We start from the raw sequence: 72089 nt of genomic DNA, 5'->3' as shown, positions 1-72089 counted from the left end.
TGTGTAAGAAATGTACAGTAAAGCAGTCTGCCACTAGTACTGCTTGTATATGGTATGATATGTATAGTAAGTCAGTCTGCCTCTAGTACTGCTTGTATATGGTATGATATGTACAGTAAAGCAGTCTGCAACTAGTACTACTTGTATATGGTATGATATGTACAGTAAAGCAGCCTGCAACTAGTACTACTTGTATATGGTATTTGTATAGTAAGTCAGTATGCCTCTAGTATTGCTTGTGTAAGTTATGTACAGTAATGCAGTCTGCCACTAGTCCTGCTTGTATATGGTATTTGTATAGCAAGTCAGTATGCCTCTAGTACTGCTTGTGTAAGTTATGTACAGTAATGCAGTCTGCCACTAGTCCTGCTTGTATATGGTATGATATGTATAGTAAGTCAGTCTGCCTCTAGTATTGCTTGTGTAAGTTATGTACAGTAATGCAGTCTGCCACTAGTCCTGCTTGTATATGGTATGATATGTATAGTAAGTCAGTCTGCCTCTAGTACTGCTTGTATATGGTATGATATGTACAGTAAAGCAGTCTGCAACTAGTACTACTTGTATATGGTATGATATGTACAGTAAAGCAGTCTGCCACAAGTACTGCTTGTATATGTATACTGCAGCTGGAACAGCATCCTCAGTAGTCACAGACCAATGTCCAAAATAAAAAGTTTCAACCCAACAACAACAACTGTCTGTACCGTAAATACTGTTCTAACCATGTAGTTGTTAAATTTGCTAATTTAAGATGTGCAATAGAGGGGGCGAGAAGGCTTTAAAAAAACTAATTTATCTTAAGTATTCATGCGAAATTGAAATAGACCTATAACCAGTATGACTACTTTGTGTAAAGTAGGGTGGTTGTGGCAGTGTTATTGATGATAAACTAGGAGTTGTTTAACATAATTATAATAGGCATTCCCATTACATGGGAAAGTACTCTTTACACATAACCACAGCTGTGGTATGTATAAAAATGTTAATTTTGCAGGTTAAGGCATATGGGTGCACAGTCAGGACAGAGAGACTATTTCTCTTGAGCTGAAACACACACACACACACACAGATATATATATATATATATATATATATATATATATATATATATATATATATATATATATATATATATATATATATATATATATATATATTGTGCTTGTGTAAAAAAAAAAGAGACCAAAAAGTCATGACCCATATTTGATGACCAAATGGGGGATATGTGAAAACTGACCTCTCAGTAGATTACTTCTAAATACCATAATTCCTCTTGATAAGGTCCCACAATATACCACTACCCCTTGGTATAGCAGTCATGGTCATGGATTTTATCGGATTGGTTCAACTTTTTTATTATATATGATTGATAACTGATTTATTTTCCATAATTTTATCTAATAAGAACCAATTATACTATGGTTTGTTTTTACACAGTCTTGACATGGCTTTGTTGAAGCATTGCTCAGTATAAGGTACAAGGTTTCACTTATTCCCAAAGTCATTTTTATGGCACAGGGACTGTCATTGTAAAGAGGGATTATTATCAAAAGCATAGCTTACTTCGATATAATAAATGCCTTGTTATTACAAACCATTTATGTGAATCCTCAATCCTGAATGTTTACAAAGTGGATGATCAGAGTACCATATGTACACACTTATAAATCAAGACAAACTGTAAACAACAAAGATCCTGATCTGTCATATCATAATGTGTCTGCAGATCATTGTCTATTTTGTTTGTTCTACTGATTACTCCTAACAAACTGCACAGACCCAGATCTGCTAGCCTGTTAGGCAACAGCAGATCTAGGTCTATGCAGTTTGCAGTTGAACTTGTCTTGTAAGTGTGTATACACAGTAGTTGGCTGCTTTAACAAGATTCCTCATTCTCATTATATTAGGCTGCACCAAGTTTTGTGAAGAGTGGGGCAAAACCTTGAACAAACCAGAATTGCAGCAGAATTCAGTAAAGCTAAAGCAAATCATAGAGGCATTCAAACTGAAGGTAAGAATATGAATGGAAACTTATCTTGCTTCATACAGTAAATGTAATGTGAAAACATACCATTAATTGACATCTTAAAAGTGATGATCAAGCAAATAAACTTTATCCATAGCAACAACTCAGTCATCAGTGGCTGAACATGGAACAAAGTTCTTTACATTCTGTGATATTTTTCAGCTTTATACAGTCCTTTTGGCAGTGTATCTTAGGGTGACAGCTGTCATGCAGTAATCAGGATTTAAATGTTTATATCTATTGCTTTGGCAATAGTGTTTTTGTCTAACTGGTGTAATTGCATGAGTGGTCCATTTAAGCTAGAGGAAACTGGAGTCTTTGGCTGGCGTAATTGCATGAGTGGTCCATTTAAAGTAGAGGAAACTGTAGTGATGATGTAATTGTATTAAAAGTTCAGTAATAGTTGAGGAAACTGGATTCTGTGACCAATGTAAATGCTTGAGTGGGCCAATAAAAGTGTAGGAAATTGTAGTCTTTACTTAAGCTAATTTAATTGCATGAGTGGTCCAATAAAAGTAGAGGAACTGGAGCCATTGGCTGATGAAGTTGCATTAGTGGTCCAATAAAAGTAGAGGAACTGGAGCCATTGGCTGATGAAGTTGCATTAGTGGTCCAATAAAAGTAGAGGAACTGGAGCCATTGGCTGATGCAGTTGCATGAGTGGTCCAATAAAAGTAGAGGAACTGAAGCCATTGGCTGATGAAGTTGCATGAGTGGTCCAATAAAAGTAGAGGAACTGGAGCCATTGGCTGATGAAGTTGCATGAGTGGTCCAATAAAAGTGGAGGAAACTAGAGTCTTTGGCCAATGTAATTGCATGAGTGGTAAAGGAACTGTAGTCTTTGGTCTACATACTTGCATGAGTATTCCAATAAAAGTAGAGGAACTGGAGTCTTTAGCTTATATAATTTATGAATGGTCCAATAAAAGTAGAGGAAATGTGTCTTTAACTGATGTAATTGCATGAGAAGTTCAGTTAATTAGAAAGCATGAAGAGAAGCTAAAACCTTGAATGAGCAGCCACAGCCCTGGCTTGTTTATGAGACTTCACTAACAGATTTTTATATTTGAAACCATGAAAGGAAATGATTTAATAAGTACATTTATTTCACAACACTCAAAGACTTATTGTTTCTGTTTGTTTCAGTTTATACAGACAGTGAACACACTCAAGAGACTACTCCGGGAAGCAGAAAATGACTTTTATGCATTATACAGGTAACTGGGTTCTTTCCATTCACATGAAACCTTATCAGAATGTGCACATTTACATTTCAAATGTACGTATCTTCGTCATATACATTTGCAGATCATAATATATCTTGAGTACAATCACTACTTTGCAAATCCAACCCTCCCAGGTGAAAGTCAGACAAAAATGATCACCATTGGTACAGGTATTGGTGCCAGATTCCATCCATACATCAATTACTTTTTCCACTAATGGTTGGGAACATATGCTTTCTTTGAGACCTTGCAGATTGAATCTACATCTGTTTTTACATCATGTGAGTGCTTCTCTGAAGTTTTGTCACAACAGGGAGTTGTGTTCCAGCTACATTTCTATTTCTTGCTCGGCTTTTGTCATTGACCAGAAATTCACACTTTGTCTATTTCTGTCTTAAAGTATTCATTTCAGTACCATTTTAATTATCTCTGCTCACCAATTTTTGCTTGCCCCTTCTACTGCGTCACTGGCAATTTATGCAGTTCCTGCATCTGTTGATCTTTTGGACAAGAAAGAACAGTCAACATTTAAATATTACAACAGTCTGGAAGAGGTGCATATTTCTTAACTTATTTTCAGAGAGGCAAAGTGTCAACATATCTTTTATGTAACAGTGATGACTGCCATCAAATTTAAAGTGTTTTTTCCACAAGACTGAGTTTTTCACAATGTTTGAAGATGTCAATGGAGATGTCAGTCCAGGAACCTCAAAACCCTCATCTGTTCATAGGGATGGGAAGTTCTTCCTGGACACAAAACCACTTGTTCATAAAGTTGTTGCTATAAATTCCATGCTTGATCTAGTATCCATACTCATATTTTATTAATCTAATCTAGGCTTCTCTACCAATTATCTTTCTGGTTATGTTTGGAAATCAGTCTCCTGGTGTTATGAACATAACAACACAATTGACATTTCCAATGCAGCATCAGTTAATTTACAGCTTGCAGAAAAAATTCCTTTGAATCCACATCTGCCTTCCATAAATAACACCATAAGGCCACACTTAGATCACAGCCACTCTCATTTAACCTGCTTTTCCAAGGTCATGTAGAGGAAGTCTAAAAATGGGCTGCCAATGAGGCAAACCTCACAGAGCCCAGTGCTGTAGAGCTCAAACCTTGTTTCAGAGAAGAGATGAGAGAAACTAGAAAGCGGGGGGGACAAGGACACACCAAACAAGTCCTACAAACCCTTTCCTTATACAAGAACACAATTTCCAGAGGCCACTGATGACAAAATATGGAGAGGTAAGAAACATTTTCATCCTATTTTCTCTCCCCATCAATCTTCATCTTGCAGAAAATGATGACATGTCCAAGTAGCCCTTTTCAGATTTTTGTTGGGAGGAAGACTCCAATACTATTGGCACGGAATGGGAAAGACCTTGCCACAATGACCCATGGGTCATGAAGATTATCTTGGAGAGTCTCTAGTGCCTCTCCCCCATTGTCAATGACTCCCTTTACTACAGAGATCCTAAGAGACACATTCATCATTGATGTTCTGCAGCTTGACAGTCTTGTCACAAAAGGGCTGGTTAAAGAGGTAAACTGACCATTTATTCTAGACTGTTTCTAGTTCCAAAGGCTAGTGGCAAACTTCAGCCAGTCGTATGTCAAAGCTCTCTTCACCTTTTCATTTTGGGCACAATAATGGCTGAGAAACTAGTTCTTATGCCATTCATGAGGGAAATTTCGCAGTCAGTTTAGATCATCAAGATGCATACTTTCATATTAGTCTACAAACCTTCCAAGTCTATAATTCTCAAAGAATCACATCACATTTGGTCTCCTCAGTGCAGCAGCAGATCTCATCATCTTGGGCCACATGTTTATGAGTCCAGTGCAGATAATTCTCTTACTATAACAGCAGGCAACCAAAGTTATTCCCACTGGATCAAGAATTCCAGTTTCAAGTTACATGAGGCTACATGAGGTCACATCTCAGTAAAAGGAAGAACCTCACATGGCTCATAGCAGTTATTCCTTTGCAGGTTTAGCCACTGGGAATTATGATCTACACTGATACCTGTATGGAAGGCAGGACTGCTCACATGCTGCCCTAATTTGAGGAAGTCAAAAGGGAGTGACCCCCACAGGAGCATTCATTACATATCTACCTTGTTGAGGTGAAGGCCATAGTGTATGCCTTTCAGTTATGTCAGGAGATGCTGAAAGGGAGAGCCTTTTCATACTATATGACAGTTCCACTGTGGTAAAATACATCAGAATGCAAGGGTGGAAACCAAATACCAGACCTACCTCCTGGTTTAGGCTTTTCTTATGTGTTGCTATCATCAATAAACCTGCATATGTGCCTACCACATCCTAGGCAGACACGGTGTTTTTGGTGGACTTACTGTCCCAGTGGTATCATTTAATTGAGACTGACTGGTCTTTTCACCCCTCAGTATTCAGATGAGTCTGCATCAAATGGGGTCAACCACTTGTGGATTTATTTACAACAGATGGAACTCAGAACTGCTGACCTTTGTCTGGAACAGTCTCAATGCATGAACCTTCCCTCCAACCCATCTGTTTCCCATATTGTTGTGGAAAGCAAGAGAATCCATCTGGTCCTGATTGTACCCTTCAGGAGGGTAGAATCATGGATAAACAATCTATTAAACTTAGCAGCAGAAATTTACAGGAACATCCTGGACCTTCCCCTCCTATTCAAGCTAATTACAACTATATGTGTTCCATTCAAACAGAGAATTTTTAACCTGCATGACTGGCTCATATCAAGTAAGCCCTGAGGGGAAAACAACTATCAGAACAAGTGGTGAACAGAATCGTTTTGGGCACGAAGGAACGCCATTTCAAAAGCATATGGAGGAAAGTGGAGAGATTTCACTCAGTGATGCAAGCAGAAACACATCACTCCTTTAAAAGCCTCAGTAAATATGTAACTTCGTCTTTCAACTTTGAAAAGATGTTAGCCCTCCTCACTATGAAAAGCCACCATTTCACAGTCGCAGATTTTACTTCGTCATAATCAAAGGAAGGATATAGGCTAAAACAAAACCACTTTGACCTACATGTGAACTTTGATTTGTCTCCTCCAAAGGCTGTGGCCATGTGTATGAAATGGAATCTAACATGGCTGAATAAAGCACCTATCACACCCAAGTGTAGAATCTCCTTTAATCAACTTTTCTATAAGATTGCTTCTTAGTTGCTATATCAACACCAGGCACAATCATTAAGATACGCATCAGCGATTTCATTTCCATAATAACTCCTGCTTTCATTGTTGTTGCTGCTGTAGGGTTTAACACGATTTTTCGGCACAAGATTTGCTATACATGGCAGCCAGTATTAATGGTGGAGGAAGAACCAGGGAAAATCCCAGAAGAACCACCAACCCACAAGAAGCTACTGGCAAGCTTTCTTACATACCCACATTGGCTGAACCTGAGACTTGAACCCATGCAGACAGAGGTGAGATGGCAGTGATCTGTAACAGTGAGCGCTTTAGACCACTCAGCCACTCAGGACCTCTCCTACTTTCATTCCTAAGAACAGGCTCCCACTCATGGGAATTATTCCTGTCCTCTGAAACCTTTTTCCGTGTTGGATCCTTCACCTCAGAGGGCATCAGAAGAGCTCTGAAGTGGTACCTCATGTTAACTGGACTAGTTACGAAAGAGAGATCATTTATTGTTACCACTATAATAAGAAAAGGATGATATCTGAGCACAGATTCTATCATCCTGGGTATGATGGGATATCCACGCTACACACAGAACATGTACACAAGACAAGATGAGTTTCTTGTGCATATTGGCCTATGAGGTTAGGCCAGTAATAACACTTGAACATAACTGTTTCACACTGACATTATCCATGCCATGGGATGGTGTGCAAAGACAGCTTTCTCTAATTTGTACTTCAGAGACCTTTCTTCCCATAGAGATCAGTCTGGCCTGCTAGGACCTATGGCAGCTGCTCAAGCTACCATCCCAGGTCACACAGTAGCTTCTCAATGATGCAATCATTTCCACTGAATTTGTGGGAGCTATGTCAGGGCATGTCTATATGCTAACTCAAACCCTCTTCTCCTACAAGATTTTAAGATACTTCTCATGCAATACAGGACCAGAGACTGGGCTTCCTCTGGTGCAAGATGTAACATCCTCTACCACACATAGGGATCCGGATGTATATGATAAGGTAATGTATTTGAAAAAGACACCAGTTTTTGGAGTAAAGTATGTTTCTTCTGATCATAAGAAGAGCACAGCCTCCCTGCACTCACATTAAAACCTGACAGAGTGTACATATCTGCTCCAGTAGAAATTTACATATGGATAGGATTTGGCACAAATGCATCTGCCTGTCAGGAAGTCATTCTTGTTTGTCATTTTTGGTGGACAGAATTTATAACACTTTTCCTGCTAAAAACAAGCCGTTGAGGGCTGAATTTGCAGGAAGTGGTTGCTGTCATAATGTACAAGTAAGTATTATTTCAAGCTTTTAAAGGAATTCAGCACAATATACATTAAAAGGAATTTGAAGAGTCCTTATGTGTGAGAGAAATTAGTAGAAAAGATGAAGAAAACCTTTTGAAAGTGGATGTGTGTAATGTTTTGTTTTGTTATTGCTATTCTGTATAATTGTCAAAACCAGCTAAATTTCAAGCCATAATTAGGATGAAACATGTAAGAAACTTTACAATTCAGTGTACTAATTATCCTGTTTTACAATGAAACACTATACAAAAATAAATTAAAGAGCACAGAAATATGTAATTACATTACATTAGATATATATCATTAATTATCTGTTTTCTTGATCCCCATGATATATTTACTTGCATATAATTTACACTCACCTCAGAAGAGCATAGACCCAAATCAGTACTCACATGACATGCTGGCATATTGTGGTGTACATTGTTTGTTTGAAATTATAGGTAGAATGCAGAGCAGCAGCCCAGGTCTCCTGGAATATTATACAATAGTTGTGTAATTGAATGTATAGGTATACTGAACAACATAGGTCCAGGTCTGCTTAAGTATTATGGGGTAGCTGTTGGCTTGAAATGACAAGTAGATTGGTCAGCACAGACACAGATCTGAAATCATCAGTAGAATGATCAGCACAGACCAGATCTGCTTGAATATTATGGGACTGGTGTTTGCTTGGAATGATAGAAGAAACAACATGGACATAAATATGCTAAGTATTATTGGATAGCACAAGTAAGATAAATAGCACAGATCCATATATGTGGGAGTTTTATGGGATAGCAATTTGCATGACATGATGGGTAAAATGAAGAGTACAGACCCAGATTTGCTGACTATTATGGAATAGCTGCTTTCTTCAAGTCAACAATAAAATTAAAAGAACAGACCCATATTTGCTCGAGTATTGAGAGATAGCCGTTTGCTTAAAATGACAAATAAATGAACAGAACAAATCCAAAGTATTATGAGATAGCTGTTTGCTTGAAATAACAAAATGAACAGCACAGACAGACCTAGATTTATGGGATAATAGATCTCGATCTATGTGGTTTGCAGTTGGCTATATTTTGTACATGAGGAAAAATAAGAATTCTTTGTTTACTTTCAGGGCCTATATCTTCCTGCGTGACTCTGGAAACAGTAATATATTGCTTCACTATGCAAAGCTGGAAACATCACCAAATGTTGCTAGTGTTGTCCACGTGCTAGATGAGTTTATCAGGCGAAATCAATCATAGTCAGAGAGAGTGAAAGAGAGAGCACTAGTTGTACATATTATTCAGCAATGTCAAGGAATATTTATCTGTAATTAAATCAGTTTATTTTGAATTTAATGTTTCTTTTTTTCTTTCTGCCAATCGTATCTAATTAAATGCATGGAGTTTATTACTGTTTTATTCATCTTTGATGTTTGGTGGTGTTTTTTCTCAAAGCATTTGATGAGTTTTTGCTGGCAATGTTGTTCAGCCATGGATTGATCCTCAAATATATTACCAATCACAATACTTTAGATGTATGACCATTTGCTTGCAAATCCTGACCTCCCAGGCTAAATTTTTTGATGTAAATGCTAGAAGTTGTCTACCTACATAGGTTGGAGTCTGATAGGGATCTCCCCCTATTGAAATTTGGACTAGCACCAAATCCTGTATACGCTTTCTCTAGGTAGCACCTCACAAGAATCCAACATCACACTACAGATGAGTTCATATAAGTAAAGCATTCTCCATCTATTCAAACTATTTTTCACTGTTTTCTATCTTGGCATTCAAACAGTTACCACAGTCTCGTCAAGTGACTGATTTATTATTAAGAAGAACAACTACAGGACCCAAGTGTCAATAGACATTTCTTAACCAAAACTGCTTTCAAATTTAAATAAAGCACACTATAAAATGCATACACCAGTATTTCACAGAGATGTCCCAGCCATTGACAAAAATGCAAGCCTGGAAATGTTGAAACTCTCATTATATGGGTACATATCAATCAGAAGCACTTCATTGACACACAACAGCTGGATTGGAACATCATTACTATAGGTTATATGCAGGACCTGCAGCTGATGTCAGTTTTCACAAAGTGGAACACATCATCCTCGCTAGCCATCAGGTTTTCTGGACATGTATGGGAATCTATTTCATTAATATCACATGCTCATTGGGGCAGTACTGCACATGCTGGACAATCTATGACAGCAGTAGTCAGTTTACAGCTCATGGTTAGATGTATGTTCCTCTCCACTTCCACCTTCATGAAAGAGCATCATTGGGCTACACTTGGATCACAGTCATTATCCTCCAACCTTCTTTTTAATGGCCATGTGGAAAAGGTATGAAAACTGGCCACCAAGGAGACAAATCTACCTCAGGTGCAGCATCACAGAACTTGTTTTGGAATAGGGACCAGAGGAACAGAAACTCCCACCCACCAAGGCCATACCAAGTGGAGAAGCAGTCCTACAGAGTATATACATGTTCAAAGGCACTGCTCTCAAGAATGACTATGGACAATAAGCAGAGAGACGGGGACCAGTTTCTCTATATGCCAGCCTCCTTCCAGAAAGAAATGATGCCATTCTTGTTAACTTGTCGACTGTCCTGGTAGGAGGAAGATTCAGCCACTTTGCTGTTGAATGAAAAAGTCCTTGCCCTGATGATCCCTGTATGTTGTTTTGCCACTGCATCACATTCAGTCCCCCTCCTTTGTCCAGGACTGCGTTAGCTACAAACCTCTCAAAATGTCTGTTGAGAGTAGATGTCCTTCCCACAGAATGGTGGTCAAAGTTGTTTAAAATATCACTGGGCATTTATTCAAGACTGTTGTTGATACGAAAAACCTGGCCTGGAAATTTGGACCTCATCTCTCTGAACCTTTATATATAGGCATCATGGTTCAGATATGGAAACACACACTGTTTCTAAATCCATTCAGGAGGGACGCTCAACAATCACCTACATGATGATCCAATTCACAAGTCCTCCAGGAAATACCTGTACTTCATTTTCAGGGATACAGTATACCAGTTTATAGCACTCCCTTTTGGTCTCAGAATCAGTCCATGGGTCTTTGCAAGAATTATGGACAGGTAAGTGTTGCCAATTCTGACCCAGCCCACATCTGTGCTGTCTAATTACCTGGATGACATATACTATGAAAAGTGAGTTCTATTCTAAATCAAGTCATAAATACCCTTCTTTCGCTCCTATTCAGCATTGGATTCCTATCAACAAGGACTAATCTGATATCCCCCCAATCTCATCTTTTCACCCACCTGGGTGTGAAGTTCAAAATGTATCTGAATAGTCTGTCTTCCTTAGAAATGTGCTTTGAAATCATTTCGATGGTGGCTTAAAGAATCACATTGGAGTATTCCATTGCCTATTCGTTTTCCTCATTGCAGTAGTGGATCTCTTTGTCCAAGGTCACCTGTTCATGACACCATTTCAAATGATACTGTTATTACAATGTTGATCAAAGCTTTATCCACTGGAACCAACAGTTCTAGTTTCAAATTATATGTGGTCTACAGCAAGTGCTCCCTTGCAGGCCCAATCTCTAGGAATAGTGATTTTGTAGGGATGTAAGTATAGTTTGTGACAAGAGATGCTTCATGGAAAGGGCACACTCATTTTATCTGACAAGTCCACTCAAAAGGCAAGTGGGGTACCAAATCAATGCCCCCTGTCTTTATACAGTCCTGGATTTGAAAGCCTGGGCAGCCAACACTCTTTCCATTGAGTGGAACAATTCGGACACCTACACCTATTCTCCAACATCCAAGCCCAAAGATGAAAGGCAAAAGAAGATGGAATCAGAGTGCCATCTTATCCATATTGCTTCCTTCAAGTGGGAAAAATGAAAAATAACTTGTTAAATCTGGCAGTGGAAATTCCAAGGAAATCATGGCCTTTTCTGACCTGCTCAAGCAACCTTGAAGGCAGGAGTTTCATCTGTCTTTTGAACCTGCACATCTGGATCATATCAAACAAGCTCTCATGGGCAAACAGTTCTCAGAATAAGTGATGGAGAGAACTGGTAAGGTGAAAAATATAAGAGGATGTTGAACAAAGACACAATATTGCTCTCTAAAGCATTGTTCCCTTATCTCTCATATAAGACCATCTTCCTATTTGTCCAGGTTTCAGCAGGCAGGATCAGCAAAATACAGGTTTTGTCACTTGATCCAAGCTATGAACAGGTGAATCAGGATGGATCGATTTCATGCATCATGACCCCCCAGCCTTCATTTCCAAATACAGGATCCCACACATAGGCAGTCTTATGTGGTGAAACCTCTTTCCACATTGAACCCTTTGCCTGATGGCCATATACAGGACTTCTAGGTGAGGGCTTTAAAGTGGCTCTGAAATGAACCAAGTAAGTATAAAGACAGAGTTCTTATCTACTTTTACCTTTGAAGGAAAGAGACATCAGTATCTCAGCTCAAGCTGTATTAATCTATCTTCTCAGCAGACATAGTATTAACATCAAATCAAATGAATTACTAATCATCTTTGGTTTATGAGGTTAGGGCAGGACTGCATTTGAGTGCAGCCATTCCCTAACTGATATTATACAAACCACAGGATGGTGGTCAGAGTTGACTTTCTCTAGCTTTTACCTCTGAGATCAGTTAGTCCTGGCGATACCGATGGTACCATGCTACCTTTCCAGGCCACATGGCAACATTTTAGTGATGCACTACAATATCCACAGAATGTTTCCCACTAGCCACGTCTTGGTATATGGAGTCACTGATCGATCCAGGTTATATCAAACAGAAGCTGCCCGACATACCTCAGGGAGCTGGAGATGGCCCTTCTTTTTGTAATGGGATGTAATCACTCCACCAGTTACCTATGAACCATTTGTTTTTCAAGAAGAATCCAAATTTGGGATTAAAATGTTTCTTAAAAAATACATTAGAACCTGTCTTGAAAAGATAACCTCTTCTGCCAAAAAAATAAATAATGGTCTCTCATGACAGGTCATAACACTTTATAACCAATAAATCTGTGCTACAAGAACCTGGTCTCAAGACAGGTGGTCTTTCATAGCAACAACCTCACAAGAAGGGTTTTACTGTACTCACCTGATTATAATATGGGCACATCCTCCAAACCTCCCCTTTGTCACAGCCTGCATTCCACTCCACTAGTAAGTGAGGTATAGAAGGTATTTTAGCACCAATTCCTATATCTTATGGGGAGTGCGCTCTGACTTCCGCCTATGTGGGCAAACAACTTTTACCGGGGGAACAGGATTTGCAAGATAATGGTCATACTCTTATGATAATCCAGTAAGTGGCCAAAATTTTGGTTTATTTCTCTGAATGCAGCAAGTTTTACGATCCTTTTCACTATGCAGCTAAAAAGTGTAACTTGTTTGCAACTGATTGGTTGTTGTTGTGGGGTTTAACGCCATTTTTCAGCACGATAGGCTATACATGGCGGCCAGTATTAATGGTGGAGGAAGAACCCGGAAAACCCCGGAAAGAACCACCGACCCACGACAAGCTACTGGCAAGCTTTCTCACATGCCCACATTGGCTGAATCTTAGACTCGAACCGCCGCAGACAGAGGTGAGATGGCAGTGATCCGTAACGAAGAGCGCTTTAGACCACTCGGGGCCCCGCAACTGATTGGTATATGACAATCCATACATAACTAATTGCACTGAAAGTGTAATGTGCAACTTTTGTTCATAATTTAGCCAAGCCAACATTTTGGTTAAATATGTAATGTACAATAAACATTGCACAAAAAATATTAGTGTCAGCTTTGTTATAATGGAATGTGCTTTTTATAGCAAATCTTGACAATTCCCTAATTTTTCTCTTTATACTTCATGGTTTGTTATAATTAATAACTTCATTAACAAGCAATTTTCCAGATATATCAGTTAATTCCATGAACTGCTGGCATAAAACCAATTAAATTTATGCAAGAAAGATGACTTACTAAATCTGGATTGCATCAGAATATGGATGATGCATCATGGTATTTTTTATTGTATCTTACTGGTTTTACTTTTATCATAACATGAATATTTAATATAGGTCCTAAATGAATTGAAAATATTGCCTTCAAGATTCAATTAGTTTCATTTATAGAAATAGATTTTTAAAGTTTGATTTCGTTCTGTTTCACATTTTTCCATATGTATTTTATTGCATCTCACTGGTTTTACTTTTATCTTCACATGAATATTTTAATATATGACTTAATTGAAAATATTGCCTTTCAAGATTCTATCAGTTTAATTTGTAGAAATGGGATTTTTAGTTTGATTTTCTTCTGTTCCACATTTTTCCTTATGATGACACTTATCTCTTTACACGTTTTATAGGTATTTTGTTTGAAGAAAAGCAACAATCTGATAAATTCCGACTTTTCAGGAGAAACTAAGTGAAATTATTTATTTCCATGGGCATCATTTATCCTGGTGTTTCTTTCTCATTAGTCTTTATATTTACTGATATGCCTCCAAAAAAATGGCATTTATGAAATGATATGTTGGGCTTTATAATTTATAATTAGCAGCATCCCCTTTTATTGACAAAATTTGGTAACCACCAGTAAAAGTTAACTCACAGATACTCATTGTGCAGGAGAATAAAAAGTCATGACACATAATTTCAAATACAGATAAGCTGTTGTATAACTAGGATTTGCAGACATCTTGTACCTAGATATGCGTTAATCATTGCATGATACATCACATGTTGTAATTTGTTCTTAATCAAAATCATTGATTCCTTTGTATTCAGTCTTAAATGGGATTTGCTGCATCTCGAAAGTACACTTTTGTTAACATTAGATTTAAAACCTTTCAAATCACATTTATTCCAGGATAAATAACCATACCATCAAAACAAAGTGAAGTAACCCACAGAAAATTAAACATTTTTTGATCTGATATTTACATAAATACTTGCATGTCATGTAACTTGGCATGTTTCTCACGTTATTTTTTGTTTTACCTATTCAGAATGTCTCTTATTCAAACCTCCCTCTGTCAAATTGACCCATCAAACATAGGTGGCATCTTTCATTCAGCCGTTGCATAAAATCCCAGTGGATATCTAGCCAGCACAATTGTGAGCTACGTGTGAATTATTCCATAAAGAGATGGCTAGAGAAAAGTTGTCCTTTTAAAGAAAGATTGTATAATATGTATAAATTCAGTTGTTTACAAATTGGACATTATTCATCCCATTTTTAGTGTACTTATGGATCTCATGTCCATTATTGGGAAATGTGCAAATTTTGTATAATACAAACATGTTCATCAAAATCATATTTTTTGAGTGCTTTTTGTATTATCAGCCACACGCACACACACAAAAGATTGGATAAACAAGATGTTCAACTGTATTTAGTTCTGCTTGTGTTCTTTTTGGGAATTGTGGGTAATTCAAGTAGCATAATGTTTTATACATGGGTTACATATTGCATGATATGAAGTAACTTGGCAAGCTTTAAAAAATATCTACGATTTAAGGTTATATTTGAGGCAGTGTTGGTGGGTTTGTTTGGTTTTTCAGGAAAACTCCCATCATAAAGCTGTTAATTTGGTATTATGTAACCTGTAACCGAGACTTCTCAAGGTACAACCCAGTAATTATACTGAGCCTTTCTGAGTTGTTTGATTTTTAGAGGGTTTTTTTTAAATAGCAGTATATGTTCATGCATTTTATACATGCACCAGAAGTTGGAATGTAGCTTGCTATAGCATCTGCCCATCCATTTCCTTCTTCATTTTCACAAAATAATTTTGGTTTTAAACCATCTGCACGTGAAATAAGAAAAAATCCTTTTGATTTTGACAATCGAGGTCCCAATGACAAATGGGTAAAAAACAATAAAATGTTTGCTTCACAATAACATTAGTTCTCCATCAGATTTGGATCAAATCTGATGGACTGCTCCGGTGGCCTAGTGGTTAAAGCGTCCGCCTCGGATGCAGGAGGTCGTGGGTTTGATCCCCGGTCGAGTCATACCAAAGACTTACATTAAGAGGTTAGTGTTATAACTGTGTCGGCCTGGTGTCAGAATAATGTGACTGGATGGAACATCATGCTACATGTCTGTGGCATGATGCCCCAGTGCTAGACATCAGTGCACTATATACTGTCGCACTGCAGACATTGTAGCGATATGACTGAAAAATTGTTAAAGCTACGTTAAAAATCCAGATCACACACACACAAATCTGATGGATGGATTGCACATTGCATAAAACAAGCCAGAAGTCAAGGTCACCATCTAAAAGAAGAAAAAGGTTTTCCCCCCACAAAATAACTTTAGTTGAACATCACAGACCTGTACTCAACTTGTCTGTGCAGATTATATTTTAAGAATCCTATTCATTAAGGTCAAGGTCACTGACTGAAAAATTAACAAATGCAAAAATAATTTAGTTTTAGACCATGGACCTTCTCCAGAGTTTGTGGACAGCTTGCACTTTAAGAAAGATACCTAATCATATTTTTGTACTTTGGGTAAGAAAGAAACCTGTTTTAGAGTCAAGTCACTGCAACTGAAATAAAAATTTAAAAAATTTGCATGGCAACTTCAATTCTTCACGAAAGTGTATGGAGTGCTTGCATTCAGGTAAGGCCTTTTGGGGGCTGGTGGTTAAAAGGGTTCCAAGATCAGTGTCATTGTGATTCAAAAGAGAATTGTGTTTTGCACAACTACTTGTAAAAGTTTCTTGACCAAACTTTTGTTGCTAGCTTGCACTTAATGTAAGGGGAAAAAAAACCTGAGGATTTTAGGGCAAGTGCAAGACAATAAAAACAAATAATGATTCTTGCAGAACAAGTTTACCTTTTTAGTCCAGGTCATGAAGACCCATTGGTGAATAATCTCTGAAGTCAACCCTATAATTCTCATAGTGGCTGCATAAAAGACCACTAAACAAAGAGTGGGTGTATATAGCTCATAGTACTCTTGATGATAACTGTTGTGCCTTCTTCTACTATTTAACATTCAAGGCACATTGATGAGAAATTGTTTTAACAATAAATTGTGCATTTTACATTATTTCCTTTGTCTCCATAATGTTTGTCAAATGTGATTTTACATGCACAATGAAAATTGTTTTTAAAGAAAACTCGATGGACCACAAAGATGTGTCCTGTATGAGCAGGTATCCTTTTGATCAAGGGCTAAGACTAAAGCAGGCTTCACTGTAGTTGACTATCCATATTCTGCCAAATGTTTAGCTTAACTCAGCGAACTTGTTATTTTGTGCTTAAACAGAATATTTGTGACAAGTTTAGCACATATAAAGAGAGAGCACTGTTTAGTGGTTTGCATGATAACTCCACCTTGGGAGGTTTGTGGAGTCTGAACTCCATACCAATGTGTGCACTTCAGACATACTTTACCTTAATTGACAAAATCAACATAACACTTTAATGGGTGTCAGCTGCTAAAAGGTCAGCAAGCCCTGGACCAGCCTTTTGACAAAAGTCTTGCACATAAATTTGCTTTATAATGCTGTGGAAAACGTGATCAACTTATCATGAGCAACTGGTGAGATTAGATACTGACAAAATAGTGTGGATTTTGGTACTGTACTTTTAACAGCTTAGGTAAATAATTGATGAGACAATGGAAACATCTTACAGTTATGATTCACATGGATTGTAAAATATTAGTTCAACATACAATTTGGCAGTGAGATGTACAAAATGCACATAATGTTGGGATTATATGGAAGAACAAAGACGGCATGGCATTAAAACTGATGTACCAGACATTTATTCATTCTCAAATTTCACTTTCAACCTGTGATTTCTACAAAGGAATACTAAGTGTACAACAGAAGTACTCTTTGGTATTGCAAGTAACTGTCCAATTCAAAGAGCCACATGAAATAAACTTGACAAAATTTAAATTGTATGTCATCGTATACTATACTCAAAAGATGTTACCCTTAAACATTGACCCTAAAATCTTCATAAAATTCAAGTAAACAGTCAAGTTATTTAATGGAAGGTTAAGGAACAAAACTGAAGAAAGAAATGTTTCTTTAAACATTGTGAAGAACCATATTTTATCTATAGGCTGTTCCATTTAAACATACATGGTACCCAGGAAAGGCAGTTTCAAAAAAATATATGCCAGGGTACTTCGATTTCACAGGGTTCATGTTAAAATGATTAAGAAAATTCTAAATTGCACCTACAGGTGGCTACCCCACTTTAAAAGTGCCTTCCCTGTGTCCCATGTATGTTCTAATGGAACAGCCCTATGTCAACATAACAGCTTTGGCTGTTGAAAAGCAATAATCGTGTAATCCATTGATTCTAAACTTCAGTACACACATTATTGTACATTTGTAAGTTATTTCTAGTTAAACACTTTGTATAACAATATAGAATGCATTGGAGTTGTGGCATGAAACTAGGCAAGAGCTGTTTCAGTAAACAAATGGAGGCAGAACACTTGTAAGTACCACACTTGATAACAAAAATCACAGGTTCCACATTTTAATTCTGACAATACAGACCTTCCTTCAATATTCAGTGGTGTATGCAGTAATAAAGGGAGACTGCAGTTGTATTTTGTTTTTGCTGCAGTAACTTTTATTTTAATCCACAATCTGAAATTTAAAAAATGGCTGATATTCTTTACAGTACAAGGTTATGGCAGTTTTAGGAACAGAGTACTAAACAGTTCATGTTCTTTTATTTCAAAGTTTCTGTCCATTAAGTTTTTTGAGCCCTGAATGCTATCAAATTGTATTTTGATACTGTACTTAAAGTTCAAAGATATGGTGAATAACAAGCTAGTGTAAGAAACTAATTGAGATAAATGGCCGTAATTGTTGTTTATAATGTGTATAAAAAAATTAAATTATATTTCAGAACAATTCTGTCTTCTATATGATGCACGTACCAACCACAAAATACAGATCCTAAATCAGCGCTCCATTTTATGAATTTCTTTTTGATGGAAGCACATTATTCAATCCATTTCATTACTGCTTTTGGATGGAAGTACATGAATTTCCAGTATACCAATCTGTGATACTAGCCGCTCTTCTATTGTTTTAGTTCTTATTCCAGTGTTTGACTGGGACATTGTTTAATCAACTTGATCAATTAAGTTGTTTTTGTCAGCCAAGCTTGTATTCCGAACCACAGGACAACTGAACAATCCATCAACTCTTTATGCACTGAAATTAAAAATATATCACCTCCAGGTGCATTGCTCACTGGGAGCATAATAGAAATAGCAAAATTACTTGTTTCCCAAGTATTTCTGTTTTCCTTTATCAACAAAATACATTTCTGTTGTTTTTAAAAAAAATGTATACATGTATTCACTTTATGTTATTCAGCAGGTGTTGCCAGTAAAGGTATGGCAATTTTAGACAGGATTGGTCCATGGGTATCATCCCAAAGCCAACTTGCTTCACCTTGAGACAAACTGCCACAACTTGGCAACTCCCATAGACTTTGTTATCATGCTAGGAATTTCAAATTTTGTTTTATGTTCAACTTGTACATTATATGCCTCCTGTTGTGTGTCTGCATTACATTATTATTTCCATTATTGTGTTGTTGTTGTGGGGTTTAACACCATTTTTCAGCACATGATAGGCTATACATGGCGGCCAGTATTAATGGTGGAGGAAGAACCCGGTAAAATCCTGGAAAGAACCACCAACCCACGAGAAGCTACTGGCAAGCTTTCTCACATACCCACATTGGCTGAATCCGAGACTCGAACCGGCACAGACAAAGGTGAGATGGCAGTGATCCTTAACGGAGAGTGCTTTAGACCACTTGGCCCCTCCATTATTGTGCAAGTAGATATTAGTAACCACTGACATGAATGACTAAATTTGTCCAAAAGAGCAGATGACAGTCATCTTTCAGCTCAGATTCAGCAAATTTTATTATTCAGCAGGTAGGTGCTCATTAATCACCACCAACTAAATGTATTTTCAAGAAAGAAGACTAATCTCTGAGCTTTGATTATAGTCTTTGCTTATTATTGGACAGTTATTTTTTTTAAATAAAAATTTAAGTAATAACTCATTCTGGGACCTAACAATTCATTATATATGACCCCAATCTTTTTTGAACACTTATTAATCCCAATCTGACATTCACTCCTTCACTCCCACATTAACTTCAAATTAAATGCATTAACTGGTACCACTTTCGATAATACACAGCTGCCAATTTTTGGTTAAAAGAAATGGAGGTCAACATTAACAACTTAAGATGAATTGTGCATTGTGAAATAACCTTTCTTTCACAGTAAAAAAAAATCATAAACAAATCTTTTAATATTGTAAAAAATTTATAATCAAAATATTTTTTTTAGATCTTTTTTGAAAAATAATGTGCAAAATGTGTTATGCATCCACCGCAAATACATAACTTCTTGCCTGAATCATACTACACAATATCCACTGCATTACACAGCTTCTTGCCTGGTCAATACTACATAACGTTCACTGCAACAGATGGCTTTTTGCCTGGTCCATTCTAAGAAACATTTATTGAATAAAATAAAGAGATCAAAACATAACAATGCATACAACTTTTGTTGCTGCCTTTATTTTCATCCCTTATTTTTGGAGTTCTTAACTTGCACTAAATTTGGGGAAAGTTGACTAAAGTTTCAAAAGCAACTTGTTCAAATTAAGGTCAATACGCCTCAACATATAGACAACAAAACTACAGGGCAAGTTGTCCACTATTTTACTTTAAAAACATTCTTACTATAATTTTCAAATATTAAATCGATAAAACTGCATCAAAATGTAGTCATGACCTCTTACTGTCTGCAGGTTATATCCAATGACACTCTTCTTCCTTGTGACAAGAATAAAGCATGTTTTATCATTCAATTCACATTCTATTCAATCTAACAAAAGGAATACTCAGCCCTTCATAATTTTCATACTAATTTTTTTTTAAAACTCTTACCTGATGGGAGACATGGCATTACAGAGTAACCAAGTGAATGTGAACACATTCCTGATGGGAAACATGGCATTACAGTGTAAACACGTTCCAGATGGGAAACTTGGCATTACAGTGTAGCTAGGCTAATGTGAACATGTTCCTGATGGGAAACATCCAATTACAGTGACACCAGTCTAATGTGAATACATTCCTGAATGGAAAAATGGAATTACAGTGTAACCAGTTTGTTATTAACTTTGCAAATACTGTGAATTCATTTATTTTGATTGGTATCAATTTCTGAGGGTATTGTTTTAAAATTACATTTTCATAAGCACTTAAATGTGTGAATTTGTGAAGTGATCATACTGTTTCCACTGAACAAATTTATTAGTTTAGACTTTAATTTCTGATTTGCAACAAAATCTGAAATTTGGTGCCCCTCAAAAAGTGGTAGTAATGTGTGACCAACTGCATTTAATTTTGTTTTAACAGCACTTTTAACACATTACTGGTTATATATTGCCAAGAAAATGGGAGTTAAGTGCCTTTCCCAACTACACACCGAGTCAGTTCATCCACGCTTATCTGGGCAGATATAAAACCAGTGATTCCTGGATTGTGTGCCTGATGCTTAACTGAGCTAATAGGTGCAAACAGCTGATTTGCTGATTTTCAGCAAATACCATTTGTTTACATGAAATCAGCAACAAATTCCCAAGAGAAAATAAGTTATATTACCAAGAATCATGTGATCTCTGAAATATGTGGAAATGAAGTGTTATAAATGTACAACATAGTGAGCAAGGTCAATTTAATGTGATTCCAAAAAACAATGAACAGTACATTATCTACCAGTACATCTGGAAAAATTGAAGACAAAATACCAATTATACATGAATATATACCATGCATAAAAGGGTAAAATCTGCCTCATCAATGGCAGACAGGAAACAATTCAAAACATACCAAAACAATAGGACCCAGTGGACCTGATAACACTCACCTGGCATACATTGGACTAAAAAGCTAACTGGGGGTTGAAAGACGTCTATGCCGGGACAATTTTTGGGTGTTTGGTATAAATTTTTGGTTTATGGCCATGTTTAACTGTTTCAAATTGTATTAACTTCTGTTGGACTACATGGTGCACTGGCATCTTATCAGGAATTTGAAAGGTGTTCCTATGTTAGTAATAACAGCTATAATTGATGAGGTGAGGTTTTCCACTTAGTTGCTATGGAAAGCTACATCATTAGTAGGGAGATGCATCAAATTCAATTCTGGCACAGCACATCCTAAAGAATATTCCTACCAAGCTAAAAGCTTAATCCAAGTCAGATGAGAAGAACTTGAGAGTGGAAGCTGGGGAAGAAGGCAAAAACAGCTTTTTATACCTGGCTTCCATTCAAGCCACACAAACTGCTCAGTATTTTGTGACCTTGTGGATTAATTTTTCAGCACAAGATTGGCTAGGCATGGAAGCAGGCATATTTTCTCAAGAGCATGGGAAGAACCACCAACCCATGGGCAGCCAAGACCTGTCAACCAGTATCAAATCCCAATAATGATTTGTCCATGTCTGATCTCAATCCAGGTTTCATTATTAGATTTAGTAAAGTTGGTAAAGAAACCAGTCTAATTTTACATCAGTAACTCTGATCCTTTAAACTGCCCCTAGTTTTCATGTAAAACTCCTGCATGATCAAGGTGTTGTTAACATTTCTATCAATGACAACCAATAAACAAAAATCACTTTGAGAACGAAAGGGAAAATAAGACTCTAAAACATTTGAACAATTAGTATAGAAGTATCAAATGGCAAATAAGTTATTAGGAAAAAAGGTGTAAAGGCAACAAGTGTGTGTTTAAGTATTTCCTTAGGTGAGAGAGATGAATGTCATCACCACTTAAAACTGAAGAGAAAAAAAGAAAGAAAAAAACATAACCAAAGATTATATCATGCTCAAAGATCTAGGTCTTTGAGCTCCATGGGGTTTGGAAATGCAATTTCTCAAACTGTACTGATGGTAATTAAGGTCCAAATGTACTTTACAAAGTACACTTCTTAACATTTTAGCAAATCATCTTTTGGCAAAAGCAGTCAAAATGACGAGCTTAGGAAGTCCGATTGGCACTACTTTGATGTACGATAAACAAGACATCATAAATGATCAACAAAAACCCCTTTCTGAGGTGACCATTTATTCAACAGTAGTGTTAACAAGATTTTTAAAATGGCGTTTGTGATGTCCATGCTGGACATTTAATTGGCTAAATATTTTTATTTCAGGACCAACTAGACATCACAAAAGTATTCTGGTGAAAACCCTATGTCAATACGAATTTCCGTTCAGATTGACTAGCATTAACAAGATTATCAAGATGGCTGATATGGGGCCATATTGGACATCAGACTGGCATCATTTTATTTAGAACCAACTAGACATCATTAGAAGTCTTTCAATGAAAACACCATGCTAATATGACCATCCATTCATAAGTAGCAAAAAGATTTTCATGATGGTGATTGTGGCAGCCACACATGAAGTCAGATTAGCACCATTTGTATTTTGAACCAACCAGTTATTATAAGAACCTCTTAAAGAAGACCATCCTTTCTTCTGGAGTAGTGATAACAGTCACATGGCCACTATGGCAGCCTTAATGAACATCAGATAAGCATTTTTGTCATTTTATGACCAACTAGACACCATAAGAAGTCTTTAAGTGAAATCCCAAAAGTTGACACATCTATACAAAATGGAAACGTTTAGAAAATGGACTGCATGTTTAATCAGGTGATCTAAATATTGATACAGATAAGCCTACCAAATTTGATCTATCTGCCTCAAGTGATTTTTGCTTGATTGAGCTTACAAAGAAAGGTTCAAACAGTTCAAATTTTGTTACAAAATGTGATTTGTTTTGAAAGACATAAAAATAGAAAAACATAAAAATCACACACCTCATCAACATAATACAATAAGCATATAAAAATTCACCGACTACCTCAAGTAATTTGGTCTTCAATATTGTGTACACATTTTTTACCTGCTAAAGCACCTAAAAACTTTTAAAATCTTTTTTAACATTTCAAAATACAGACCAGAGTAAACAGGAACTAATCTGGTCTTGATACCCATGCAAGGTACTCAAATCTGGTCTTGATACCCATGCAAGGTACTCAAATCTGGTCTTGATACCCATGCAAGGTACTCAAATCTGGTCTCGCTTGGCTCGTTGTTTTCTTTATTATAAATCTATCCAACTTACAAAAGTTAGAGACAAACAGATGGATGGATTGTACAAAGCCATACCATAAACCCATTTGGCCAGGCAAGCTAAAAACTACACAAACACACACACACACACACACCTCAACAAAAGAATAAATGCAGCAGTGTTAGCAACAATTAGGATAAAGAAATTCCCATCACAAATTTGTTTGGAAACAAAAACAAACTCAATGGAAAAAAAGTTCCTTTTTTTTTAGACAACAAATGCAGAAATGTACTTTTAAAGATTAAAGGTCTTGTTTAACAAAGACTTCTAACATTCTGAACTGGGATCAAAACAAGATGAAATACTGAAGATATTTATAACAGGCACAGGAGAACTGACTAGACTCCTTAAAAAACCTTAATAACAAAAATGTTTAAATTTCTTTGGCAGGATGACTACAAAAGACTGACTTCATAAACCGGTTGTAGGGAAAAGAGGAAAATCATATTCTGGTAACTGTATACTTCAGACTACTTCAACAGAAGTTGCATGGTACCCATGATAAATAACACCAGGATTCAGCACCTATTTCTTTGGTAATGGAGAATGATTAAGTGATTTCACTTCTAGTCATAATTATCTTCCACATGTGACAAACATTTTGCTAAATAATCAAACTGCTCTAATGATAAAAATCTCAAAGAGAATCTTGTATCTCTATTTGGATAGATGGAAGCCTGGTATAGCTTATAAAAATGGGTCTTCCAATGGGAGTACCAATGCCAACTAGTCTAGGTTGTCTAGCTTTTCCTCAAGACACAGCCTGCAACTTAAAGAAACCTGATGGACTTTTAAGAATTTCCTTGCTGGAAAAAAAAAAATCAGATTTTTTTTAACATTCTCTCCAAATGTGTGAACAGACATTTAATTCCAAACAATGAAAATTAAATGTCATGGTATTTTATTGTCCTACTATCTACAGTCTTTCCTGATGCAAATGTAGAAAGTTCAGAACCTAGATGAGAGCAGGAAAAAAGATACTAAATATAATGACGAAGCTACAAAAGTAATTTTTGATTTTCTAGTGTTTCAGTAACAACTGAACATATCAGCCAGTGTATAATCATTATTTTTTCATTGCATAATCATTCTTACATTGTCAATCACCAAGAAAAAATAAAAAATAAAAAATTCTTGAAAAATAACACTGAAAAGAAAAGAGATGTTTAGTAACACAATCCTGTCTGATCAGTACTTGAAATTTCAATATTTTAAATGGGTTATTATAGAGAACTGGAAGGCCTGTAGCTAAACTGGTCCAATTATTTATGCACAAAGCTTATTCTGCTCATTTTAGTAAATTTCTCTTACCTGACAAGACAGGCCAGTGAAACACTTAAAATGGCTATGCAGATTTAAATAACAAAACTGAAAATATAGGAAAAACTTACTGTCTTTCTTACCATACATAAATGAGCTCCAAAACCTATATTTGCATCCTGCCTTTCTAACTAAAAATGGGAAAAACCAGCTTAATTACTTTTGCATAGGGCATGGAGCAATAATTCATTTTTAAGCTCATTAACTTATCTGACAGAAAAGAGACTTCAAAATTAAATTTTACTAAATTCACTTCCATTTATTTTTCAGATTTAACCATAATCTTTATTAAGTGACATTGGTCCTATCACTTAGTATTTTGCTTTTAATGTATATTTAATTTATATTGTTTGTTAATTTGCTTTTATTCTAATTCATTATATGCTGTGGGTTATGTAGAATTATGTATTTTTTCTATTAGACCTTGTCCAAAATCAAGTTCATTATGTAAACACCACTGTTTATATATCTCCAAGTGAAGGACAAATATTAGGATCATTATCTTGGTCTGAGTTAAGGACACTGTTTACTATGTTCTTTATTATAATTTTAGTAACAGACCTTCTAATTATGACTAGATTTTCTACAAATGAATTTCTGACCACATCCAGTTTATTTCTTCATGTTTTAGTTGTTTTTTTTTTAAATCTTGTTTACTGGAATATTAGTCATTTTTGATTTGAGTGAAATTATTTAAATTGTTCTTCTCTGGAAATACAAAGTGCTCAAAAATAATATTTTGGGACATACAGACTTGGATTTATACAGACATTAAAATTTCACTATAAAAATTCTTGGATTGTATTACTGTGATCCAATTAAAAAAAAACTGTTGGCACATCGCCATGACAAAGGCCATAACAGGCACATCAACACTTCCAGCAATGGATTTATTTTGGAATACCACTACCGTTAATTCAGAATTTTAATCATTTGACTTGTGTTAGAAATTATAGTGATTATTTGTGATTTGTTTTGCAATACTGGAAGTTTTGGGGTTTTTTTTAAATACATTTTCACTTTGTTTTCCAAGGGGATTAAATTATCTGTTGAATTTTACAAAGTCTGGTTCACTCTTTTCTAACACTTATTTTAAAACCACAGTCATAACATACTGATAGTCTAGAATAAAAATTATTTCTAAGTGATATTAGTTTGTCACAGATCTTTCTATAACAAGTCTTGTGGAGTTTTGAAACTGTTTCAAAAATAACCTCTCCTATCCAATGCAAAGGACCTCAACTGGATTAAACTACCAAAGCAATTTGTTTTAACTTCACCATGCAAACTTGATTTAAAATTTTAATCTGCCCCCCTGTGCCTAATTATACAAAATATATGAAATTAACAGTATATACTAATATTCTTCAGATTCATTAACCTTTAAAAATACCAATATTGGTTATGCTTAATATAACTAGCATTTATTCCCCCCTTGTATCAGGGCTCCATAAGAATATACAAACATACCTCAATATGTTCACCATTTACATGCAAAAATATCTGCAGCCATTTGATACAATTAACATATATACCTCTCTGTACAAGTATTCAACACTATCACTTCTGCATTTTCTGCCTGAATGACTATGACTGTACCTTAATTATGAAAATGTAAAATAGCATCCTTGGAACGAATATTTAAATTACAAATGCCAACCTTACATCTTCAATTTCAATCTTGTAGGTATAATTTGTCCTATCAAGAAAATAAATGTTGGTGAGAAAGATCTATAGTCTTGTATTTCAGACACTCTTTTTATGAATCATTGTCAAAACTAATATGGTGAATGGTCCAAACATCTTAAAGCAGTTTAAATTAAACTAAGTGTACAATCCCATGAGATGGAATTATTTCTCTTTAGTTCAAAATTTTAATCGCAATTATAAAGAAACCTAAAAGTTATTAACACCTTGACTTTTTTCACACTTGTCTATCCACCTATTGATAAAAATTTGCTTTAGTGTAATATAATATGTTTGACCAGTTGATAAACAAGGGTTCTACATAACACTGTCTTGACTGTCAACATAAATACAATATATATATATATATATATATATATATATATATATATATATATATATATATATATATATATACACACATATATATACATATATGTATATATATATGTATGTTCAATCAGTGTTAAATGATTTATGAAAACAAATTTCAACATTGTAAACAAAGGTCACCACAGGTGCTCTCCACCAGACAAGCAACACCTAAAAATGTACATGTAACTATAATGCAGATATAACAAAATTTCCAAACAAGTCTTTCAAACAAAGTATACATAATTTCCATCTTCTCCAATTATAATTTTGCAAAAGTGGTCACACTTCAAACAAGCAAGCCTACAGCAAGCAACATGTCTGCTGAAGAGCTCATATGAACACAGCATACATTATACAGGATAATATATACAGCAACTGGTATTAATGATGAAGTGTGGTTCAAAAAGGTTATTGGCATATAATTCTATACGCAATATGAACTGAAGAGTGAAATGCACTGGTAACTATCTACAAACACTGTAGCTATCATACTCTAAAGCGGTCTTTTGCTGTTGAGCCTTGTTTTGTGGCTGTGTCAGAGTGTGCCTGCAATAAAGGAGTAACAACATGTTAGAAACAGTAAATTTAACGTTTGCCTGCAATTGCACTTCAATGGGTTTTGCAAGTCATGTATAATGTGAATAATTACAGCTACATGGTGTTTCAGACTGGTTAGAGAAAAATGGGGCCACCTGACACTCTTCACTGAAAAGTAGGCCAATTATTTATAAAGTCTATTTTACCTTTTATAACAAAAAATATTTTCTTTACTTTAACCATAACAGTGATGTCTACGAATATCTAATCTATGCCAATCATGATCGCATGCTAATAATATCGGGTAAACAGCATGACTTGTAGGCCAATACATAATGGATTTGCATCACTGTAACTACATCAGTGAAACAAGTATTACAACAGGATTATTTGACTGGAAAAGTCTTTTGTTAACATGGACACTGATGTGAACAATATAGTGGCAATTCAAAAGTTGCAGTCTCGCAGCAGTCTCATAGACAGTTCAGACTCATAACCATATATATGATTTGGGTAGCCTTAATTACAATATAAATTGGCAATTTTGTGATATTGCTGTCTATCTATCTATTTTATATATATATATATATATATATATATATATATATATATATATATATATATATATATATATATATACACACACACATATATATAATGAATTGACCAAATTTGAGAATTACATTTTCTGCAGGAGTAGATGCGTTTATCACACATTGATATGCAAGTGATCTCATTCAGTAACAAATTAAAGTTCCATAAAATCAAACTCAAATGTTATCTAAATACATTATAATAAAATACAGTTTTATCATCATTCATCTGCAGCTTGTTACATGTCATCCATGATTTCACATCAGAAATGCACCTCTTTACACCTTGGATGGTAGCATCAACTTCAGATGGGTGGCTAGATTTGTATATTTGGGTGTCGCCAGTATACAACTGATGAGACATTGGATAATGATTTATGACACTTGAAAGCAGCTGAGTGTGTGTGTGTGTATGACAGATTTGGATTTTTAATGTAGCTTTAACAATTTTTCAGTCATATTGCTATATTGTGGCAGTTTATAGTGATGTCTAGCACTGGGGCATCATGCCACAGACATGTATCATTATTTCCCACCCAGTCACATTATCCTGACACCAGGCGGACTAATAAACCTACCAACAAGTTTCAACTTGACTTGAATAATTTCACAATATTTACTGTCACATGAATTTGTTCTCCAATAATATTGGTGCTTAAGTTATTTCATGTGCATGTCAGTGTTCACATTGTAATTAAGTCATAAAAATTTTTCAATTTTTGCAGCAAATAGATCATACTTCCTTCTTTTCATAACAAATCTGTAAAATAAATACCCAAGTACATCAACTATGAACAAATAATCCCATACATTCACTGGTCTTTTTCTCCAATGGACACAGCCTGTTGATATTCCAGTATAACTGTGTGTGTAGCTTTGGCAAAGATTTCTTTAGCCTTCCTTTTTGACTTGATTTTTTGGGCTCAGTGTGCAATCGTTTCTTTTCCTTCTCAATAAGAACCTTTTTCCTTTCAAGCTGGTGCTTGTATTGGCAACATGCAGTGCGCCTATTCTGACTGAGAGCTACATCTATTCTCTCATGCAAGAAATCTTTCTTCTTATAGTAATTAACTGCACTTTTTCCAGATGCCTTCTGAGCTTAAATTTTTTTGTATGCAGCTTCTTTTGCAGGCGCCGTTCCAAACTCTTCCAACTGTCATTAATGTAGAGCAGAGGTCACAAAATGCCAGTCCTCTAACATTCAGTTTTCTTATAAACTGACCAACTAAATTTCCATCGACTTTTCGCTCCAGACATTCCCATTTCTATATGCTTTTTTAAACCTTTCTCATGTCATGGTCTCTCTCAACAACTTGGGACACCATATTTTGCAAACACTCTTCTTCTTTCCAGTGCCATCAGTTTCCATTACACGAAGATTCATTGGATGAATTTAAACTTTAAACCAATCAGAATACTCTTTATGAGAGTCATATGCTAACTAATATATGGAACGAATACGTACAAGGGTCAGTGCAGAATGTGACCGAACAGACCGTTTTTTAAAAACCGGATCGGAGATGATAAAAGAATTAATTAAAAAAACAGACTACATCAAGAAAAATCGGATTTAAGTCAGGAGAAAAGTGGAATTCTGCTTTAAAACTGAGAAAAATCATGTCTGAAAAATTCCATAATCAACAGTTTAATCGTGTAGACACTTCACATGAACAAACAGATGCAGTTTAAAGCATATGGGGTGCTTTTGTAAAGTTAGTCTGGTTCCTGACTAATTTTATTAACTCTAAGATGAAACTCGGATATAAAAAAACAAGATGAAACAATTATCTGGACTTTTCAGCAACAATAATTTTTCTGTAGTTTTTGCTAGTATGCCATAAGTATTTTAAGGGTAATTTTTTTAAGACTTACGGCAAAATCTGAAGAGTTGGCAGGTCTATCACTGGTATCTCTATAAACACTATCTCAGCTCCAATAATCTGATATACTTTGTAACTTTAAAAATAAATTGCCTTCATCACTATGATCAACCTGCATTTGCTGAACGAAGTCTACTTCTAAAGATGAAGCATGCCTGTATTATAAATGCGCATTTGTAAAACTTCCTTGATGCAAGGTTCAAACTAAAACAGGATGCTTGTTACAGGACCCAATGAGCCAATCAAATTTAGTTTAACAACCATTCATGTCAAGCCAAAGAAACCAGATGTGTTAACAGTTATGAAATGTCACGACAAGTGCTACAATATTTCTACTGGCCTGATGTATGTCACGACAAGCACTTTAAGGATGAATGGCTGAATAAAATTGTATGTGCAGAGTGCATTTTCATATGTGCAACTTTAAACTAACTTGTAAGAGTTCTCATGCACCAGATTCAAAGTGCACAAATTTGTACAAATTTTGCATGAATCACACAATGCGCGCTGGGAGCATCTCTGAGCATGTGACTTACAAAAATGGCATTACTACAAATGTTTCTTGAGTAGAAAATCTTAAATGGTCTGTTTCATATTTTCACCAAGACTATTATAAGTTGGTGGCATAATGAGCTAATTTTCAATAAAGAAATATGGGATATACAAAGTATACAATTATTTTTTGGACTATACTTTGTTTTGTCATACCTCTTATTACAACTATGGGAGATACAGCCTGGGCAAATATAGTAACCAATAAAGAATTAAAATTATGCAAATACAGTACTACATGCTTATCTGGACATCCTTTTGTTACGAGGTAATACTGTCAACATAAGCAGCTCTCGAAATAAGTATTATTGTGGTGGGGGATGAAAAAATATAAATTTAGCATATACATGTACGTGAAATTAGTTGGTATGGGTGGGGTAAATTTTCATCAGTGCATAAGATCTACAGTTTGTGAAAAAAAAAACAATTGAAAATTAAATTAAGTGAAGGCAAAAGACAAAACCAATTTGAAAAAACACTTGTATATTAATGACTTGCATTTATGTTACTTTTACGCTATACTGTACAATCCACTTTCAACCAACATGCCAGCTGCATGTACATAAATTGGCCTTATTTTGGGCTGCGTGAGACAACAAAGGTATACTTAATGTGGCTGCCAAGGGAAAGCAGTTACTCAAGGGGAAATAAAAAAAATGTTGTGAATTAATTAAGCATAAAACTTTTACTTTGGTAAAACCCTCACAATTCCGGAAAAGTATGCATGTAATTAAGATTTTCTGAAAGATATTAAATAAATGAAATTAAAATGTAATTTAAATAAAATTTAATGTAATTAAAATTAGATCCTTTATGCATTAGCCATCATAAGCATACAGTTACTTTATTCCAGCAGAAAACGAAACTTTCACAACGCAATTTGTTCCAATCTCCAATAACCTTCGAAATTGCAACAATCAATCAGATTTCACTGTTATTATACAACTTTTGTCCCGGCATCATTTAATGAGGGTTACATTGTTTTTATAATTTTTTTTTCGCTGGCTTGTCTTCATGAAGGGTGCTTCGTTTTTATAAAAGACTGATGCTGGATTGTTTTTATGATGGGTTCACACACTATGTATTGAAGTCGATGTTGAAAACAAACTTCAGAAGACCAAACATATGCCCTCTGTGGAAGCAGAATTAAAACCAGGAGGCAACATCAAATAACTGTTGGCTTGTCAAGATAAACAATAAGAAAACAAAGAATTTATTCAAGTTGAAACCACTGGAATCTGTCGACATGTACATTTATTTTTTATCTTGGCATCAACATAAGCATATCTGGTAGTAGTAATAGACCATGGGACTGGAACTTTATATTTCTGTTGACACTGCTGTTGATGTAAGTGATGTCAATATAAGTGGGTAGTACTGTATAAGTTATAAAAAAGCAGGCCATGTATAAAATTTCAAACAGCATTATATAATTTCAAAATATCCACAATGCTCTTTGTATTCCATAACAGATTTATAAGAGACAACAAGAGGGAAACTTAGTCCCAGTGAGTGATGTCTGCTCATTCAAAACTACTGCAACAACTTGTGCAGTTGAAAAGCTCAAGATGTAACACAATTCATCATATCAAACATGGTATGAAACAAATCTTTTCACTGGTTCATCTGAATAAAGGTGTCCAATCAGATGCCATGTAAACAAAAATGTTAAAGGAGGTACATACTACATTAACCCATTTATATCTAGGTGCTTATTTCAACTTTGCAGAAAGTATTAGGAACTCAAAGAAACAAGATTTCAAAGTATATGCAATGCTTCTAGTAAATAAACTTGCAGCTCAAAAATCAAGTGTACAGGATCTGAAACCTGAAGTTTCCAAACGGTACTATATTAAATAAACTGGTACTGGACAAATGAGATGGCGACAAGTTTGAACAGTGGTTGCTAGTATCAACAAAACAGTACGTACCTGAAATCCCAAACTTATCTTTGCAGGAATTTTTAACCGTTCTTTCATTCTTTGACTGAAATGGAAATGTGAAGAAGAATGTGAGAAAAAAATCTTTATAATTTCATAAACTATTCTTAAACCTAGAATATAACTAGTGCTTGTAGCAACAGTTGCATTGTAAAAAACCATGTTCTATAATGTGTATTAAACAGAAACAAACTGACAATCTGGAATGATGGAAATCTACTTCAATTTCACATCAATATGAAAGATGCACAATAACTACTTAAAACAGAATATTCCTTAGTGAAGCTATGCTGTGGAAAGAAAAGTCACGAGAACAGACAATCAGTGGTCATCACTCAAGGTCACACCAATATTAAAAAAAGGGGCAAACAAACTGAAAATCCATTCTTATCTGGGCGACCAGCTTTGAAAATCTACCTGCTCAGCAGATCTTTCTGGTTTCCCAGTAAATTACAATTTCACCTAATATTGCTGTAAAACTATTCAACAACTTTTGTCATGTTGTTGTTGTAGGGTTTAACGACATGTTTCAGCACAAGATAGGCAATACATGGCAGCCAGTATAAAATTATGGAGGAAGAACCCAGGAAAACCCCCCAAAGAATCACCAACCCATGAGAAGCTAGTGGCAAGCTTTCTTACACACCCACATTGGCTGAGCCCGAGACTCCAACCTATGCAGACATGTGAGACGGCAGTGATCCGTAGCAGTGAGCGCTTTAGACCAGTTGGGGACCCCTTTTGCCATGTAATTGTTAGTTAACATTACGACATTAATTGTCAAAGCACCAAATTGGAGCTGGCAAGACAAATCCCATAAAAGGCACATCTAGGTCTATCAACACCTCTATTTACATCAGAATATGCTCACTGGTTCCTGCGATATACTGATTACAAGGAGCTACTGTAGTAAATATGCAATTTCAACAGAAAAAAAAATCAACAATGCTGTCAAAACTGGACCTGAAAAGAAGAAACCTTTAAATGGCATATCTGTATGTAATAAATTCAAATGCCAAATGGCATCCAGTTATGTGCAGGGGTTGCAGGGCCATCACGGTTACAAAAGTGTAAACATGTGGACTGACAGACAAAAGGCCAAAAAAAATATGAACAAAACATCTCTCACACATCTTTGCACTATAAAATTGCGGGAGATGATTCCATTTTCCTCAATAAAACTGCATGACCTACAAATCATAACCCCCAGTCATGGAATGCAACACAGTAGCCGTAAAAGTTTAATTTGGGTGAACTCTGCATTCCAGAACTATATTATCAAGTTCAGCAATAAAGAAATACAAACTTTATAGTGAACAACAATTGCTTTGATGGGAATAATGTGCTACTACCCATAAAGAATCTGTAGAAATTCATGATCTCCATTTATTCCCTAGTTACATCTATTTTTACTATTGAGCTAAGACAGTCTTTAGAATCTCCAACAAACCAAATTGTTAACACAATTATTTTCTTTTACGTGTAAGTCATCATGTTCACATGATAAGAGCAGTACAAAGTTTTTCATTGCGACCTTTGACCATGAACTTTCTGTTATGAACAGAACATCAGTGGCCTCATCTCAGATACTGTCAAGATATACCCACATTCCAAGTTTGATTTCAACCATTTTGTAAATATAAAAAAAAAAAACACACATTAGTACACAGAAATTTCAGCCAATGTATTTGACAGATTATCATCATAATGTTGTCATGCTAACAAGTCATAACTGATGAAAACCAGTCTAAACCTTTTAGCTTAACCTTTACCTCATTACATCTCTTACTGTGTAGGCTGTCAATATACATGTACCAAATCCACACAGTGCAATGTGCTATGAATAGAACACCTGTTACCCATCTAACAATATGTAAACAGTATTTTGGGATTAAATAGCAAATTGATGAAGTTTATGAGATGCAGAAGAATGCTAAAGTTGCTAGAACTCATAGTTCAGATGGAACATTAGCCAAGTGTAAGACATTGTGTGATGCTGGCTTAGTGTTTGAAGCAAGACATTTCCTTGGATTGACAAAAATCAGCCTCACTCTGATGGACAAACAAGAGCTATATGACAGTGGTGTAAAGAATTTGGAAAATAAAACTCAATGACAACCACTGGTTCTTCTCATCTGGACTTTTAGCCACTTTAGGTATGCCCAATATGCTTCTGTGAGAGGACTGCGATCCTGGACTCCTAGAATTAAAATTCTAGTGAGACCTCCAATAGGATTTAGCAATCTGACTTTCTTCTCCACTCGCCAAAGAAATTCATGTAACAGTACATGTATTTTAATCCCGATAGGGACAACGCTACACAGTTCACTCCAGAAACCGACCAACTGAGGTCCAAGGGTCACTATCTGATCAAAAAGTGTGGCCATTTAGTAGAAAAGAGGAGTCACAAAATTCTCATGTCTTCATTGACTGTTCTTTAGCCACAAGTCTGCATGCACCATTTTTATCAAGATCCTTGATCTGACGAACTCCATGTCATGAAATCCCAACATCAACATTAAATGACACATTCCAACTCTTTAATGCTTATTCCAGAAATGTACCCTCATTTATAGCAATAGACACAGTTCATACACACCAACAGCAGCGCTAACTCGAGGTGAGAATAATCTGTTCTTCTGTGCACTCTGAAAGTCAAATTATGTGAAAAGTCATCCTTCATAAAAGGCAACTTTCACCTAATTGTTCAGGGCAGAGTAAGTATGCAACTATTTTTCTTGAAAATATCAGGCTTTGGCAGCGTCTGAAAATGGATCAATCTGAAAGGACCCTGCATTAGTATTGTGAATATCATGTAGGGATTAGATTCATTCATAACTGATTCAGGTTTTTCCTCAGGAATTGTACTATTAACACTTGATCAAGATTTTAACCTTGTTTAGTCTGCTTTGAAAAGAAATTAATTTCATCTGCTCAAATTTACATTTCCTGTCCATGGTCAATAAACCATGTGCTCTGAACCCAATTAGTGCCTTAACTAATCAAAATCAGTGTTAGGCAGCACTGGGTACATCAGTTTTGCCAAATGTTTGGGTGTAATAACCAAACAAAATGCAAATGTGGAAAGAAATATGTCTAGTCACTGAAACACCCTAACCATAAACATTCAAATTAATAGCACTGTTCCAGGGTTCTCAACTTCGTAAAAATGAACTACAGCGGAAAAAGCAGGCCTATTCAAGAAGTAAAAATTTGTCAGGTCATAACTGCCAATCCCTGAGTGCAAAAACCCCGACTCCTTATGGCCAAAATACTGATTTTCAGGAACAAATACTGATTTTTAAAATTTTAATGCATATGTAACTATTTAGAACATCTACAGCTATTAGAAAAGTAGGACAGTACCTTAATTATTTAACGTCAAAGATGCATGTATTGCTTTTTTGCACCTTCTGAGTGGGCACCCTGTTCCCTTCAGGTGCCCATTTAGAAGGTGCAGGAGTTCAATGCACACTCAGGCTGTTTATAGGAAAATTGCAATAAAGTTTTAAATTATTTTTATCATTATAAAAAAATGTATTTTTAGCAAAAACAAACATGCACTCATATTCAGGTCCAAAATACTGGAAAAACGGACACTTGGCAGCTATGGACAGGGGTGGAGGATTCCCATTCAATCTGAATAAAAGGCAAACATTTTCTGGGGGATTTAAATAGAACAAAAGATGGGACTTATAAAAATTCAAAATTTGCACAAATTCTGTTGATGGGAGGAGGCGCACAACAAACTTTTCAAAATATGCATGACTCTTGCAATCTCATATCACTGACATCATAGAACCGACCCTGGAAAAAAGTACATAAACTATTTGTTTCATCATTTTATACATTAATTTTCTCACCCTATCCTCAAAACTGCATCAGTCCTTCTTGCATCTCTTGTCCACAATCCCAGCTTATCTCCCTTGTTTCTGATGTTGATTGTAGCACCATTAACATCATCACTAAGCTCATCGAAGGCCTCGCCAATTAAACACAGTAACTGAAATCAAACAAGAGTAATGAGAATGGCCCTTTATTATTTATACACTGCTCTGTATTCCAAAAGTTCTCTAATTAGGCACTAGTATGGTAAGGCTGACTGGAAATTATTGACTAACAGGTCTTGACTTCTAGTCAAGTTGTGTGGTCTTGAACAATATTTACTGTGCATGAACAATTATTTTCCTATCAGACATACCAGATTGAGTTCTGACCTATAAATTGCAGAATCTAAAGGCTTCTTTATTGCTATCCATGGAGCTTGATCAAGAAACTTAATCTTTAGAAAACATTATTCTGCAAAACCCATTTTTCTTTAAACCACAATGAACTCTGACCCCCAAATCTACAGGCCTCTTTTATACTTTACATGCAAATCCACTATAACTTTTTTCCTGCAGTTGATGTGGCATGAACTATCAACATTTTTATCACCAAATCAAAAGGTTTCTCTCTTACCAAACATGAAAGTTATCTACAAACTATGGTGAAGGTACATGTTTGATAACTAAAATATTTGTGCAGAACTATTTGTATTCATTCACTGTGAGACTGATCTTTGACCTTTTGACCACAAAACTGATAGGGTGCTTCCTTATCCCAACTGCAAGTGATCGACAAAGTTTGGTCGACAAGTCTATAATGTAGAACCAGCATTATTGTACAGAAAACATTTTGAATGATTTGATAATTTGATATCATATGGCACTGGGACAAGTTCTTGTGGGGCTTAATGCAGTTCTCAGCACATGATAGGCTATACATGGCAGCCAATACAATCAGTAGAGGAAGAACCTGGAAAAGCCTTGGGAAGAACCACTGACCCATGAGAAGCTACTGGAAAGCTTTCTCATGTACTCACATTGGCTGAACCAGAGACTTGGACCCACACAGACAGGGGTGGGATGGCAGCAATCCATAACAGTAAGCACTTTGGACTACTCAGCTACCCGGGGTCCCAAGAAACGAAGAAGATGATTGGCATTTAATTATCAACAAGAGGCCCAAGTAGTACTGATATCATTCATCTCACTGACATCCATCTAAAAGACAGATCCAAGTGGAGTGAACCAAGCAATCTGGGTTAGCGTGATGCTTTCCAACATAAAAGTTAGATAATTATTTGTTTGTATACCTTTGCTCCGATGTGCCAAAGAATGGAGGTAGAATAGGTAGTAGAGTGTGTCTGATAAAGCACAGCCCTCATCACATCCTCCCATATGGTAGAAATGGCTCAAGCTTCATGGGCTTTAATTTTCATGAAATAAAAACATGGGTGTTTGATAGGGATGCCTTATAACACTTTAGACTAGAAACCAAGCACTTTCTCATCTTATAAAAGAAACACAAGAAAATCTGCCACTGAACTCATAAGGCACAGCTTGGAATAATGCAGTTCCTACTGCAGCAATCATTAGTGATTCTCCAATTAGCATCACAGATCCTGGATACAGAGCACCTCCTGGCAAATTTGCTTGAAAACTTATCCTGGCCGACTGATCACTTGAGATGAATCAAGCATGAAGATCGAGAATCTGTGTGCTATTGTGCAGAAGCCAGTCTATGCTGTGACAAAAGGTCTCTCCTGTGAGGCAGGCGGAGTCCTGGGCTGATCTACTAGCACTTAACCACAATCATCTGGATATCAAAATGAGCTAAAAAGTGGAGATCTGGATTTGCAAAGTCATCCTGAATGGAGGGAAGGTGCAAGCAAACTGAAAATTTCACTTCAGATGACAGTGTCCAATGCCCAGGACCCTTGCTCTGGGACTGGTGAGACCTAAATGGGGAGCTTGTTGATCATTTTTTTTCAAAGACAAGTCCATCAAAGGTCTAACCACCCCCAGCAGTCTAAATTGGGACTCTGCTACAAATTAGTGCAAAAATTGTTCACATCCTTGCCTCCCCTAAACTGTCCACCAGAATGTTTCTCTAGCTAGGAATATGATGAACTCAGAGTAATCCCTTCCAAAGAAGACCTACAAAACAGGTTCAAAACTAGATGAGGCACATATTCACCTTTGTCTCCTAAGCTATACCATCACCGTATCATTTAAGACCATCAAAATGTTAACGCATTCCATTGTCAATGCACCCCTGAAAGGCTAAATATACCTCCCTCATTTCCAAATTGTTTATGTGATGTGTAGATTCTTCCTGAGACCATGAACACTTTTCTGTCTCTAAGTGCCCCAACCAGAACGTGATGCATCTGTGAATCGTCAGGAAGTGGTGTTGGGGGATGTGCATGGGGACTCTGGTCAGAAACCAGGTCCCAAATTTCCCACCAACTCAAGTGGTGGTAAAAATCCAGTCCATAATTCTCTGTTCATGAAGATGTTGTCGTAGGTTTAATGCCATTTTTCAGCACATGATACATGGTGGCTATTATTAATGGTGTAGGAAGAGCCCAGGTAAACCACAGAAAGAACCACTGATCCACGAGAAGCTACTGACAAGCTTTCTCACATACACACATTGGCCAAATCTGAGACTTGAACCAACATTGACAGAGGTGAGATGGCAGTGATCCATAATGGCGAGTGTTTTTGGCCAATCGGCCACCCTGTTCATGAGGAAATTTAGCCCAATTTACATGAAATCCTGATACAGAACTCAATTGAATTTATTAAGGTTGGGTAAAAGCACAGATGGGATGCTACCTACCAACAGCAAGACCTTTCTTGTCTGAGAGACTCTAAACAGCCGTTATGGCTGATCAAGTCATCAAAATACTTTAAGATAGGGAATTCCAATGAACTTAGGTGGACAGTGACATTTCACATTACCTCTAGATTGAGTGGATGTCAACTGCATCTGTGTGCATCAGAGCTCCCAAATTATTTTGAACTTTTGTCAATCCCGCATAGCATTACTCACACTCTGCCACCTCATGAACCATCTTGCCTCAAAAGTTCACTCCAAATGATTCAAAAATTGGTTACTCCCCACACCCCTGCATCTTACCTCAAAACAATCACTCTAATATATTCAACAACTGGTCACTCACCCACCCCCTGCATCATCTTACCTCAAAACAGTCACTCAAAATGATTCAAAAATTGATCACTCACCCACCCCCCCTTGCATCATCTTACCTCAAAACATTCACTCCAATATATTCAACAACTGGTCTTTTATTTAAGATCTGAAGTCATTATACAGCTCTGGAATTACCAATATGCTTAAAATTTGAAAAAGTACTTTTCTTTCTTTTCTTAAAACTAAGTCACCTGCACAAATATGGGCCAGTTAAAACTGTACAGTAGGCTACTTTATTGTTGTTATACAATGACTCTGGATCAAAATCAAACTTGCTACTCTGCACTTTTCTGTACATTATTAGTACAAAGACATAGCAATCAGCATATATGTATTAATTTGTACACGTATCATTTTTCTTTTTATTTCTTGTCGTTTGAAAAATGACAACTATATGTTGGCAATCCCCCTTTACCCATAAAATCTAATGTCTACTCCTAAATCACACCCTTTACAAGTCCAAGGCCTTCTCAGCATAAATACCAACACAGCATTCTTTCTGGGCAAAACGTTTGCCTAAATTGGTCAACTCCAACAACACACAGAAGGATACATCCAATTTATTCTACATCCCCAAATCCACCTATTCAAGATGGGAACCAAACTGTCCACATTATGTTGGCAACATTTTCATTTAGTAATACAATCCTTCCTGAAGAATAACTGATAACAAGAATTTGAAGACTGCCATAATGGTCACCTATTTAGATGTCCAAGAGGTGTCACTTTAATTTAGGACAATGAAGACCTTACGAAGAATGTGCATATGTTGAATGCCAATCCTCTCAAAAGTTTACGAGCAGCAATAATCAAATGTGTGCTAAGAGACAGATGCCAGGCAACAATCCATCATATAAGCTCCTCTGATCCTTGTTGTTGTTGTTAATGTTGTAGGGTTTAACGCCATTTTTCAGCACAAGATAGACCATACATGGCAGCCAGTATAAATGGTGGAGGAAGAACCCTGGAAAACGCCAGGAAGAACCACTGACCCATGAGGAGTTACTGACAAGCTTTCTCACATACCCACATTAACCGAGCCTGATACTCACAGACAGAGGTGAGATGGCAGTGATCCGGAATGGTGAGTGCTTTAGACCACTTGGCCACTTGGGGACCCCTCCTCTGATCCTTGACTAGTAGAACCAAAACTATTGTAATGGTCATCATATATAATCATTAGGATAAGTGTTTTCTGCACAATATTGCTAACATAGTCTTTGGGATGGACAGAGAGAATCAAGATGTCCCTGCTGCAAGCAATACAGACATAAGCAAAAGCAAAACTGAATTACGATCTCCCCACAAAACATCCCAGTACCTAAATGCACAATAGGCATGTAGGCCAAAATATGAAAAAATTAAAACTGAGAGAGAATATTTGTTTTAATGACAGCAGGGATATCTAATTTTGATGTATAAAAGGACTGGCATAATTAAATGAATAACTGGTTAATAAAATAGAATGTGCTAAAATATTTGTCGACAAGTTAATGATACAGTTATGGGGTAACAAGAATGGATTTTATGAAAACATTATACTGGCATAAAAATAACTTGTGCTGAATTTATGCTGAAATCAATCTTGTTTTTTCCCATAATTTATTGTTGCAAGTATGATGCTGATAAGTAGCTGCACTTTTTGATTTACACTTTTGAAAAAGATCTCCGAAAATGAAGCCGTTCACTGGAACGTGGCTACTGTTTACTCACTGTTTCAAGCCAAAAATTATCAAGTTCCGTTGCTCTCTGGTTTTTATTGAGACTAATTAACCATCTTCCTCCATCTTTATTCCTCTCATCTTCCCACATTGGCTGAATGCCATCCTTAAAATGAGAAAAAAAGAAGAATAATATTAGAAATTATGTTACTGTCTGGAAAAGATGACATTCTTAATAACCTTGGCCTCTGACCCAACACTTGAAATTTCTCAAAATGCTGTCCTTGGTAGCAATCTCTGATGATGCTCCACTGGTACTAAAACCATCTGAACAACAGAGCCGACGTTGCAACCAATGCATCTTGCCATTAAAGTATTTACTGCAAGACAAAATACATTTAAAGTATGGTTCTCCACTGATTTCAAAATTGATTAATCAAATGACTCTTTCTCCCAAATTTTCAAAAGTCAAAATGAAAATCTCAAGAGTAACAATTGAAATCTTGAGAGTCAATTGTTTTGTACAGTCATGAGCTCATAGCTGAGACTATTCATGACTGGTTAAACTAAATGATGCTTAAGATTGCCTGCCTCAAGCTGAATAATGAGAAATACTTGCACAGTATTTAGCAAGAAGCATAGTTTGACTTTTGTATTATTGTTTCTCTTTCTACCTATGTGCGACTGTGTGTATATTTGGTATATGAAACAACAGATTATTTTATACTTTATTATATTTTCAACTTCTCAACACATTCCATTTTTAACTCCACAAAGCATTTTAAATGCAAAAATAAACCCATACAACAGTTCTATATTAATCAGGTATCAAGGATGAACATCACAGAATTGTCAGTTAATTATTTTGTCCTATTTTCTCTTTTTACAAACTTGGCAACAAGCCCTCCTGCATCAATTTTTTTTTACTGATCTAACTTCTTCACAGATCTTGAGGAGTTTTGCCAACTTCACAGTGCCAAATCTAGGCCATTAGGATATACTTAGTCAGTACAAAATAATCTGGAAAAATGCCACTGTATTGGTCAGCTAGTTCCTGACACACATATTTCAGTGACGCTATCAATCTGTTTCTTTGGAGTCTGAAGGTCAGAAATTTATCATAGATTGTTTGCAAGACTGAGACAGAAAAGAAAATAGACTTATATGTGCCCTTGTTCAGAAGTATGCAATAAGTGTTATGTCTGTTCAATTATTTCTGAACGATCCATTAATTAAGTCGCTCAAGGTTATAAATGTTTCGCCAAATGCAGAAAATTAATCACCAATAACAAAATATACCACCTTGGCAACTGGCTTTGCGAGAAGCCATATACTGTATTCCCATTCTATCTGATTATAATTTAAAGTGCAATCAAACAAAGATATTTTATCAGAAATGAATCCAGTGAAGTCATAAATGATTCTGAATTGCCAAATGGATCAAATTATTTGCCAATAAAATAATTTAAATTCGTCCACTTACTTTTACAACCAACATCACAAGCTGCCATATGTGACAGTTTTGATGAACTGATTATAAGTCCATGTGTAATCATACCAATGCCGATATTTGATCAAAAGGCAATCCATGAAAGACATAATTATTTCCTCTTATTCATCATAAATTTCAAATGTAATCTCAAAACAATTCAACCTGATTCAGTTGTGCCTAAGTGTGGCATTTGTGATCTGTAAGCTCCGCCCAGTTCATATACATCTTCCATTAGTGTCAAAGTGTACCGGTATACTGTTGTTGAGCAGATGTCAATCACTGACTTCTACAGTAAATTTGTTATGGACAGCACAAGGAAGTAAGAAGTAAGCCAGAGGTGAATCTAGGTTAATAATTACTGATTATCTGACCCAAATCAACATATTATTTAAAAAAACAGACAGGTCAGAATTTCCATGGATCAAAAATGGATCATAATTAAATTCCACACATCAAAACCCAAGGATAGAATCTACTGAGAACCCTCTATACATAAGCTATAAATGTGTTCAAGAACATAATCCTCCACAGTGTACAGGAAATTAATTTTTTCTAGTGAAATAAGTTTTTTTTTGCGAATATTTACTCAATTATAATACCACAGGAGAATTACTACTACCTTGCAAATCCAGCTCTCCCAGATAAAACTTTTCAGCAAAAAGAGCTAAAAGTGATCTGCCCACCTAGGTAGCAGTCAGGCAGAGTGATCTCCCCTTGATATAGGGATTGGTGGAAAAACCCACGAATATCTCAGTTACTACTAGAGCAGAGTTTTATCTACAAATGGCTTCATGTAAGTCATTTGACTCATCAAGGCAAAAGAAGGTCAAAATCCAAACCAATGAATCTTATTTAAGTCGATGATCAGTTCTCAGTAGTTTTGAAAAATATTATATTGTTTAAATACACACAAAAATATTAGTTATATAATGTGACTAAAGCCAACAAGGCAATTCCCTTGCCAGAAGCATCTGAACATTCTAAAGAAGTCCCCCTCTTATAAGGCCACCCCTATTGCAGCAGGGAAGTGTCCTTATAATGAGGGTGGCCTTTGTAGAGGGGGATGACAAATGCGAATAGTAAATACATATGAAGAAAGTCAAGTACATTTAATTCTCAAACATTTAATATTTTCATTCAAAAATCACATGTATCTTGTGAAATAAATGTAAAACAACCTACCTGTTTTGTCATTTTCAAAAGAATGTTATGAATAACCACTGATTTAGTTTTAAAACTCTTTATAATTACGTTACAGATCACATCATCTATCACTTTGTTGGTAACAGTCTTAAAAAAAAAAAAACAGTCTTGTCACAACAAAAAATATCCTTGCTGTCATATCCCCTGCATATATCGTTTAGTCTTTTGTTCCAATCTTCGACAACTTCAATTTTATCATCAGCTGATTCTCCACTAAGGACAGAACACTTGTTTTTGTGTCGGACTTGAAATCTGTGCAACCATCCATTACTTGCGGTAAAGTCCTCATATCCCATTTCAACTGACAAAATTGTTGCTTTTTTTTGGATCATTCGACCAGAGTGTGGAGTTTTCTTAGCACGCACAGTGCAAAACCTTCAAAAACCTTGTCATTCAAATCAAGATACAAACATCTCCTGGCTCAAACAATTCTCCTTTCTCCATCCATTCCACCTTCCCACTTCTGCAGAAAGGTTTCCATATCTTTCACGATACTGTTTATCTGAGTCTTTCCTACATCACAGTTTTCTGCAAGGATCGCCGAAACCCCCCCCTTCAGTCAGTTGAATTACTTTCACATTCTCTTCTAAACTGAGAATTTTTCTTTTCCTTGAAGACATGTTGATCTTTTTGCAGTAAGTTATTCAGGTGGCCAACTACAAGACTGATAAAACATTTTTTTATGCATTTAAACAAATTGTCATGTGTTTTTGATGAAAGTGATCTTGTCACGTGATTTGTTATTCATACTCTGGTACCCTATTGTTTTTATACATTTCTTTACACTAAAAAATCTTTTTGATGGGTTCATGTCATCAGAAATAATCTGAGCATATACGACAAGGCATTTATTGCTGACTGTGTCAGTGCTTTCATCTGCCACTGCTGTCACAAATGATGAATTTTGCAGGTCACATATAAGACTATCACTAACAACGTTTGATAGGCTCTCCAGTCGCTCTGAACAGGTAGTAGCAGTAGCAGAGTTATACTGATTAGCAGAATTCTTCAAAATGCCAATGGCATCATATTCTTCAGCTGTTAAGTCATGTACTGAATTGAGAAGAGATTTGTATTTAAAAAATGGGATGTCTTCTACACTCAGCCAGTGTACACACTTAAGTAGCACTTTCACTGCTATGTGTTGTTTGGAAGAATGTTGAAAATCTGCATTCAAATCTGCCAGGGGCTGTGGACCTTCAATCAACAGTTTGTGTTCTGGCAACCCAACATGCCTTGCCAGTGTACTGTTATGAAAGTTATTGTTTTCTGCACATTTGGTCATGGAGGTCTTTTTTTAAGCCTCTATACATATATGGCAAAACATAAAGGAATATGCACTGTCACATTCTTCATGCAACTTAGCTTTTTGAAAACGTAGCCAGCTGTTTTCAACCATTGCTGCACAAATTACTTTTTATCTTACGAGTAACAGTTACCTCATTTTTGGATGATGAAGGCTCCACTGGTTCGATAACAATACTATTATCATCGGTCAGTCATAAACGCAGTCCAAAAGATAATTTTGCTTCAGATCAATTTTAATTCTTATGCCTTGGATGACATTTTCAGTCGAACACTGACAGTATCTTGGAACAACACAAGGCATGCAAAACTGAGAGAACGGAAATTGTTGCTTCACTGCATGACAAAGGTGCGCATAAAATAATAGTTTCTTTTGAGAATCACTTTAAAATCATGTGTTTAGTTTCTGCCTCTTTCTTGGGTGGGGTGATTAAATGGCTTTAACAGCATGTTGCTACAAATGATGTGACAGTTACAGGTCATATAAGGTCAGCTCCACACTCGGCTGAAACAATATGTATGATAACATTAGCGTAAAAAACTTATGTGCACGTGTTTTCCATGTTTGGGAGAGTTGTAATCTAGCCATTAAAGTAGTTAGATCAAACTTCAATTTTGTGTTAATCAGCAACATATAATATTGGGGTACGTCAATTTAAGTACCATTGACGATTTGTAGACTGAACCTTTGGTTTTTGTTAATGAGCAAAACATAACATTGGGATGCATCAATTTACCTACCGGCAATGATTTTTGTGCATCAAATCGTAAAAGTCTGCGTATATGACGCATAGGTAGATAAAACACTGCTAGAGTGAAAGACACACTCTCTATATGGATGCATAAACGGGGAGGCTGAGAGGGTGTATGTGTATTATGATTGGGTAAGAATTTGCGAGGAAACATTTTATTAGAAACAATTATTGTCTCCTATAAATAAGTTACCCAATCAAAATACCCAAGACAAATATTTAAGAGGTGCAGCAAGGTTCATCCCCCTACCGTGGAGCTGAGATCTCTGGTCCCCGAAGGTGTGTGAGACAGCTTCTAGGTAACCCATCTGTCGGGGAGTGGTTTCGGAAAGAAAAAATATTTCCCTCCCATAAATCCGGAAGAAGTCATGAAGCCACATCTTACGAAGAAGCTGCTGAACACTCAGGAAGATGGCCTTTTGACTGAGTTGAGCCCTTTAGGATGAAAGGTGTCTGAGATAAAAACTAGAGAATGTGGACTCAAATCTACATCCCAAGGCATGGATATTATCAGAGAACAGTGGTTGTAGAGTAGATGAAACAAATTTGCTATTTTCCAGGGAATTTACACTGCGAGAGTGAGGAGTTCTTTGATCCATGATTTCTCCCATCTGAGTGGTGCAATGAGAATGAGGTGACACTTCACTTCTCTTGCTTTTTGTATCACCTTTGAAATTGGAGGGCAGGAGTATGCATCCAGGCCATTCCATTCTATGGATAGCACACTGACTCCCCAGGCGATGGGATATGGGACTGGTGAGAGAAAGGATGAGAGCTTGGTATTCCACCTTGTCTTAAACAGGCCCACCAATGGTCAGTCCCATCTGGTGCATGTCTGAGTGAAAACCAAGAAATGAGACCACTCTTTCTGTGTCAGCTGAGGACTCCCTTTTCCAGTTAAAAATTCTTGCCACCAAAGAAAGGCTTTAAAAATGGCCTTCATCTTGAGTTTACCGATATGCAGATGCCAGTCCTTGGGGGGAAACACTCCAATGGCCTCCCAGAAAGACAATGGAAGGTGTGTATGCAGATGGCAGTCCTAGTGAGACACGCTCCACTGGCTTCTCACAAAGACAGTGGTAGGTATACCCACCATCCGTCTGCACTTGCTTCGACACAGACTGTGATCTCTGCAAACAATGAGAAGTAGTCCAATGGGACCCAGGAACTGATGTTGAGTCCAAATGGCAGTGCACAGAATTGATAAACGATGTCATTGTAGGATGTTATGACAGCTTGGAAGCAATTTCGGGCTTTGGGAAAACAGAAACATGAGAGTGACAAGTGTTAAATTATCAAAGCATTTTTCAAAGAGACCAGACCGTATCCAATCAAAACTGAGTGATTAAAATCTATGGGAGAGTCTCAATAAGCAATCCATTTTTCAATAGTACATGTGTGAACCTCACCAGGGTTGGATTATAGAGAAGTAGAGAGGCATTAGACTGTACTCCAAGTTATGCAGGAATTCTAGTGAAATTCTTGATTTTGATTTGTGAACAAAGGCTTCCTGAGGAAGCTTTTTAGGTGGGAGTTATAGTCAACATCCAAGGATCAGAGACGAGGGAAGAGACATGGAGAGCACGTGGTAGGCGTCTATGGTGACATCAGCCGTTTGTGTGGAGGTGCAGTGGCGGAAGGAGCAGGTAACAGAGTACCATAAGTGTCAGATGAACTGATCCAGAAGTGCTAAGGCAGCACATAGAGTACCGAGAGTACCAAAGAGAAACAAAAGGTGGACAGTGATTGACATATGAGTATATATGTGTTTTATTTGGATTTTTAACGTAGCTTTAACAATTTCAATACAATGTCTGCAGTGTGACAGTTTATAGTGATGTCTAGCACTGAGACATCATGCCAAAAAGAAAACACTGAAAGTAAACACTCTAACTTAAGACCTTTCATTTCATATGATGGAATAATAATTGACAACTGTAGATAGATCATTGACTGTATTTGTTCGAAGATATTGTGATTGAGAAATTTGTTGATGAAATTATTGAATACCTTTGCTGTCTTTTATTAAATTGTTATACATTCAACTTGAGTTATTTATACACCTAGACTGTCAGTATTGCTGACTGGGGCTTGGAGCTAATTAAATTTTAATTGTCCACCTTCTCTGGTATTAGAAATAATACTGTAGGAGGCATGTGACAATCTCCTTGGTAGCTTGTTTGTGTACTTCATGGATCTGTCCATTAAAAAGTAGATTAGAGGATAACATCTGTGATCACAGCTTGGCCTAATGAATATCCTTAAAGGTGGAGAGCAGTGCATCTCATTCTGTAAATGTAAATTTGCAGCTACTGCGATAGTATTGCTAAATAAAGTATGTTGAGCAGTTCTGTTCAAGACCCTGCCATTCTGGAAACCAATTCCTGTGCATGTACTGTGAAATTCAAAGAGATGATGCACTCTGTTCCACCTGCTGGAACATAGCCATTGATATCAAGTGCAACATAGAGCCCACAGCTACCACACTGTGGATCAAATGTTGAGTGTTACTGATAGATGATCGATGCATACTAATAGAGTATGGTTTTGTCATCCTCAAAGCTGTGATGTCTTTGATTCTGCAAGACTGCAGAAGTAATCTGAAGTTGGATTCTTCCTTTTTTGTGATAAGATCAACAGATGCTGAGCTCTGGTTCAGGTGCTTGATTAGGTATGAGGAGGACAGCAGAACTCCAGAGGTTAAAAGGCAGAAAACTTCTTCAACAGCTGTTTGATCCACATGACCAGTTTTTGTATCAGTGGAGCAAAAGGACATGACCAGTCTTTGTATCAGTGGAGCAAAAGGATGCTTTTTTTGTCTGTTTGCTCACTGTATATCATCTAGAACTGCAGAGTGGAACCCTGAAGAGGTAAGGCCTAAAGACATAGCTAGCAATGAGGAGTTCATGGTGGTGACATTTTGTAACTGAAGAGTCGGCCTTTGTTGTGTGTTTCGGTGCTTTGTCCATGGTCTAATCTGTAAGCCAAACACAGCAGAAGTAATAACCTGTGGTTGCTCTACTCCAGTCTCTTATTATTAAATAGAAAGTCAGTCAAAACTAAATCTTATAGCATCACCATACTCACTGTAAGAGGTTCAAGGACAACCTGTACAGGTAAATGATAAAAAGCATGGCATCCTGAGACTAAATTTATTCAGAATGAAAACTTACCTGTATGTAGCCAATTGTTGTGGAATTATCCATATATTAAGAGGTTTCTACAGGTCTCAGGGATTCGCACACTAACATAATAAAAGTACAGCCCAAACTTATTTGTGAGGTCACCGGTACAAGTACTTAAGTAAAATCAAATGTTTAAAGACAGGTTTTGATGCAGATTCCTGTAGCAAGGGGAGATCATTCTGCCTGACCAGAACCTAGGTGGACAGATAACTTTTAGTTCGTTTAGCTAAAGAGTATGATCTAGCAGGGCTGGATGTGCATGGTAGTAGTAGTTCTCCTAAGGTATTATGATTGGGTAAGGTATTTACAGAAGAAACCGACCCAATGCAAAGATGCATGGTCAGGGTGATACATGTAATATATGCCCCAGCTGCATTCATGATGGGGTATATAAAATGCAGATACTCTAGAAACAAAATTAATTTGTGCAAGATGATGCACATGTCAAAAATACCATTATAGTTCCACAATGCAAAGACACATATGTATGCAAGTAATGCTAAGGACTATCTGCTCTCAACTATACAAGTATTTTACTACAAACTTGGTCCAAAGGCAAATGCATTATTTGTCATCATTTGAATAATTTAGAAACACTTTTTATGCTTGCAACTGCTTGTCATCATTTACCATTCATTAAGAGCTAGTGCTATCTGTAAATCAATTGCTAATTTACTTACAAATATCTGGTAAACAATATTTAACAAGGGCACCAAAGTGTGGTAAGTATGTGTATATTGTCTTACCTTAAATAATGAATAATCACAGCCTGATTGAAGTTTGCTTGCTTTCTGTACATGATTATACAATCTATAAAAAGAAATGAAAATATGTCACAATAGGGCCAAAATTAAAAAATATTCTAATTAATCTAACACTTAGAATCAACATTTTGCATCTATAGCAATGGATATGGCAAAAATATGAACACTAACTAAATGTTTGAGTAAAACATTTGGTTAGAAGTTCTGATGCCAGTCTAAATTGATCTACACGTAGAAAGCAGCTCTTACAAATGTAATATTAACAGAGGATATGTATATTTAATTTAAACTGAGTGCTGGACCTTTGTCAATTGAGGTTAAAGGTAGAGTTCTGCCCTGATTTTTTTCCTCCAAGAAATTTACTTTAAATCATTTTTTTGAATTATTTATTGGAATTACAAAGTGCTAATAGACTTTTTGGACTAAGCCACTACCTTGGGATTTTTTATTATAAATTCATTCAATGACAGTCTGGATTATACATCAAGACTACTGTAAATCAGCACATTCATGATTATTGGTTCATCAGGACAATCAATATTTGAAAATTGTAAACTTCTGGACATGTGATAGAATATGTAGGATTATTTTGAATTTAATTCACAATACTGTGAGTTCCTCTTAAATTTTCACATACAAATTATTTCTTAATTACATTAAAATTATTGGTTTTGCTTCTTTCTATTATTTAGCTTGAGACAAAAGAGTAGTAACGCACAATTTTGCGATTTCACATATTTACAATGACCTTTGAGTAATCAATTCCAGACTTAATATGTGCTAGCCTTTTGTAAATGTAATAAGTATGAATGCATGCAACTTCAGGGAAGTGGAACCTAAAATTACATTCTGATCTACAATTCCACTGGCTTTTGACCTATGGACCTGAGAATCAAAAGAGATGCCTTTGCTCAAGTACAGACCACCTATTAAGTTTGATGTGATATTAACAAAGGAAACTTGCCTAAATGACCATAAACTAAACAATGCAGTGCTGACTTCACTTAAGTAAATATTTTAACTCTTGGCATCAGAATCACCAGGGAGCTAGCTGCCACAATAAGTGTAATCTGCCAATTAAGTCCGATGAAAATCTGGCCAATGCTATTTGACCAGTCATGCATAAAAGAACATCATATTTTCAGCTTTTGACACGGTATCACCCTGTCACTAAGCTTCTGCCACTACACATTGGAAAGGTACATGAAGTCTTGGAGGAAAAAAAAAGACCACAATTTATAGCAGGGTTCAATCTAGGATTCAGGTGTATGGGGCCAATGACCTCTCTGGATGATTCCAATATTACAATTATTGGGCCCTCATCCCTAAAATTGGGAATTAGTCAAAGTACAATGAGTATCATGGGGAAATGTTAACACATGCTCATGATTTCTAACCTCCTAAACATTATTTGTGATTTATGTTGCAATTTATTTTTAAATGTCCCTTTACAGCAGACAAAAGTATTGTAAATCAAAACTAATGGCAGTTACATAAGTGTGTACTTATTTTGTAGAGAAGTTGCCATTTTAAATAGTGGAGCAGAAGTTGCTGACATTGTTTTTGGTTTTAAAAATGTATTTTTAGAACAAACCTTTAACATGAAACAAATTTATGTTTATTCATCTAACTTAATATAAATTAAGGTTGCATGATAATAGCTGTTTGTTACTTCAAGCTGTTATTGAAATAAAGCACCTTATGATCATATGGCAATTTTCACCACCTGACCTAACAGCTATATGTTGTCTAAAGTCATTCAGACCTCCCTATTTTCCAAAAAATGGAAATTGAAAAGTATTCATTTGCAATCTCAAAACTGTTACTCCAACAAGTGTAAAATGTGGACACAGATATCTTCTAAAGTCCATTCCAATCAATGTTATTCAAAGTATATTCATGTTTTGCTGTGTACAAGACAGTCAGACCGAGACATCATGTCAAGAATGGAGAATGAGTCTTTGCTATTGTTGCCACTGCATTTGAGAAACAGACCACATAAATATCAAAACAAAAAGACCCAAATCCAAATCTCATTTAGACAGACTTGTCTTATTACTGGCAAATACAACAATTCTCCAGTCTTCCATTGAAAACCTTATTCATAGAGACCTGAAAAACCTGTTGCAAAAGATGTTTTTAATTGTGTTACTGGTGTTCAAATCAAGTCGTTGAATTAACCACTAACTAGTCTACTGAAATGCAAATCAATGTTTACATGTGGTTCCACTCCAGCAAACATGACTAACAATAAAGATGACTTACAAGTTTATATAATTTTGGCCAATCAGGTGTGGCGAATTGAAAAAGCTGACAGTGACGAAAATGGCTCTCCAACAAATCAGAACAAGTCAAACAAGGATGCAAGGGACTGCGAACATTCAAAGAATACTTGATGAAAAAAATGTACCAAGGTCAAATACAATTGGAAGACAAACTTTTGTGTTTGACATGTTTAGGTTTCCTGATATAGCTGATAGATCAAGTGACCTTTACCATGGTACTTGTAACTTAAAAGTTGACCCAATTCATACTTTCCAGAAGCAAAGACCAGTCGTAACTGTGCCTTGTGTTGAATCTGATGTGCCTTGGGTCATAGACCTGGCACTACTAGCCACTTTTTTCAATCCCTGCCTATAGGTACTGTCAACTACCCAAACATTAACATATGATGGTAAGTCTCAATACTTGTCCATGTTAGGAGGTGATTTTGGTGAAAGTCACCCAAGAGTCTGACATTTCACTAAACGGACACAAAAAGGCAAGGCTCACTTTGCCTTGCACAGATTTCTAGACACTACCCTCATCCCATTGTTTCAATGCAATGCATTAATAACTTACATATAACCTATATTCGGGATTTTCCCTTTACAGAACAAGGACAAAGATATAAAAGAAGTTTTATATTCTGCAGTCAAATTTGGTGTTAATTTGATGATCATATATACCAGAAGTTACAAGAACCTTGAAAAACAAGTGAAAACTTTAATTTGTGTTGCTCGATCTGATGCAAATTATGGATCCAGGTCCATTATTTATAAAATTGTTAACTTTATGCAATATTTCATCATATAAACAATGAAAATGGGACTTTTGCTTTGGAAGATGTTACCAATCTTCAACAGTAATCCATTTTCATGTATGCGTAAAATAACACAAGTTTTAATATTTTTTATAAGCATTAGGTAACATCTGATCATCAGAAAATATGCAACATGAGCTTGACAAAATTTAGGACACTTCAGTGGCCCCTCAAAACTAAAATAATAAAACAACAACCCATATACAGATCATGGACAGTTTTATCTTACACAATGACCAGATGCCAGTCAATGTAAAATAATAATGTACTTTTCATATCTAATAATGGCACACTGATTAAGTCCTGACATCCTTCTTATATCAAAAATTTTTTCTTCTGGAGACATGTCCATGATTTCCAAAATGTACAAGATTTCATCATCTCTTCTACCAACCGCGCATGTGGCCTGGTGGTTAGAGCGTCCTCCTCGGGTGTGGGTTCACCCTCTCCCCCAAGTCATACCAAAGTGGGGTCTCATGGGGTGGCACCCCAGTTCAGGTGGTCCAGGGTGCCATAGGCCCCCAGCCAAAAAATGTATTTTAGAATCTGAGAAAATACAAAACTACTCCTTGTGGCCCTTATTATGCAATGTTTTTACTTCATTACAACAACAAAAACAATTTTTTTTAGAAAAACAACAAACTTATCCAACTTTTAAACAATACATGAATAATTTCAGTGTTTAATGTCACATCAACTTTATCTCCAATGCTGTTAGTGCTAAAGGTATATCACTTTTCTCTTTTCATTACAGATCTTGTTTTTTCTTTCATCCTTTTCAGTTATATACATCACCTATATTAAAATATCCACATAAATTCAATTGTATTTTCCCCCCAATGGACACAGTCTGTTGATACTGATGTGCAAGTCTTGCTTTATTTCTTTTGCTTTCCATTCTGTAACAACTGATTTAGTGTGATCAGAGTTCAATTTTTTTCTTCCCATTCTCAATAAGCTTTTTGCTCCTTTTAAGCTACTTACTGTATTGTCTTCATGCAGCTCACATATTACTTGTGTCATGAATGCTATCTACAAAGAATTCTTTATAAAATTATATTATTGTGGAATGGGCTGGACTGACCATTATTTAAAAACAGGAATGAAGATAATATCAAAAAAAAAACATCAAGGAAAGTCAAATTAAGACCAAAAGAAGAGCATAATTCTGCCTTAAACAGAAAAGTCATTAGTGTGTTTGAGATTCATACTGGAAATCAGACAACACTTTTCACCCAAATACTTACGCCCAAAAGTCTTCTACTGTATCAAAAGAATGCACCAGTTTCAGATTGGCCGTCCATTCTTTGCTTTTGTCATTTTTAAAGAACCAGAGAGCCCATCTGTTTTGCAATGGATGTTTGATTAGAGGTCCCGGGTCCATTAAAGCTTCATCATCCTCTTCCTCCTCCTCCTCCTCCAATTCCTCCTGACTCAGTTCATCAGAATTCTTCTGCAAGTCCTGAAATAACAGATCTGATGTTTAAAAAAGATTTTTTTTGCAACTTAAATTGCTTTAGTGTAAGAATGACAACTCCCTGTAAGATACCTACGTTAAAATTGTACATGATAAGTGTGGTAGCTAACTCTCATTCAAGAATGTGTAAAATGACCATTATGACAGGCAAGTCATTCATAGCCAGCATGCAAAATTTAAGGCCAAAGATTGTGGGTACAAGTACACCACTCCCTCGATAACTCATGCCCTGATAACTCACAAACCCACTTATAACGCGGGGTCAGGTGAGGCTCCCATTTTTAAACCAGAAAATACCCTAAAAATTGATCCATATTTGTTGAACTTGAAGAAAATCACAGTCAAAATTGGTAACGGAAACTTTGATGTATCGCTCGTTTTACAGTCGAAAACAGTCAATAGGACCAGCAAAATTTTAATCAACACCTTGAAATATCAAATTGAAAAATAGGTCATACAATTTTTTACATTTTCTCTCCAAACAACATTCCTCATACACTGCAATTAATGATATGTAAGGAAAGTTCGATCAATGAAAATGTGACTTAGTGGAGGCAGTACTTTTATAAATAAATACAAATTAAATATTTTTTTATCAATTGAAATTTGTGTTCTAGTTCTATCTTTTAGTTCCTTTTAAGTGTAATCATCATACATACAATGTGTCCTCTTGTAATTAAACGTAAAATGTGTCAATCTACCATAACAGCTATGTCCTCGAGCGTCTGAGAACCTAATTAAGCGCCGACCCTGTTTTGATAATTGACTTCCGGAAGTATTTGTTGTATTGTTGCACTGAATTAAAAGCTGGCCTCCTTTGCATTACCACGTTAATTATGTCTTTTGAATCAAATAAAGGAGGTGGAATAAAAGAAAAGTTAAAAGGCATAAAAATCCTACAAACTTGAAATCTAGTGGCCCTGGTCGTATGTCGGGTGAACTCACTTCATTTGATCAATTGAACACATAAATGTTATTGTGTATGTAATATAAACTACCTTAAATTAACCAACTCTTTCATAGCTGTGATCAAAGATAACAAGGCAGCCAAGCAAAATGAATACTTTGTAAAATAAAAAGCTTGATTTCACAGATACGGACCATTGTGGGCAAGCGAGTTTCAGAGAATTCTTGAACTGGCACTTAGAGATATCCTCAAGGATGATAAGAAATTTCATTATTACTTCCAACGAAATCACGACGTCAATATTGTACTAATTGAACAATACAAAAATTGAGTTTCGATGTAGATGATCGTCTCACAAAATAAATATTGTGTTTTCTTTAAAAAAAGGTAGCTTGTTTGGTAGTGTATTGACAGTTAGTCCCCTGCTCTGTGGACTTCTGCTTTGGCAGGATAATATTAAACACCACAACGGGAACTAGACTCATCAAGAAAACAAAAAGCAGTGACATAATACACGATTTTTTTTGCGTACACATGATGGTTGTTGAAACCAGTTGGAATGATCTTTCATATGTTGGACATTTTGAAAAAATGTTATTTAAATAGAATAACAAACAACTTCATTAGAAAAAGCGTGTTATTAAGAATTATTATCGACATGATTGTAAAATGAGGATTCAGTCAATAAACAGCCCAGTTCCCTGATGCCACTCCCTTCCCCCCAACAGTTTTCTTGATGTCAAAGCGATATTTTTCAATTTTTGGAGGTGCCTCTGTAACTCACGCCTCATTTATATTGCGGTCTCTGTTTGTGGACCCCATTGTGCGCGAGTTATCGAGGGAGATGTGTAGTCTTGTTTCAGTAAAATAAAATGTGACAGAAATCTGTATTGCTAAACCTGTTAAGACCTCTGCAAAAGGTGCACACATTTTCAAAGCCAAGATAAACACTACACTCAAGAAAGAACTTGCTTAAAGGACACTACTTGAAAGATCTAATGTTAGCTGTTTAATATCAGTGTTGCAGCCTGGCAGGCACAGAGGATTATCATACCTGGCCTATAGAATTATAACACCCTGTCCTAATTTTAGCCTTCAATAACCTGCCCCTATTTTGTTTTTATGACTGATACCTGATTACTATTTCCCAGAACTACGCCCTTCAGGATCAGCATGTTGTCCCTCTACTGTGTTTCTCACTGTGCACAGATCGAAACAGGCTTTAAACATGTACCAAAGGAAGCATGTCAAGTCTGTGATTTCCATACAATGACAATGAGAAAAGTTTGCAGAGAAAAAGGTTTTGTTGGGTTTATTTAAAGACTACAATATAAATGAAATATTGCTATCTTAGGTTGTATAGGTCATCCAATAATAAGAGATATATGCGTAGAATTTATCTGAATGTTAACAGTGGTTGTTGACAAGAATGTAAATCAACTACTTCTGTACAAATATCAAAGATGAAACTCAATCCCAAAAAATCTCTACAGATTATTTGATTAAAATCAAAGTAGCATGATTTGATCTTAACATCACTTTCATAGCTGCCAACTTTCCAGGCTCACAATTAGTAAAAATAGGGATAAAAAGTTGTGAATTTGGACATGAATTAGTGAAAAATACCATGACAATAACTCCATCCACTCTGACTGTCAATTCTACACTATATCAAGATTGCAATATAAAACAAAAACACTACATATATGCAGAAATATTGATTTATCAAGACATGATACTGTGGCAGACTTGAACATCCTCAACTGCTTAATCATAAATTGGTTTTCTAAACAGTTCAGACTTGCCTGCTGGTTGATCTTGGTGACTAAAATTGCTGACAAACTTTGTGCAGCTAACCAGGCCCTAAAGTCTGTCTTATTTTTCATCACTAGAGAAAATAATCTTTCCCTGTCACTGTTGCTGTGAGGAATACACAGGAGCTGCAGCACTTTTGGTTCTTCCAAAGGAAAATTTGGAAGCGATTTTCGAGTCTAGGAACATTTCAATACTACAATTTGTGGTACACTGAGTGCAAAAAGCATGATGTATATCAATGTTTAATGGCAGAATGCACGGCCAAGTTTTGATATATTCCAAATTAAACTTCACTTTTTGAGCAATACATTTCCTTTTCCTTGGTGGTGAAGACATTTTCAAGATCTTACATGCGATGCTGAACAGTTCCTCAAAGCAGTGTTGGTGATGCATGCACGGAGCAAAATTCCGGTTAGGCCCCAGTTTCTCTCAAAAGCATTTGTAAAACTACTCTTATTGATTAAAACAGGCTAAAATTCTTGCTACCGGGCCAACTGTACTAATCAGCTCTAGTTCTACTAATATTGCGACCAGCAGTATCGGACCGTTTCGGCAACTGCAAATATCATGACTAGCGTTTAACGGGAAATCGGTTATTTTATTAAAGATTTAAAATAATTGAGAATTGGAGAATTTGTGAATTTTTGGCTTGCGGCATGAATAGGCGAACCACTGAAAAAGTCATGAAACTCGCACTAAATTCGTAAGGGTTGGTAGCTATGCACTTTATATATGCATAGCCAAGTCAGGTGACAGTAATTAAACAATATCAGTCATTACCTTTTATTACAGAATACAATGGCATCATGCCATTCAAATTACATTTTAATAATTTTCTTACTTTATGATATGATCTACATATGATCTAGATGATAATGTTTGTTATAAGATGACCGCTTGTCTGACAATGAAGTCACTGACCATTCCGTCAAATTAAAGTGCTCCAAAAATAATGCCAAAGTTTGCAACTAGATTAGAATTTTCTAAAGTCTCAATGTTACTGAATATTATTCATATCTGAACTCTTCTAGAGTTTTAGGGATTTATTCTGTTTGGACGAAAAACACAATTACTTATTTCTGTCAACTATAGTATTCACATATTCCACCCTTCCCATCCCCATTTTTCTACCTCTCTGCCTATTTTAAAAATCAAAATCATTATGAATCTAAAAAATGCACAGAACTGATGTCATTTTGTTCTTCAACTTATAATTTCTAACCTGATTGTCACCTGGTGATTATAAACAATCTCTATGTTTCAAACCAAACATTAGTTTCATTACTAATATTGTGCCATATCTGTGCAGGCCAGTCTATTATTTTCAGACAAATGATGTGATGTGGTTCATCATCTTCATAAGCTCTGAGAAATTCCTTAAATTTCTGTGACTTTGTAAGTTACATTCCTGGAAAACATGTATAAGAGACTTTTTTTTTTCTTTATTTTGTTCAATTCCTTTTAGAAATATTAAAACTGGGCATTGCAAACATTGGATGCAAAAAGAGTTCTTCCTCAAGATGGACTGGTCTAGAAACTAGAAAAAGACAGTGAACAGTTTGTGTGGTTTTTTACAATGATAGTCCTTTTGGTTTGAAACATGAAGATGACAATGTTAGGGGCCACCTGGCAACAATCAGGTTAAAAATTATAAACTGAAAATTAAATTAGTATGTTTGGTGCATATTTTACATCTTTAATGCTTATTTTGTTTAAATTAGTGTGGAGGGTGGTATAAAACAAATGGGATGGTAAAGCAAACGCTATATAAAGGGAATAATACTAACAAGAACCGCTACCCTTCTTCCAATCAACACAAGGTCCTATTGCATGATTTATTCACAAATCTCTCAGGCAATTTGACATTCTGTTTTCTTAATGAAAACTAGATGCACAAACTACATTCTGTTAGTCAGTGTCATGAGAATCAAGCTTACTGTAGTCCTTGCACCGAAAATAGTATGTAAAGCAGCCATCAGAACAGTAAACATGTCAAAATCACTCCAAAAAAGATGTGACTCACAAAAAGAGCTGATTGTGTTCTCAATTTAGGACGATTAAAAACATGGGTTCATATTCCTCTGATGAATAAAATAAGTTTCAAATTATTCACACAATAAATATGGCATACGATAAAATGCAAGTGTTCCAATCATGGTGGAACAATTAAAAGTATGCTGAGTGATGCTTATCAAAGTGAAGTGTTAAAGTACATGCACAAGTAATTAATCTTTTGATCAAAATGATCATTAAGCACCAGCAATTAAATAACAGGTGCCTTAATCTCCTTATCTGCTAAGAATTAACCTACGTGGTTTCACCTAATACCTTTACAATCACTTGAACTCTACAGAACTGATACTTGCACTGTAGAAATAAATCAAAACTGCTTGCATTCCCAGACTCAGATATACGAATTTTCTTGCTTCCAAAATTAAAGAAATGCATACTTTTATGCAGATTTCAGCCTCGAAGAGAACCCTAGTGCTCAAATGAGTACCAGTGAGTGCCCATAGATTTTTTGCTAATCTTTTTTTAAATAAATTTTGCTCAAAGCCTCTTAAATTGTTCACGCTGAAACTGAGCGCATAATATGCTTCTTTGTACATTCTAAAAATACCCATGATAATAACATTAGTCTGTACGGCATTTTCTGAGTTACTTCAACAAAGCTTAACCACATATATCAACGGAAAATTTATTTTCTATATCACAGTTATTACAAACAAGTTACACATTATCAGCAGACTTTAATGAAACATAATTCCTGAAATCTGATGGTTAAATTTAGTTAATCAGTTGGACTGCTTTTAGTGCTCCAGATCTAGATGTCAGCAGTGTGTTCTACCCCTATCAGACACATTACAGTGTCATTATCGGTACAACTTTTAGCATGCATATAAGTCTTTAGAAAGATGACATCTTTCTGTTTTAAAACCTCGATTAGCATATCTTTATCACCTTCATGGCAACTGTCAATTATGTAAGCTATAAATGTGTGGCCATTAAGAAATCAAATTACAGTAGAGATTCATTAATAAATGAAGTTAAACTTGTTACTAAATTTTGCTATAATTTTGCTTGTATTTAGAAAAATATACAATCTTAGTCTTAAGTTTGGGTAAATGATACAGGTTATTATAACTGTGTGAGTGTGATTTGGATTTTTAACATAGCACAATTTTTTGATCATATCACTGTGATGTCTACAGTGTGAGAGTTTATAGTGATGTATAGCACTGGGGAAGTCCTACATCTTACAGCTTCTAACTAACAGCGCTGTGTAGTGTGTTTTGATGTCAAATAACATCGTAGCAAAAGTCAAATTTTCAGTAATATCTCACACAACTGGCAACTAAAATAACAGCACTTTTCTACAAAGTAGAGTCATGATGTTTTAGTCAAACTTTACTTACTATGTTGTAATTTCTCTAATAAATTCAAATTCTCACAAAAGAAATGGACCTGCTTTCAAGTTTCATTGGCCTACATTTCAGTTAACTGGAAAGCAATGAAAGCCAGGAATGCTGGAATCGGGTTAAGTTGAAATATTATTCTTTAATGAAATGAATAAAAAATATCCACCACATGGACCTACTTAAACATACTTCGGCATACCTCAACTACCGTCACATTGCAACAAATTCAAATGTATATCAACAGAACATGAAAATGCGTCCATTTGCTAGTGTCACATTTTCATTCCGCCAGAATAAAGACAGCACAGTAAGTATATTTATTACACATAAATTAGTGGAAGAGTGTCGATATATGCTGCCAATGTGTGAGATATTCCTGAAACTTTGACTACTCGCACGCTATACAAGGTCGTTATTTGGATAGTAAGACATAGCACTAGAACAAAACCATCATGTGCTATGTCTTACATTGTAGGACTAAGCACTGGGGCATCATGTCGCAGATATGTAGCATGTCCCATCCAGTAAAATTATTCTGACACCAGGCCTACCAGTCCTAACTCTAACATCTTAATACTCTGCACCTAGCAAGGCAGCTGTTAGTACCACATTTATAAATCTCTGGTACGACTCAACTGGGATTTGAACCCTTGACCTCCAGCATCTGAGGCAACTGGAGTGGTGATTATTATAAGCAAAACATCCAATGGTATTAAAGAAATTATACCTGATGTATTCTCTGAATACAAACTGTATCTGAGGCTTAATGAGGCAAAACAAGCCTTAGATGAATAAGACAACATTCTGCTTACCAACACCAGGATTTAAGGTTTTTTGAAACATCCATCTATTTTGCTTGTCCATTTAAAGCAAATACCCTGTGCAGTCATTTTGTAGTTAAAGTTAATTCCAAGTTTTACATGGGGAATAAAATGGGGGTGGGGTGGAATAGGATATGAAGTCTGACCTTCCACCCAAATATAACTATCCAATTATCTCAAACGCGAAGTGGGAAAGGTGGAAGAAAACTCGGTTAACTCCGGCCCTATGTTACTAAAGCAAGTCTGCATCTTTTAAAAGTTACCCGCTGTTCGTGATGGTGTAGTAGGTCGGCAATCCTAAAAGGTCCTTGGGAAGATATTTTCAGAAAAATAATTTTTAAACTTTGTTTACTCTCACGTCTATGGCGTCCGCGATTAAAATTTGTTCTTCGTTCAATACCTACTCGCAGTTTATAATAAACCTGGTACATTACAATTCTACCAAACTTTCATCAAATTCAATTCTAAATGAGCATCGTCTTTATAAACATTCTTCGCATCTCACACATTAACAAAAAAAAGTTTGCGCGAGTTTTGCGTCCAGTGGAACATATGTTTGTCTTACAAAACTAAACCATCAAAGAACATAATAATATTAATTGCTAGGAAGAATGACACTTCCATGGTTTCAATTACAGACTCAATAAATATATATCAGCCTAAAAGTACAAGGTATTCACCTCTTTATGATTAACTTCTTCAGAATCCATGTTGTATGAAATCCAATATGGAGATCACGTGTACACACCGGCAAATGAAAACGAGGCTCGTTGGCGCGCTTGATCAATGTAAGTGTGTTCGATAATGTTCGATAATTCACGCAGTGTTACAAAATTACTACGAACAAAACAATGGATGCTGTCCACAAAGAGTATTTAAGTTCATACAAAATCCATACTTTTTGCACTGCCTAAAGCCAAAATAATATACATACTCACACAGAAATGTATATGTCGATCCTATTTTTAATACACAAGGCTCTACCTAATGTAGACTATAAGCATTAGTGGAGCGAGGATTCAAAGCGTTCTGGGACAATGTTCTTTAACTTTACCACAAAGAAATTTGTTGGAGTCCATGAAAACACCCCAAACCACACCAAATCCAATAACATTTTTAAAAAATACTTATACTTTTACTGGACTAGAATTTCGGTAATTCCGCAATCGAAAAATTTATCACCCTATACTGTAATTATCGTCTCAGTCGCGAATACAGTAGACATTTCTTTGTAATATTTTTACTATTGTGTTTATCGGTCCTTTTTAATGCGACAATGGCCCGAATCAGTTTGCCTCCTTTACTGAGTAATCATAGTACGTTAATATGCTGTTTCTTTAATCGGCACTCTTTGGCGTCGTCGTTAATAATAAATTATACATTTAAGAAATTCAGTGGCAACTGTTATTTTTTTAAAACCGATCTCTGAGTCACTAACTTCCCACACGTCAGTGCTTACTCAAAGCATTATGTCCGCTCATTTCCCCCCCCCCCCAACCCAACGACTGCCCGTTTTATATTTTTATATCCGCTTTTGTTATTATTGATGCACCTATGTTATTTTATTATTAATGTCGTTTGAGAAATTAAAGACCCGTATTGTTTTGTAGCTCTTTGATGTTTTCACTAATCCGTTTTGGGGTTGGGGGTGTGTCTTTTGTCCTGGGCGTTTTTTGGGGGGGTTGTTTTGTGTGTGTGTTTTAGTGAGCGATATAACAAGTTAATGAAACTTACTTACTGTATTTCATTTTCATTCGGGTGTTTTCAGTGTCGAATTATTATATCCGTAGTACCGGGATAACTTTCCTTGAAAAATGACTTCAGAAAGGAGCAAAATTACGTGTTCGAAAAAAACTGCATTCTGGCATTGTGGTTCCTGTCGTTTGAATTGCGTTACAGATTCCTTTTTTGTGACTTGCCATCAATGGCTTCATTCAAATTGCTAAAATGTATCTTCTGAAAAATTTTGGATTGTTTTGGAATGTTGACAGTTCATACACTTGCAAACAGTGTTTCAGCAATAAAATTGAACTTCCTTGCAATTACTCTCATGGATTAAGTCGATTAATGTATAATAGTTTATAAGTAGTTGCAAAATAAAGAACTTAAAACGCGTCAAAATTCATGAAATTCTGCTTAGACATTACGAATTCTGGACCAAAGGGTATGTACCCCCCAAAAATGTATTTATCATAGTTTAATAGCTGCTCACAACGTGCAATATACAATCCGGGAATCAGTAGAAATAGGGTGCGTATTTATACTCAAATACACTCAAATATACTCAAATACACTATAACATACTCAAATGCACCCAAACACATCATTTTTAACATTATAAGTATATTTACGTTGTGTTATTGGCGTTATTAATTAAACAAAATCAAGTATATTGTGTGAAATATTAATAATTTATATTCTTAATAATCTGTAACATTCAGTGTTTAACTGATCATGTGACGATGGGTATAGTTCTCAAATGAAATATAGTTTAAACATGCAGTGGAATCCGTGTTAACTAATATCACTATTTAGTACCTTTTGGCATTCATAATTATTAATATATTCTTTATGATTTCAATGTTCATTTCATTACACTTTGGCATTAGAGTGCGCGCGTGGGTGTGTGTGGGTGTTTATCAACTACTAGAACTAACCAAATGTTTATCAAACTCTTATGCTGGTGTATCAATTATAAACATGCAGAAAAATGCAAAAGGTACTAAATAGTGTAATCAGTTAACACAGATTCAACTGCAGCCAAACCGTACGCAGGAGCTCATTCAGAAATTGTACAGCGTAACTGAGCTACGTTTTATGGATTACCGTACGCAAGTGGAAATTATCGCCTGGTCATATGTGAGCAGCATTATTTAGTTCATAATGCAGTGTGGAGGTGCAAATCGGAGGAAGACAAGACAAAGCTTGTCTCAAAATTTCCTGTCTGATAACAAATGCAAAAGAAAAGCACCTTACATGCAATCAAGCGACGGATAATACTCAGACACGATGCAAAGGGAACAGCAAAAAAGTCAGGGCAACAAAAGCGAACGCTGAATAAAAGAGCAAATACAAGATTTACTTGTACATAATTATTTTATTTTAATTCTTTGACTGTGCATTAAAAATGAGTAGCAATGAGCATTATTAAATTCCAAATACTGGAGTTTTGCCGGATTCGTAATAACTATCAAGACTTTCGGGATGTGTTTTCTGCTCTTTATGAAAACAGGTGAGGCATTTAATATAAAACAATATATCTCTGGTGATACATAAAATGGTATATATGTAATTGTTTAAACTTCAATAAACAATAACATTTATCGAGACATTTGTATACAACATGTAAAAAGGAACAAGGAGAATACTGGATAATTTAAGAGCGGGAATACATTATAAAGTTTTACATATATTTTATCCTCTTTCATGGTCTCGTATGATATTCGTGATGATGACGATGCTGCTGCTGCTGCAGATGATGATGATGAAATGTTAATGATTATGACGATTATGAGTAGTGAGAGTACGAATTTATGTACATATATTATTGTGACTAAATGTTGTGCTGGATAATTTTAGATATATCGATTTTATTTGAACGTATGAATCAATATATATATATATATATATATATATATATATATATATATATATATATATATATATATATATATATATATATATATATATATGTATGTATGTATGTATGTATGTATGTATGTATGTATTGATATTGATTCATACATTTGATCATTTAGATATCTATGGAGCGGTATAGTTACTTCTCTTTTTCTCCCCTGCCTTTTTTAAGCTTTGTTTTCTGGTCTCGTGCCCTCAGTAGATAGGTCTGTGCGTTCATTTCTGTTTTGTCTATCTGCCTTGCTACATGTCTGTTTGTCTGTATATTTATATATCTATATCATCTATAAAACATTACTAACCAAATGCCTCCGTCCTTCTGTCCCTCGTTCTCAAAGATAATACACCCCTATATTTCTCTCCTGTAATGAAGTCTTTGTAGGTTTACATGTATGTATGTACGCACGCACGCACGCAAGTACGTATGTATGTACTAAAAGAAAACATTCACTTGTTTGTAATAGTTCGATTTTCGTTTTTTTTTCTCTTTTGCTTTTAAGTTTCTTTCTGTGTTTGTATCTATGTGTGTATTTCTGTGTAAATTCTGTTGTGAAGCACTATGAGCTTCTTTTTTTTTAAACCGATGATTTCAGTAAATTATATAAATAAAAAGTATTTGTATTTTATTTCTTTACATGCGTAACGAGAATGTTTGACGTGTTTCGATGGTTTCTGAGGGTTTGGAATGGTTTGGGATGTTTCGAAGGTTTGGGGTGGTTTGGGATGTTTAGATGGACCACTTTTATGTCAGTTGCCAAACTCTCCCACCCGCATCAGTTTCCCCAAGAATTGTCCTCTTTAGACTATGGTGAGTTGAAGTACTCGGAAATTGTAAGCTGAAATTATAAAAGAAATTTGGCTAGCTGTCACACACACACCCACACACCTTGCCTGGCGAAATGAGGACATTGGGCTCCCCAAATCAAATTTCTATATAAATACTGTAACGCTACGTAACTAGTATCATAACTAACATCATAATAAGTAACTATAATTAATCAGGAAGGTAACGCCCCTGTGATGATTTGTTTGCGAAATAACTATCTCTATTTTGAGCATAAAACAGATAATTTGAATTTAAAAGGAGGATTTAGTAACAATAAATTTATAAAATCACACTAACTACCATCACACCGCCACTGACCCTAATATATAAGGATAATGAGACATAATGGGTATGTCTTAAATAGACTGGAGCAATTAAGACCTAAACGGTAGTCATATTAAATAAGGCATGTGGATTTTAGGTGGCTATGGGAATTTAACATGGGCAAAATTGCCCATAAGTTTCACATTTGGCAGTAAATATTGTAACATCGTGTGTCTTTCTGACGGAAAATGTAACATCATAACATTATGGGACGCTCTAATCTCTAAAGGGAATTAAAAATACAACGTAGCTTTAACATAAGCGCGGCACTCTGGCCTCTGATGGAAATTTAACTACGGAATAGAACTCTGGCCTCTAAAGGGAAGTTAACATAGATATGTCACTTGGGGTATAAAAGGTCGCTTTGGGGTTTGAGGGTAATTATTATGACCCACCAGTGTTGCTTTGTCGCTTTTGGGGAATAAGGAGGATGAAGGGAATATAGAAAAGTATGGGTTTTGGAATATTAGCATAATCATCCCATAGTGTCGCTTCTGGGGAATAGTAAGGTCAATGGAACATATAATATATAGGTTCTAACGGGAAATGTAATTATAAAACTACACAAAATGCCCATTACTCAGTGGCCCACTATACATTACCCCCACCCACCAACCATGCTGTCCAATTTATCTACAAAATTACTAACCCACACACTGCTTTGAATGACCAGCACCCATAGTTACTCATCAAAACAAGGCAGGAATAACATCAAAAGGAAAGGAGTATAATAACAATAACAATGCAATTCTTTATGAACAAAATTAACTTCCCTATCCTCAACCTCCCTGTAATTCTCTTATAAACAAAGTAACACACACACACACACACACACTTTTGAACAACATTACCATTCTCAACTACCCTAAGCACATACTTATTTACAAACAAGAATTTATTTGCTTTTTACAATCCAAACAATAACATACCCATTGTAAATCCTGTAAGAAGCACGAGAAGAGTTTACAATTTATTTTTAGCCGAGATTTTATATTTCACTATATAGAAGAAAGAAAGAAAAAAAGAAGAAGAAAAAAAAACGCTGCATGTGTTACTGAAAACAATTATGACAATAAAATTTCATTGTCAAGCCAGCCAGATAGGACTTTTCAGTTTTGGTGGTTGTCACGTTTGCTCAACCCCAGTTCGTAAGTCGTGTATAAACTCGGGTATTATTACAAACCATAGTTTGATGTCTGAACATTACGGCAGGCTAGAGTTCATCTCTTACTCAAGGTTACCGTGATCAGAGAGAAGATCAGGCATCTTGAATCGGCACAGGCGTTAGACAGCGCGACTTCCCACCTATGTGTTACAGCCTTGTCCTGAGATCAGAGGAACCCGCGATGAACGGGGCGTGTTCTAAATCTGTACCCACGTGGACAGACAGCGAGAAGGACATTGTCCGCTAAGTGTGATTGGATCGGGTCAAAGCGACATCCAATCGGAATTGAGACGGAGGATGTGAAAACAATTTCAATCCGAATCATAACTTCTAACTAGCAAGCGAAAATTTAGTCTCGCCTAGGAAGATTGCTCGGCAATATGGGGTTACTCCGAGGAGGCCACTCGTAATTTGGCGGTAAAACTTAGAGAAAAAATTCCAAGGAAAGACAGCTTCGTAAAGGTCAGTAAGTTATTTGCTCGATTTTTGCAGAATATTACGGACTTGTAATTGTAATTATGTGTAGTATGTATATTTAATTACTAGGATCGTTTAGTACACATAATTACCTTTGTAGTTTTTAATTTATATGCGTATTTGAGAAATGAGTTTGGGTATTATGTAGAGAGTTATGTAGATTGTTAGCTTTGGTCAGAATTAATTTTGTAATTCGTTATTAGGCTACTTCGTAGTAAACTAGTGCATTTATTCGTGTGATATTAGACGTTAGATTTTACACATGCTTGAAATGTGAATTTGGAAAATGGGTGAAGTGTGTAAGATTAGTTAATATGGATGTATGAATATATCAGAGAATGGATATTTGAATATGTATGTACTGTGTATGAGCTGTAATCTAACGAAATGCGTCTGATTGCTGTGATATTGTTTAGTATGATGGGATTAGGAATACGTACTGATGTGACGCAATTTATTGATGTATGTATGCGAAGTAATTGATACCGTGCTTTTATTACGATGTTGTTTTACCATACAAGAACGTACGAGTATTTCGATGTGAATTAATGCGTGACCGAAGAAATTTAATAGCCGTTATCTGATGATAGGCTGGGTGTAGTGTGAGATGAGAGGGTTAAGGAAAATACTGTACCGCCCTTGTGTTTTCACAGGAAGCTTTTTGTGGGACAGAACTTCCAGTTCAGACATGTCCCGAGTCTCTGAGAGGGGAGACGGAAGTGAGACTAACAAAGCAGTCGGAGTCGACAAGTCTAGTCGGTGGAGAGAATCGAGGAGGAGGAGGAAAATGAGTCGAGGAGGAGAAAGTGGAGAAGGAAGAGGAGTATAGAGAAGTCGAGGAGGAGAAGGAATTTGGAGAAAGTCGGTAGGAAGAGGAGAAGGAATTGGAGGAAAAAAGAGAAGAATACACAGATGAGTAGAATACAAGGACAGGTTGAAAGCTATTTCACACTAATTAAATGATGCAATAGGCTATCACAGGGTCGAGCGGAAGAAGAGTACTTGGGAAATTTGAAGCACTTGACTATTTAATTATTATTAAATTGTTATTCGTTGAATTTCACTCTTTCTTTTGCAAAGTCAATCATTTAACGGTCGGCATTGCTGACTGGGGACTCGGAGCTTTACATCTGTCTTTCACTAATTGAACTTCCAACCAAAATGGAGCCTGGGTGGGACTTCTATAATAATTTAAATAAAACATTGGAAGCACCCCACCCCCACAAATACCACAGTGACGGCATAATAACCCACCACGTCACAGTGGTAAATGTTACAAATCTGCAGACCTTAATTATATAGTACACTAACTGGTGTCTGTTGATTTAGTATCACATTGGCGGTCCTAGATTGAAGATGATGAGTGAACAAGATGGTTAGTAGTAAGGTGGGACGGTCTAAGGACTAGGGGAGTTCCATGTTAAAAAGGCAATATCCACTCTGGGGACTACGTAAATTTAACATGGGAAGCAATATCCACTCTGGGGACTATATAAATTTAACATGGGAAACAAAAGGCATCCACTCTGGGGACAAGGGAATTTAACATGGGAGAAAGGAAATATCCATTCTAGGGACAAAGGCATTTGAACAATGGGAGAAAAAAAATATCCATTCTAGGGACAAAGGCAAATGAAACATGGGATTTTTTTTTTAAAATTAAAAAAATAAAAAATAAAAATAAAGAGGGTTGGCAATGGAAATTCAATCTCTTTTCGAGAAATGTGGGTGGCCCTGAAAAGGGCCTTTGGGTTTATGTTAATGTATCCATTAACATAAGGGACACCGTATTGGTCTTCTTCTTGCCCTTAGGCTGCGCCTCACTGTAGGACCGTAAACCAGGACTCTTTTGAGGCATCCTTGTCTTTCTACGTAGATCCTACGTATCCACAGACTGGTGTCTGTCCTGTGGACAACGGTCCACTTGGATCGGACATACATTAGCATGTCCGTCCTAAACATCATTGAAGACACAAGGGTGGATGATTCAACTGTGGTCCACATCTTGAGGCGACGAGAACAGGTGAATCAATGCAGTGAACTGCGCTTATTTATAGGTAGAGGAAGGATTGAAACGGATTGAGTTTATTGACCAATCCAAACACGCGTTACAAAATTCAGTCAGCCCGCATCCAATCCGAAGAGAGTAGTCTGTGACGTCACGTGGTCTATATAGATTCGCTAGCGCCTGTGTGCAGTCAATCTATGCGACAGTGATTCGACATGACGGAAACTCAGAAAACGATCCATTGGGGTGCACTAGCAGTGGAGACCACCCAAGGGAACCCGGACTTACTTTCAGAAGAGGTGAATTGGGATTTTGTGGATTTTCTTACCTCGCAAGAATTTGTTAAGGAACCTTCGTCTCCTTCTTCATTACCGCAAGTGGAGAATTTTAGACAGAGGCAGAAAGAAGAATTGGAGAAATTTATACAACGACAAAAGGAAGCGGAACAAGCTTTTCTCCTACAGCAACAGCAGCAAGAAGAAGAGGTAAGAAAAAAAAACAAGAAGAAGTAGCAGCAAAGAAACAAGAGGGTGAAAGTCAAACCGTCACGGTACTGTTGGACATTTTAGCGGAGTTAAGAAGTCTGAAACAAATGTATCAGACTTCTTTATCACGACCGAAGAGAATACGACCTTCCCGAGCTAAACACGTCAACCCTGTGACTAAGCCTACCGTACCACCCTTAGTGATTTCAACCAAATCATCATCATCAACAGTACGCAGTCCAGAAGTAGGCCGTGGCCGTGGCAAAGGCTTAAGGCAGTTAAAGTTGATTACTTAAACTCACCCCTACACCAAATAAAAGGCCCCTTTCAGGGCCACCCACGTCTCTCGAAAAGAGATACACTTTCAATTGCCAATAATTAAAAAAAAAACATTTTACCCCTATAGTACGTGTATATGAGTGCGTGAGTGTAACTTCTTATTTAAAATCAAAACTCAAAGCCACTTACCTTTTTATACCTAATTTATTCTTTTATCAATAGTTACAATCCAATTCACAATTCACAACAGAACACTTTAAAAAGTTCATAGACGTCTTCTATCTCATTGTTTACTCTCTCTGTTTTTTCAATTTCTTCACCGTCACAGTCTTTTCCTCTTCTTCCTCCTCACTTTCTTCCCTTCTTCTTTTCTTCTCCTGTTTCTTTTTCTTCACCTGGCTGCTTCCTGCCTCTGAAGAATCCCTCTCTTCTTCTGAAGAATCCCTCTTTTCTTCTGACTCCTCTTGTTTCTTTTTTGGGCAATCTGGAGATCAATGTCCTTTTTCTTGACAATAATAACAGGTATCTTGACTTTTGTCTTTTTTAGCCCCTGTTTTTCTTTTTTGACGGTCTGGACACTCTGAAGACCAATGCCCTTTCTTTTGACAGATATAGCAAATATCTTCACTTTTATCTCGAAAGGAAGGAGAGTAGTCCGTCGGCTGGTCTGAAGAAAATTTTCTAATGACCCCTCGCAAAGCTCTGATGGAACGTTCGATTTGGCTAGTCTCTTCCATCGCTGTGCTCGGTTTCAGAGTGAAATGAATAGTGAAAGGACAAGACACACACCCTTTTATATACGCTGGTCTGCCATGACTACAAATTAGTCTATGGTGTTTAAACTTGAGTCATTTGACGTTTTACACTCAAGATGAAACGAGCCAATTCATTTGAGAAGAAAGAAGAAGAAAGTAAGAGGCAGAAACGTGATCTATCGCCTCGTACCAGGGCTGAAGTCTTGGTACAAATTCATGCCAGTGATTTTGAAGAGGACATGAGTGAACCAGAATCCGAACCCTCTAAACAAAGTTCACCACCCTTAGTCAACCCTGAAAAGTACTATTCCATTCGAGAGACGGAAAAGCGCTCCTCTAGAAAATTTAGAATCACGGCTTA

At 36.1% G+C, this 72089-nt stretch overlaps 2 protein-coding genes across 4 annotated transcripts in view; one reads left to right on the top strand and one right to left on the bottom strand.

The window, feature by feature from the left end:
• The window catches only part of LOC149806029 (protein Njmu-R1-like), a 42874-nt gene extending 33811 nt beyond the window's left edge, over nt 1–9063 (top strand). For all 3 annotated transcript variants that reach the window (XM_089950878.1, XM_089950880.1, XM_089950879.1), the window contains 3 exons: nt 1911–2014; nt 3176–3246; nt 8843–9063. In XM_089950878.1, coding sequence (XP_089807004.1) covers nt 1911–2014; nt 3176–3246; nt 8843–8972 — 305 coding nt within the window. In that variant the 3' untranslated portion in view covers nt 8973–9063. The remainder of the gene's footprint in view (nt 1–1910; nt 2015–3175; nt 3247–8842) is intronic.
• An 8417-nt stretch (nt 9064–17480) lies between these two features.
• On the bottom strand, nt 17481–62538 carry LOC149806028 (eukaryotic translation initiation factor 4E-like). Its single transcript, XM_089950881.1, has 7 exons — nt 62451–62538; nt 54579–54793; nt 50232–50295; nt 41601–41714; nt 36707–36846; nt 32835–32889; nt 17481–27887 (listed from the first exon to the last, which is right to left on the bottom strand). The coding sequence occupies exons 1-7, from the start codon at nt 62478–62480 to the stop codon at nt 27828–27830; spliced, it is 678 nt and encodes a 225-aa protein (XP_089807007.1). The 5' UTR covers nt 62481–62538; the 3' UTR covers nt 17481–27827.
• Between the last annotated feature and the right edge of the window lie 9551 nt (nt 62539–72089).

This window comes from Sinohyriopsis cumingii, chromosome 2, assembly GCF_028554795.1.
Source record: "Sinohyriopsis cumingii isolate HCF-2022 chromosome 2, ASM2855479v2, whole genome shotgun sequence".
In the NCBI taxonomy this organism is placed as follows: domain Eukaryota; kingdom Metazoa; phylum Mollusca; class Bivalvia; order Unionida; family Unionidae; genus Sinohyriopsis; species Sinohyriopsis cumingii.
The sequence above is the reverse complement of the archived record's forward strand: the minus strand, read 5'-3'. Positions and strand labels throughout refer to the sequence as shown.

What these genes read in the sequence shown, in the direction of transcription:
- LOC149806028 (XM_089950881.1), bottom strand. Translation starts at nt 62,480, where the DNA reads ATGGATTCTGAAGAAGTTAATCATAAAGAG. An exon ending in ACAGTAGAAGACTTTTGGGC is followed by an intron (nt 50,296 to 54,578) that starts GTAAGTATTTGG and finishes TTCTTTTTATAG; the next exon opens with ATTGTATAATCATGTACAGA. An exon ending in GTGATTATTCATTATTTAAG is followed by an intron (nt 41,715 to 50,231) that starts GTAAGACAATAT and finishes TCTCATTTTAAG; the next exon opens with GATGGCATTCAGCCAATGTG.